This window comes from Pristiophorus japonicus, chromosome 3, assembly GCF_044704955.1.
Source record: "Pristiophorus japonicus isolate sPriJap1 chromosome 3, sPriJap1.hap1, whole genome shotgun sequence".
Lineage (NCBI taxonomy): Eukaryota > Metazoa > Chordata > Chondrichthyes > Pristiophoridae > Pristiophorus > Pristiophorus japonicus.
Genome location: NC_091979.1, coordinates 173226644 through 173298732, shown reverse-complemented (window position 1 = coordinate 173298732; position 72089 = coordinate 173226644). Strand labels below are relative to the sequence as shown.

Genomic DNA, 72089 nt, shown 5'->3' with positions numbered 1-72089 from the left:
TTACCTGGACACTGTGTGCCAGGAGGCAGTCATAGTCCTTAGATTAATTCATTCAAATTTTGTCCCTGGTCAGGGACAGGAGGGTGTGACTACAGTCGAGACAGGTATGGGGTCCCAGGAGGTAACATTGGACGAGCCTCAGCCCTTGCATTTGTCCAACAGGTACAAGATTCTTGCTCCATGTTTCGACGAGAGCAGGGACTGCAGGAAAGATGAGCAAACTGACCATAGCACCATGGTACAGGGGGCCATTGATGTGGGGGCAGTGAAAATAAATGTTATAGTGGTAGGGCACAGTATAGTTGGGGGATAGATACTGTTCTCTGTAGCCGAGACCGTGAGTCCCGAAGGCTGTGTTGACTGCCCGGTGCCAGGGTTAAGGACGTCTCTTCTGGGCTGGAGAAGAACTTGGAGTGGGAGGGGGAAGATCCAGTCATTGTGGTTCACGTTGTAGGGTGTTCGTTTTACACTCTACATTGATTCGTAGACCTCGGGAATTAAAGAACTACACGTAACGCAAAGTTTAGGCTAAACCCAACTGTTAGTTTTATTACGCAAAAAACAACTAAAAATTACAGAACAAGACTTCTGAGAGAATTAACGAAGACATACAATCACCCATCCAGTTAGTTGCTGTTATCGTCGATTGTTGGTTCGTGGTCGTTGGTTCCGTGACCGGTTGTTCCTCTCCAATGTTCCTTCTTTCTGGTCATTTGCTTCCTTCCGTTCCCTTCTTTCTCCTCCTTCTATTTCCTTCTTTTTTCTCCTTCTCTTTCCTTCCATTCCATGTTGAGCTGCTTCCAGCTGGTACATATATATCCATTTTATGAATAAATGTCCTGCTGGGCTGGGTTTTCCGTTAATACATCTGGATCCGTTTCATTGTTTGCGGCGATTTGTTTGACTGGCTACGGTGATGGGTTTGGATGTCCACAATTTGCACACAGAGTTGACAGGGCAAGAGATAACTCCTTATCTTTAGTGCCCCATTAACCAAAAATGCACGCCTTGTGGGATCCTTTGTTGTCCTGGTTTCTTGCAGACTCATAGTCTCTATAGGAAATTGTTTTTCCTCCTCCAGCCAATCAATCCAGGGGCTCCTTGGTTAGATTGTAGCAATTCACTTGTTTTGATGCATAATCAGGTCTTGCTCCTGACTGCAGAGATTGTTTTTAATCAGTCATGAGTCACCACCTGCCCCAGGCTGGCATCTTTTTCTCCCCCGCCCAGTCAGTCCCAAAAGTTTGTTCTAAACCATTTTTAGTTCATGGCCTCTTCCTGTGCTTTTTTGTGAAAGTGTGTAAACCTTACAACGTATACCAATGATATAGATAGGACTAAAAAAAGAGGTTCTGCTGAGGGAGTATGAACAGCTAGGGCCAAAATTAAAAAGCATACCCACAAAGGTAATAATCTCTGGATTACTACCTGAGCCATGAGCAAATTTGCATAGGGTAAATAAGATCGGAGAGATGACCGCAAGGTTCAAAGATTGGTGTGGGAGAAATGGGTTTCAATTCATAGGGCACTGGCACCAGTACTGGGTAAGAAGGAGTTGTTCCATTGGGAAGGGCTTCACTTGAACCAGTCTGGGGCCAGAGTCCTGGAGAATCGAATAACTAGGGCTATAGATAGGGCTTTAAACTAAATAGTGGTGGGGAGGGATCCGATGAGCGGAAATGTAAAAAGAGATAGGAGAAGGCGAAAGTGCAGGGTAGCAGTAGGGGTAATGATAATCAGAGTGTGACAGGAAGTGACAGTGTGTAGACACATAAGACAAAATGAAAGCTCTTTAACTGAATGCACGCAGCATTCCAACAAGATAGATGAGCTGACGGCACAAGTAGAAATAAAAGGGTATGATCTGATTGCCATTACAGAGACGTGGTTGCAAGGTGACCAAGGATGGGAATTGAATATTCTGGGGTATTTGCTATTTCGTAAGGATAGGCAGAAAGGAAAAGGAGGTGGGGTAGCACTGTTAATAAGAGATGAGATCAGTGCAATGTTCAGAAATGATATTTGCTCAGAAGATCAAGATGTAGAATCAGTTTGGGTGGAGATAAGAAATAATAAGGGTAGGAAGTCACTGGTGGGAGTGGTCCACAGGCACCCAAACAGCAGCCACATTTTATGACAGAATATAAATCAAGATATAATAGAGGCTTGTAAGATAGGTACGGCAATAATCATGGACGATTTTAATCTTCATATTGATTGGACAAATCAAATTGGCAAAGGTAGCCTGGAGGAAGAGATCATAGAGTGTATGCGGATGGTTTCTTGGAACAATATGTTGTAGAACCAACCAGGGAGTAGACTATTTTAGATCTGGTAATGTGTAATGAGTCTGGATTAATTAATGATCTTGTAGTGAAGGATCCTCTTGGAAAGACTGATCATAGCATGGTAGAATTTCAAATTCAGTTTGAGGGTGAGAAATCTAGGTCTCAAACTAGTGTCCTGAAAATAAATAAAGGTAATTAAAAAGCTACGAAGGCAGAGCTGGTTAAAGTGCACTGGGAAAATATATTAAAGAGTAAGACTGTAGAAAAGAGATGGAAAATATTTAAGGAGATATTTTGTAACTCTCAGCAAAGATATATTCCAGTGAGAAAGAAAGATTCGAAGGGAAGGATGAACCATCCGTGGCTAAAGGCCAGAGGATTGGGACATTTTTAGAAACCAGCAAAGGACAAATAAAAAACTGATAAAGAGAGAGCAGACAGCTTAGGAGAGTAAACTAGCAAGAAATATAGAAACAGACAGTAAGAGCTTCTACAGGTATATAAAAAGGAAGCACGTAGCTAAAGTAAACTTTGGTCACTTAGAGGATGAGACTGGGGAATTAATAATGGAAACAGAGAAATGGCGGAGACTTTGAACAAATATTTTGTATCGGTTGTCATGGTAGAAGACACTAGAAGCATCCAATACTTGATAATCAAGGGGCTACTGGGGGCGGGGAACTTAAAAAAATCACTATCACTCGAGAAAGAGTATGAGGCAAACTAATGGGACTAAAGGTGGACAAGTCCTCTGGACCTGATGGCCTGCATCCTAGCATCTTACAGAGGTGGCTGCAGGGATAGTGGATGCATTGGTTGTAATCTACCAAAATTCCCTGGACTCTGGAGAGGTCACAGCAGGCTAGAAAACCACAAATGCAATCACACAATTTAAGAAAGGAAGGAGACAGAAAGCAGGAAACTATAGACCTGTTAGCTTAACATCTGTCATTAGGAAATGCTGGAGTCCATCATTAAGGAAGTAGTAACAGGACATTAAAAAAAATCATAATGCTGTCAAGCAGAGTCACCTTGGTTTTCTGAAAGGGAAATCATGTTTGGCAAATTTGCTGGAGTTCTTTGAGGATGTAATGAGCAGGTGGATAAAGGGGAACCAGTAGATGCCGTGCATTTAGATTTCCAGAAAGCATTCGATAAGGTGCCACATAAAAGGTTACCGCAAAGGATAAGAGCTCATGGGATTGGGGGTAAAATATTAGCGTGGATAGAAGATTGGCTAACTAACAAAAAGCAGAGAGTCGAGATACATGGGTTATTTTCAGTTAGCCAAACTGTAACGAGTGGGGTGCCACAGAGATCAGTGCTGGGGCCTCAACGATTTACAATTTATATTAATAACTTGGACGAAGGGACCGAGTGCAATGTAGCCAAATTTGCTGATAATACAAAGATAGGTGGCGTTGTGTATCTGCAAAGCATGCACTCCCATGTTCCGCCAGCAGGGAGCGCATCCCCTGAAGTCCCAAGGGATCCCAGCATCCCTTGGGAGCACTGTATATAAGCTGGCCCCTAAGGCCTGTTCCTTACTCTGGAGTGTCTTAATAAAGACTGAAGTCATTGTTACTTTAACCTCCCTGTGTGCAGTCTCATCTATGTTAGGAACACAATAACTGGCGACGAGTATACGAATCCAACACAAAGATGCAGCAAACTGTGGGCATCCTGGAGAAGTTCTCGGAGGGTGAGGCCTGGGAAACCTATGTCGAACGGCTAGACCAGTACTTTGTAGCCAATGAGCTGGACAGAGAAGGAAGCGCTGCAAAAAGATGAGCAGTCCTCTTCACGGTCTGCGGGGCACCGACCTTGTTAGTGTTAGTGTTTTATCAGAAGAATCACTCAACACTCAGAGTCGGTTCCAATGCCAATGCGGCCTTTATTTACACTAGCGGGGAGGAAGCCACAGGACTGGATCCAGGCACTTCTCTCTGCCGAACAAAGAAACTCATCGATATTTATATGTTTTACAATAGTTCTTTACAGTTACTCAGCCCACTTCGGCTGGACACAATCCAATCATAACGATTATAGATTACATATAGGTTTCTTTAACCCAATAGAATTCCCCTGATACCTCAGGAACTGCATGTTCGGTTTTTGTCACCTCGGGCTGATTAATGACCTCGTTATGTGAGGCAGGTTCTCCCCTTATCTCTCTTCCTCGGGCTTCGGCTGTGTGAAATCACTGGTTCATTATAATTATCTTGTACCCAAGGCATTCCTGGTAGTGGGCCTCACAGGGTCATTGCTCGGTTATTGCTCGGTCAGCCCCAGTTCATTACTTGACTAACGGGGTTCCCATCATGCTTGGGCAGCCATTTTATATGTGGCTGCTTTAAACTTACATGAGTTTAGATATATTCAGCAGGTGCCTAATGCCTACAACAATTCCCTCCTTTCGGTAAAGGGACTAGTCCTAGTCCCCCTTTAACCGACCGCCCTACTTTTATTAGATTCTGTGCACAGCCCGGTACTCCCTGCCTCAACATGCTGGCCATTCACGCGGTTTCAGGAGTCCCGGTTGCTTAAATCAAATTGACAAAGGCCAAATCCCCCTGCCCCTTTATTAGACAGGCTTGTTTAGTATTTGGGGACCGGTCATGGGTCCCTCTTCGTTGTGCTTGGTGCCTGCATGCCTGGCAGGCCATTATGCCCCATGTTATCGCTAAGATCAATTGTATCCCGACCAGTATGTGTGAAATTATTCGAATCCAAGGATGGGTGTTCACATTTATTCCCCAGTCCCAGACCTTTCGCCACCAACTCTGACTTTGTAAGTCTACATCGATATTTTCTTCCAGTACTTTGATTTTAGTTTGCAGTTGGTGGTCGAGCTTTACGGATTGACCCACTCTGAGCCTCAACTCTCGAAATACTTCGGTTAGATGTGGGATATGGACCTGATCTGGCTCGTCATAATCCTGCAAATGATCATGGAGCTGATCGGTTACCTCAATAACTTCGGACTTCCGGCGCCTAACCTGGGTGATATGCGCTTGCCCGATCGTGACAGGTCGTAGTGGCGTAAAGCAAAAGTTTGGCTGTGGTATAGGGCACTGCAGGTCATTATACTGGTATGAACGCTCTGTGGTAGAGACGCAGTATCTTCCCTTCCCTCCGTAGCCTGCCCTCGCGAAGTGCCTGTGTGCGGGCACTATTTCTAGTACACACCCGTCGGTTCGGTTAAACCCGCACTCGTCTAGCTCACCTCGGCCTACTGAGTGAGGGCATACTGTGATCTCCCCCCTTTGCTCGTAATCTGTTAGGGAAATCCCGGTAAGTATGTGGTTTCGACATACGGCGGAGGTGGTGGTCAGATAGTAACACATGGAGACATTTTCCCGTATTCTCTAGTTGGTACAGGGGGAACGGCCCTGAGTCTGGCGTGGCTATAGGGATCATCAGGACTTTCCCTATCCCAGTATTCCTACCCATCTGGCAATCTGGAATTGCTGGGTATACTCGGGTCAGTCCCTTCAGAGTACAATTATCCAGTGTCCCCCTCTGGTTAGCCAACTGAGTCAAATGTGAACTGTCTATCCAATCGGGTACTTCCCCGCGTTGGATCTGGTCGCGATTATGGCGGATCTGTCCCACCATCCACAGACCATAAGCGTGACAGAGTTGCCCCTGTCTTTGCTTTCTTGTATCTTCTTTTTCTCTATCAATGAGGTGATTGATGGTTTTGGCGTGAGCTTCCAGGACTGAGATGCCATCCAACTGGATTTCGGTACCCTCCTTTCCTAGGTTGGCTTGGTCTTCCTGGTTTTGATCCACCCTCTCTAATAACCCCTTCATCACCCCTCTAAGCTGTTCCACCCTCTCATTTCACCCTTATATATCTATCGAGCTTACTACGGAGGTCCCTGTAATGAAAACGGTGGCAATATCATTAACTATTCCCCTCTTTATCCTGGGGGCTGACCCCTGTCCTCGGAATCTACTGGCACCCATTGCATCGGCAGCCTGCTGCATTACAACTTTACTTAATACATTGTACATTTTCCTTGACTGTTCCGTACAGTATTCCGGCATCTGGATGCCTGAAATATTGATCAGGACAGGCACAATTTCATGTTTAACATTATCATACAATAATTCCCCTTCGTTGTACATTACAATCCCATTTTCTGGTCCCTTAGTAGTTATGGGACAAGGCAGTTCCTCGGGCAATGTAATGGTTCTTATGGGGCGCGGTGTCGGAGGGGGTGAGAAGCATACATACAATGATATTGCAGCCGCCCCCACCTCCTCGTAGTACCCACACAGCCCCACTCCCTTTTTGCGGATGACTGATTGCTGGGACTGTCCCGGAGGCGCGCAAATTTGACATCCCTCCGTTTAATGCAGCTGCTCCTATACGCGTGGAGCACTGTACACATACCCGGTTCTTATTAGGATTTACTTGTAACCATGCATTAAAATCTCTTCCAGCCTGTTTATCTTAGCTTTTAACTCTTCAATTTGTTTTGTTTGAGTATCTATTTCTTTATTGTATCAGGCAAGTATTATTTCATAAGCTAGTTCTGTTTTTATTTTTGTTTCCTCTGTTAGGTGAGTCTTTTTTTCTATTAAGAAATCCAAATTAATAATGTTCAGTATAAAACGGCAGTCAATGGAAAGGGTTAACTCCTTTCCAGGTTTGTAAGAAGACCTGATGTCATTACGTGACTTCACGTAATCATCTGAAAAAAAGTCTTTGTGCCTTCAAAACTTGCTGAGAAATTAGGAATCCGTTAAACAGCATAAATCATTAGTAAAGTGGTCATTTTAGAGTAAACTCCAATGTTTTCTTAACTTCTAATTCAAGTATTTGCCAAATAATTTTTTTTTTTAATTGATTTAAAACGAGACCACACATACAATAGCAATTTTGTTCACTGAAATTCAATTTCCTGTAAGAATTTAAAAATTCAGTAAGATTCTCTAATTCCCAGTTTTTTTTTCTTTCTATGCTGAGTTCACATAGCTTAGATTTTCTCCTCGTTACCTTCAAAACCCTCCTGCTTGTTTAGACTGTTCGTGACTTTTCTTGATAAACACTGTCCATTTTGGAAATTTTTTCAAACTGTATTGAAACTTCCTCATAATTTAAAATTCGAATCCATGTAGAGTGTGTTTTACCTCTTCCAATTTTTTTTTTCTAATTAAACCAATATCTTTTTCACAGCAAACATCAACTAGTATTTAGTAAGTTATGTCTTTTTCCATCACAAACACATTTGTTAATTTAAAATCATTTGTTTACTTTCAAAGTGGCATCTTTATCTTTTTCTTTTCTCCATAACTGGAATGGAGTCCAGCTTTGAGGGTTTGAGGGCTGCTTTTCGTTATCTCAAAATGCTCCAGTTTCAAAGTCGTTAAAATGTCTCTTCTGAACTGCTAAAGCTTGCTGCTTTTAACATCTTTCAAAAGTTCCTTTTACACCTTTGCAGATAGCTCGCCGCTCGCCCAGGAGTTTGACCTGATCAGATTTAATTTAATAATTTTTTTTTTTTGAATCCACCTCAGTATTTTCTGTACCTTCTCTGAATATCTCAAAATCCCAATTCAAACTTTGTAATTTCAATCTTTATTTAAAACTTTTTTTTTTGCTAGAAGCCTTTTTTTTTAAAGCATTCTTTATCTCATTCTGAGACTAAGTTTATGTCTTTCAATCCAATGTAATCAATCATGGATTTTTTCTTTCGACAAGTGAGCGTGTCAAATTTTTTTTTCTTTTTTTAACCACCCATTGCATGTTTTCTTTTTTTATCTTTTGCTCAACAAACCTACCCTTTGCACATTTCCTAGCTCCGTAACTTTTCATCCGAATTAATTCACACCTGCGTTTCTAAATTAAATGTCTTAAAACTTCCCACATACAGGACAACACTACAAAGGGTTAAAAAAAACTTTCACTCTGTTTCTAAAATAAACAGACACTTGCATTCCTCTTCCAACCAGGCTCTCGGAAACATGAAAACATAAAAAATTCATTCCGCAGTCAAAAAATCACACAGGCATTTCTCATTTAAAACAGACGTTCACAAAAGTCTCTCTTCTTTCCTATTAATTGTTTTGGCCGGCTCTATTTTTGGATCCATGACCTTTCAGGGAATTTGTAGTTTTATCTAAATAATTCCTCACATAACTTTTGTAGTGGACTTTTGTATTGGTTTTTCCGTTCCTTCTCCCACCATTCCCATTGGGCTGCTGGCAGGTCCTGAGGATCCCACCCAGCTCTAATCATTTTCTCGATTAGTTTCTTTTGCTTTACCGCCAGATGGCGGGTAAGGGACCCTTCTGATCCCCACTCGAGTTTACTACTTTATTGGCCATTCCTGGGTAGGACTAGAACCGTTAGGAATCTACTCTCAGAGGTTTGCCTTTTACCTCGCACAACTTGTAGTAGACTGTCTCTGGGCTGCTGTCAGGTCACAAGTCTGCTGTTACACAAACTTATACAATTCTTAAAATGCGTTTAAGCAATCCCCGCAGCGCTCTACGTATCCTTAACGACTACCTACCACCGCTTTGTCTGTTGGTCCGACCCTGTTCACAGGTTTAGTTTCCGTTGGTCGCTGTGCACCGCCTGGTCTCCGGGGTATATTTCAAAGAACACTACTGGGTCCGGAAGATGTCTCTCGGTATCACGATCCCACGGTCTAAGTGTGTTCCCTACGCCTACTTGGTTCCTGGCTGTCACGTGGGACAAAAGTCCTCTTAATTCAGGCTCAGGCTAGGCGTTTGAGATATTAGACTGTCTCCTCGTGTCGATCAACCAGCTTCCACCTTCCGCACCCTTTAGAATTAAAAATCGTTTTTTATACTCACCCGGGTTTTTCCAAGGGCGTCCAGCGACTCCGGGAAATCCTGCCGACTATGCCACTGTTAGTCTTAGTGTTTTATCAGAAGAATCACTCAACACTCAGAGTCGGTTCCAACGCCAATACGGCCTTTATTTACTCTAGCGGGGAGGAAGCCACAGGACTGGATCCAGGCACTTCTCTCCGCCGAACAAAGAAACTCATCGATATTTATATGTTTTACAATAGTTCTTTACAGTTACTCAGCCCACTTCGGCTGGACACAATCCAATCATAACGATTATAGATTACATATAGGTTTCTTTAACCCAATAGAATTCCCCTGATACCTCAGGAACTGCATGTTCGTTTTTTGTCAGCTCGGGCTGATTAATGACCTCGTTATGTGAGGCAGGTTCTCCCCTTATCTCTCTTCCTCGGGCTTCGGCTGTGTGAAATCACTGGTTCATTATAATTATCTTGTATCCAAGGCATTCCTGGTAGTGGGCCTCACAGGGTCATTGCTCGGTTATTGCTCAGTCAATCCCAGTTCATTACTTGACTAACGGGGTTCCCATCATGCTTGGGCAGCCATTTTATATGTGGCCGCTTTAAACATATATGAGTTTAGATATATTCAGCAGGTGCCTAATGCCTAGTGTTTTATATATTCAGCAGATGCCTAATGCCTACAACAGATGTACAGCCTTATGAAGAATCTTCTGGCTCCGGTGAAACCCAAGATAAGTCCTATGAGGAGCTGTGTACACTAGTTTGGGAGCATCTTAACCCGAGGGAGAGCGTGCTGATGGCGAGGTAACGGTTCTGCATGTGCCAGCGATCTGAAGGTCAGGAAGTGGCGAGCTACGTCGCCGAGCTAAGGCGACTTGCAGGACAATGTGAGTTTGATGGCTGCCTGGAGCAGATGCTCACAGACTTTTTTGTACTGGGCATTGGCCACGAGACCATCCTACGAAAAATTTTGACTGCAGTAACACCGACCCTCAGTAAGGCCATTGCAATAGCACAGGCGTTTATGTCCACCAGTGATAACACCAAACAAATCTCTCAGCACACAAGTGCTAGCAATGTTCATAAATTAACTGGAACTGTGTTTGCGAGCAGAAATATACAGGGCAGAAACCACGAGTCTGCAACTGGCAGCAGGCTTCAGGTGACCCAGAAGACCCAGAGTCCGCAACAAAGGATGAATGCAAGGTAATTCACACCTTGTTGGCGTTGTGGAGGCTTCCATTCAGCCTATTCATGCCACTTCAAAGGGTATGTTTGCAAGAGCTGTGGAACAATGGGGCATCTCCAACGAGCTCTGCAAAACCTGCTAACCACCACGTGGCAGAGGAAGATCGGTCCATGGTGAATCAAAGCAATTTCGAGCCTCAGAGAGAGGAGGCAGATGCTGAAGTACATGGGGTGCACACATTTTCGATGAAATGTCCACCTATAATGCTAAATGTAAAATTGAATGGCTTACCCGTAGCCATGGAACTGGACACTGGCGCGAACCAATCCATCATGAGTAAAAAGATGTTTGAGAGACTGTGGTGCAACAATGCACTCAGACCAGCCCTGAGCCCCATCCACATGAAACTGAGAATGTACACCAAAGAGCTCATCACTGTCCTGGGCAGCGCCATGGGTCAAGGTCACCTACGAGGGCACAGTGCACGAATTTCCACTCTGGATTGTCCCAGGCGATGGTCCCATACTGCTTGGAAGGAGCTGGCTGGGCATAATCCGCTGGAACTGGGATGACATCCGAGCACTATCATATGTCGATGAGGCCTCATGTACCCAGGTTCTTAACAAATTTCCTTCCCTTTTTGAAACAAGCATTGGAAACATTTCCAGGGCGAAGGTCCCAGAGGCTCGACTCATTCACCACAAGGCGCGAGCGGTACCTCACATGATGAGGGGGAGAGTGGAATCGAGCTGGACAGGCTGCAACACGAGGGCAATTCTCCCCAGTGGAATTCAGCGAATGGGCCAGCCCAATTGTTCCAGTACTCAAAAGTGATGGCAAGATCAGGATTTGCGGCGATTATAAAGTAACTATTAATCGTTTCTCGCTACAGGACCAATACCCACAACCTAAGGCAGACGACCTATTTGCGACGCTGGCAGGGAAAGGACTTTCACCAAGCTCCACCTGACTTCGGCCTACATGACGCAGGAGCTGGAGGAGTCTTCGAAGGGCCTCACCTGCATCAGCACGCACAAGGGACTGTTCATCTACAACAGATGCCCGTTTGGAATTCGGTCGGCTGCAGTGATCTTCCAGAGAAACATGGAGAGCCGACTCAAGTCGGTACCATGCACGGTGGTTTTTCAGGACGACATATTGGTCACGGATTGGGACACCGTCGAGCACCGACAAAACCTGGAGGAGGTCCTCCAGCGACTGGATCGCGTAGGGCTGTGGCTGAAGAGGTTGAAATGCGTCTTCATGGCAACAGAAGTGGAGTTTTTGGGGAGAAATATCGCGACGGAAGGCATTCGGCCCACAGACGCCAAGACAGAGGCTATCAGGAACACGCCCAGGCCACAGAACGTCACGGAGCTGCGGTCATTCCTCGGACTCCTCAACTATTTTGGTAACTCCCTACCGGGGTTAAGCACCCTCTTAAAGCCCCTACATGTGTTATTGCGTAAAGGTGAGAACTGGGTATGGGGAAAAAACCAAGTAATTGCTTTTGAGAAAGCCAGAAACATTTTATGCTCCAACAAGCTGCTTGTATTGTATAACCCGTGTAAAAGACTTGTGCTAGCATGTGACTCGTCGTATGGACTCGGGTGTGTATTAAACAAGCAAATGTTGCGGGGAAGTTGCAACCTGTCGCCTATGCCTCCAGGAGCTTGACTCAGGCCGAGTGGGCCTCCAGCATGATTGAGAAAGCGGCATTAGTGTGTGTGTTCAGAGTAAAGAAAATGCATCAGTACCTGTTTGGCCTCAAATTTTAGCTGGAAACCGATCAAAAGCCCCTCATATCCCTGTTCGCTGAAAACAAGGGGATGAATGTTAATGCCTCAGCCCGCATACAAAGGTGGGCACTCGCGCTATCAGCGTATAACTATACCATCTGCCACAGGCCAGGCACCAAGAACTGTGCAGATGCTCTCAGTCGGCTACCATTGCCCACCACGGGGGTGGAAATGGCGCAGCCTGCAAACTTGTTGATGGTGTCACAGCCCGCAGACTTGTTGATGGTCATGGAAGCGTTTGAAAATGATAAATCACCTGTCACAGCCCGCCAAATTAGAACTTGGACCAGCCAAAATCCTCTGCTGTTCCTCGTGAAAAACTGTGTACTGCATGGGAGCTGGGCCAGCATCCCCGCTAAAATGCAAGAGCTAATCAAGCCGTTCCAGCGGCGAAAGGATGAGCTGTCCATTCAGGCAGACTGCCTGTTGTGGGGTAACCGCGTAGTGCTACCCAAAAAGGGCAGGGAGACATTCATCTCGGATCTCCACAGCACACACCCGGGTATAGTAATGATGAAAGCGATAGCCAGATCCCACGTGTGGTGGCTCGGTATCAACTCTGACTTAGAGTCCTGTGTACAGCAATGCAGCATGTGTGCTCAGTTGAGCAACGCGTCCACTAAGTTTGTGGTCCTGGACCTCCAGACCATGGTCGAGGATCCATGTTGATTATGCGGGCCCGTTTCTCGGTAAGATGTTTCGAGTGGTGGTGGATGCTTTTTCAAAATGGATTGAATGTGAAATAATGTCGGGAAGCACCGCCACCGCCACCATTGAAACCTTAAGGGCCATGTTTGCCACCCAATGGCCTGCCTGACATACTGGTTAGTGACAACGGGCCATGTTTCACCAGTGCCAAATTTAAAGAATTCATGACCCGCAATGGGATCAAACATGTCACCTCGGCCCCGTATAAACCAGCCTCCAATGGGCAGGCAGAGCGGGCAGTACAAACCATCAAACAGAGCCTTAAATGAGTCACAGAAGGCTCACTCCAAACCCGCCTGTACCGAGTATTGCTCAGCTACCACACGAGACCCCACTCGCTCACAGGGGTGCCCCCGGCTGAGCTACTCATGAAAAGGACACTGAAATCCAGACTCTCGCTGGTTCACCCCAATCTGCATGATCAGGTAGAGAGCAGGCAGCAGCAACAAAATGTAAACGATGGTCGCGCCACTGTGTCACGGGAAATTGATTTGAATGACCCTGTGTATGTGCTAAACTATGGACATGGTCCCAAGTGGTGATAGCTAAAGAAGGGAGTAGGGTTTTTGTATTCAAACTAGGCAATGGACAAACTTGCAGAAAACACCAGGACCAAACGAGGCTGCGGTTCACAGACTGCCTGAACAATTCACAGCAGACACCACCTTTTTCAAGCCCACAACACACACCCAAAGGATCAACAACACTACGCCGGACCAGGAAATCAAACCCATCACGCCCAACAGCCCAGCAAGGGCTTCTCGGCCTTTTGGCTAAGATCATGCATAACTGACCTGACAGGGGAGTAACCACCATAACCCCAAGGTGGTTCTCCCTGGATCAGGAAGGTATATGCTTGCTTTTTTGGAAATAGGAGGTGGGTGGGGTGGCTTGGCCCATCCACCTCCACGGAGGTGTGTGGGGGACCTGACCCATCCACCTCCATGGCACGAACCTGGTATTGCAGTACTTCCAGGAATGGTGCAGTGGCTCTAGGCCTTTTGGCTAAGAGCATTGGCGCAGAGTGATCCTTGACGTGTGCAAGGTGACCTCTGGCGTTTGTGATTTGACAAAGAATTGGAACGATTGGCTACGAATTTAAAAAAAAAACAACAATACGCCGGACCAGGAAATCAAACCCATCACGCCCAACAGCCCAGCAAGCCCAGGCTCACCTAGCAGCCCTGCAGGGCCAACAACAGTTCAGAAAAGGTTCACTGGGTTGATTCCTGAGATGAAGGAGTTGTCATATGAACAAAAGATTGAGAAGATTGGGCCTATACTCATTGGAGTTTAGAAGACTTAGAGATGATCTTATTGAAATGTATAAGATTCTGAGGGGGCTTGACAGGGTAGATGCAGAGAGCATGTTTCCTTTCATAGGGAAATCTAGACTGAGGGGGCATAGTTTCAGAATAAGGGGTTGCCCATTTAAAATGGAAATGAGGAGGAATTTCTTCTCTCAGAGGGTCGTTAATCTTTGGAATTCTCTACCTCAGAGAGCTGTGGAGGATGGGTCATTTAATGTATTTAAGGTGGAGGTAGACAGATTTTTGAAAGATGAGGGTGTCAAGGGTTATGGGGAGCGGGCAGGGAAGTGGAGTTGAGTCCATGTTCAGATCAGCCATGATCTTATTGAATGGCGGAGCAGGCTCGAGGGGACAAATGGCCTACTCCTGCTCCTATTTCTTATGTTCCTATGTCCTGATGGGTTTTTTTCATCTGCCATAGGCCATTAGCAGTGAGATCTTACAATCATCACTGATAAACCGTATCACACAAAGCTGCCACCATGTGGGAAAACAAGGATCAGCCTAATCTGACAAAATGCTGGGCTGCATTTAGTGACAACACACGATTTGCAATTGTATTGCCAGGAAGTAGGAGGACAATAAGCACCCAACACATTGCCTGGTGTGTGTAATTAGAATCAGTCAACATGACCAAATGGAACTGTGCAAGGGGCTTTACTCTGGGACTCTTCTGTTACAAAACTACAAGATGTTAACCGTAACCCTGGCATTTACCAACGCCTTCCGGAGAGATGGTGAGAAAATCGCTGTAATCAGAGTAAGAATCCAGTATAATTAATGGCAAAGTGTAAAGTGTAATTTGATGCAGTCAGGCTGTTGACAGACACCACTGCACTGAAATTCTGTACTGACGCTCTCGAAATGGTCAAGTGCAGAACTCAATAATGTTTAGCTTGTCAGCGCAGCACTGGGAGTGAGCGAGTGAGCTACGTCATCGGCCTGGCGGAGGTGTCAATACTCTCTCCCTTTTTGATATTAGAATCCTGTCTCTCACTAACATCTAATGACACAAAAGAAACAGTTCAGAATGTCACCCTCACAACCCTGTTACAATCACACAACTCAGATAGATAGATTTTTAACCAATAAGGGAATTAAGGGTTACGGAGAGAGGGCGGGTAAGTGGAGCTGAGTCCACGGCCAGATCAGCCATGATTTATTGAATGGCGGAGCAAGCTCGAGGGGCTAGATGGCCTACTCCTGTTCCTAATTCTTATGTTCTTATGTTCTAAATCTGCCCTCAACAACTGAAGCAGCCAATTTATACCCAAACTGTTACTCTTTAGCTGTCCACTGCATTTTAAATAGGCCATTACTTACATTCACTCTGACTTCAAAATAAAGTAGACAAACAAAGCACAGTGTAACAACTCTTTGAGAGCCACAGAACAGAGTTCGTTAATTCCTGCTTTAACTTTACATTTACAGAAAGTCAGTGTATTTTAAATAAATTCTGCGATTCTTGATCACATTGACTGAATCCTTGCAGAGACAGATACATGAAATTAGGCTCAGTACAAATAGATAATGATTCTGTTCAAAACATTCCTACAAATCAATAATTTCACTGACTGATGACTTATTAAATTAACCAGTTTCCAATCCAATAAAGTCCAACATCAACCTATAATGCAAGCAGGAAGTCAGCCTGAAAAGTGTGCAACCAATTCGATGAAGTGAGACAATTAAATTCCATACTGTTCCCTGGTTTTGTACTTGTGTGCCTGCACAACAGAATTTCACTTTTCATGGTGAGAAAATACAAGGAAAATGGCTGGGAAATACAGGGAAAACTGCCAGGAATTTTAAGGAAACCAGTCTTGAAAATGATTAAAATAATCAGTTTGGGAGTATTGTAATTGCAAAGTGCCATAATTATTTTATCCATGTATCGTTAAAAAGTACTTTTTGATCAGAATGACTGATCCGGAGGAGTTGGAAACAGATTTCAACTTATAATACTTCAGAGAGTTTAACCTCCAAATCTCCCCTCTTAGCCTTTAACAATCTCTTCTTGTTCAATGTAATGATTACTGACAGTCCCATGATGCTCTGAATTGAGGACCTGAAGTTTTTGATAGAAATATCATAAATATTTTTCTGCAGGAGTTGCTCATTGTGTATTCCCCTGAACTAATGTTTATATTCCCTTGGCTTTTCTACATTCTTCACCCTTGCCTTTCCACCTCCTCCGAAAACCTGAGACCTACACACAGCCCCCGACAACCGGGCAGGCAGGAAGTCACAACCACGGACTACTCTACAACTGTCAATACGCTCCCAGTCCAAACAAATCTCTGGATGGGGCTCCTGCACTCACAGGTGATTGGTCTCAGTTGTTAGTGATGTGTTGCAGAGAAAGCCCATGATTTGCTGCGATTTCTCACAATGGTTTCTTTTCAGACACTGCCCAGGCAGTCAGCTGACACCGAGAAGAGTGCAGACTTGAGGGGAGTGATCCCCAGAATATTAGAACCACACAAAATAATGTCCAAACTCAACTCCACTGTGGGAGTTGCAATGAAATGATTGAAAGATTTTGGACACAAACCACCAACTGTTACAGTGAATGAATATTCAACATCATAGCTTGTATATATCAGGGATTACCGCACCACTGATTACTTTGGCACCAGGTTTTCTAACACAGTTTATAGATCCAATGTGGTCTTCTCAACAACAACAACAACTTGCATTTATACAGCACATTTATTGTAGTAAAACGTCCTAAGGTGCTTCACAGGAGCGGGATCAGACTGGAAGAACAGAAGTTCCCTAAAAAGGATTGGTTTAGAGCAAGTGACAGCTAAATTGTTAAAAATGGGTTTCACAACCTGATCCCCTTCCAGCCACCAACTTCCGGTTTTAAATGAGGCGGGACAGAAGTGGATGGGGACTGGGTGATCAACCTGCTCCCAGGTGGCGGAACATCAATTTAAATGTTACAATGAGGCTGGAAGTCTCTTTCTTAACCTTAACTTTCAATTTATCTGATTATGGATGGGTTTTAAACAATTCGTGAAACCTGGCAGTTAAAGCGAGGTGGGGTCTGCATAATTCAGGATGTAAGTGGCTTTATACTCACCTCCTGCTTCGAGCGTCCCTCTCTCCCCTCCTACCAAAACCCAGCTGACCCGCTACTGCCAATCCATGGTGCTCCAGCCTACACCCCACCCCCTCAATCCCTGATCCCGGGCCTACCCCAATCCCTGACGGACTCCCCCCGCTCTCCGACTGAGACCCCCACGATTCCAAACCCCCCAATCCCCTAACGCTGGCAAAGTCCAATACCTGACCGACTCCCCCCACTTTCCAAATGAGTCCCCCGCAGGCCCCGACCGACACCCACAAATCCTTTCCCCGGACCTGCCACACACAGCCAGCCATTCAGTCTGGCTGGCTGTGGGCGGGAAACTGAGGTCTCACAGTCAAATCAGGCCCTTCTGTTAAAGTCGGCAGGGAATGCAGAAAACACGGCCTCCCGGGTTGCTTGCCCGCCTTTGAGGCCTCCCACCTCCAACATGCCTACCTCTGGAAAATTCCTGCTGAAGTGTTTTGTGACTGGAAGTGCTTTGTGTTTCCAGTAAGGTTCCACAGGGATCAGTACAAGGGGCCTTGCTTTTTGTGGTATATAGCAATGATTTAGACTTCAATGTAGGGGGCCTGATGCAGAAGTTTGCAGCTGATACAAAAGTTGGCCGTGTGGTTGATCGCGAAGAAGAAAGCTGTAGACTGCAGGAAGATATCAATGGACTGGTCAGGTGGGCAGAAAAGTGGCAAATGGAATTCAATCCAAAGAAGTGTGAGGTAATGCATTTAGGGAGGGCTTACAGGGCAATTGTATACACAATAAATGATAGGACACTGGGAAGTGTAGAGGAACAGAGGGACCTTTGCATGCAGGTCCACAGATCCCTGATGGTAGCAGGACAGGGAGATAAGGTGTTTAAGAAGGCCTGAGGAATACTTTCCTTTATTAGCGCAGGCTATAAACTATAGAACCAATGGGAACCTGTTCAACCTTCGCCGCCTCCAAGCTAGATCCAAGGTCGTCCCATCCTCCGTATTCGAACTACAGTACGCGGACAACGCTTGCGTCTGCGCACACTCACAGGCCGAACTCCAAGCCATCATCAACACCTTCACCGAGGCGTATGAAAACTTGGGCCTTACGCTAAACATCCAGAAGACATAGGTCCTCCACCAACCTGACCCCACCACACAGCACTGCCCCCCGGTCATCAAAATCCACGGTATGGCCTTGGACAACGTGGATCATTTTCCATACCTCGGGAGCTTATTATCTGTAGGCTACTGGACTGTACTGCCATCTGAGAACTCACTTTTAGAGTGGAAGCAAATCTTCCTCGACTCCGAGGGACTACCAATGATGATGATGAGCATATAAGAACAGAGAGTTTATGCTAGAACTGTATAAAACACGAGTTCGGCCAGAGCTAGAGTATAGCTTAAAGTTCTGGTCACCACATTACAGGAAAGATGTGATTGCACTGGAGAGGGTACAGAGGAGATGGACGAGGATATTGCCAGCACTGGAGAATTTTAGCTGTGAGGAAAGGTTGAATAGGCTGGGGTTGTTTCTTTTGGAACAGAGGATGCTGAGGGGTGACTTAATTGAGGTGTATAAAATCATGAGGGGCCTAGATAGAGTGAATAGGAAGGACCTATTTCCCTTTGCAGAGGGGTCAATAATCAGGGGGAATAGATTTAAAGTAGTTGGTAGAAGGATTAGAGGGGAGTTGAGGAAAAAAAATGTCAACCATGGGGTGATGGGGTCTGGAATTCAGTGCCTGAAAGGGTGGTAGTGGCAGAAACCCTCAGCATATATAAGAAGTATGTGGATGTGCACTTTAAGTGCGGCAACCTACAAAGCTATGGACCAAGAGCTGGAAAGTGGGATTCGGTTGGACAGCTCTTTTTTGCGCAGATACAATGAGTCAAAAGGCCTCCTTCTGTGCCATAAATTTCTATGATTCTACGCTGTGTTTTTACAACACTGTGTTACCCAATCGCAGCACGGATATCACTGTTCCTGAGGCTTTTATTCTTTCTGCAACTTTAATCTGTACATTGGGCATTCTAACTGTGATAAATACCAGCGAACTAGGAAACATATCTCACAAGACATGTTGGAAAACACAACAACAAAAAAAACTTCGTGCCTTTAACATAGTAAAATGTTCCAAGACGCTTCATAGGAGTGTTCTAAGAAAAAACAATTACATTTGACACCGAGCCACATAAGAAGAAATTATGACAGGTGACCAAAAGCTTGTTCAAAGAGGTAAGTTTTAAGGATTGTCTTAAAGGAGGAAAGCGAGGCGGAGAGATTTAGGGCAGGAGTTCCAGAGCTTTAGGCCCAGGCAGCTGAAGGCATGGCCAACAATGGTTCAGCAATTACAATCAAGAGGGTAGAATTTGAGGAGCACACGCATCTCGCGAGGTTGTGATGTTGAAGATTACAGAGATAGCAAGGGGCTAAGCCATTGAGGGATTTGTAAACAAGGATGAGAATTTTGAAATTCAAGCATTGCTTAACCAGGAGCCAATGTAGATCAGTGAGCACAGTGGTGATGGGTGAGCGGACTTGTGCGAGTTAGGACAGGGCCTGCCGAGTTTTGGATGACCCCAAGTTTACATAGGGTAGAATGTGGGAGGCCAGCCAGGAGTGCGTTGGAGTAGTCAAGTCTAGAGGTAAAAACTCAATGATGAGGGTTTCAGCAGCAGATGAGCTGAGGAGGGGTGGGGGAGAGAGACAGACAATGTTACGGAAGTGGAAATAGGTGGTTTTAGTTATGCCGTGGATATGTGGCTGGGAACTCATTTCAGGGTCACAAATGACATCTAGGTTGCGAACAGTCTGGGTCAGCCTTAGACAGATGCTAGGGAGAGGGATGGAGTCGGTAGCTAGGGAGCACAGTTTGTGGCGGGGACCAAAAACAATAGCTTCGGTCTTCCCGATATTTAATTGGAGAAAATTTCTGCTCATCCAATACTGGACGTCGGACAAGCAGTATGACAAATTAAACCATGGAGTGGTCGAGTGAAGTGGTGGTGAGTTAGACTTGAGTGTCATCAGCATACATGTGTAAACTGACGCCATGTTTTCGGATGATGTCGCCAAGGGGCAGCATATAGATGTGAAATAGGAGTGGGCCAAGGATAGATCCTTGGGGGACACCAGAGGTAACAATGCGAGAGTGGGAAGAGAAGCTATTGCAGGTGATTTTTTGGCTACGATTCGATCGATAATAATGGAAGGATAGTTTGTCAAAGTCACAAAGGATGTCATTTGTGATTTTGATGAGAGCCGTTTCGGTACTGTGGCAGGAGCGGAAACCAGATTGAAGAGATTGAAGCATGGAGTTCCGGGAAAGATGGGCACGGATTTGGGAGGCGACAACACATCCAAGGACTTTGGACAGGAAAGGGAGGTTGGAGATGGAGTGCTAGTTTGCAAGCACATTGGGGTCAAGGTTGTATTTTTGAGGAGTGGCGATGACGACAGATTTGAAGGAGACGGGGACAGTACCTTAGGAGAGAGAACCGTTAACAATGTCAGCTAACATGGGAGCCAGAAAAGGAAGTTGGGTGGTCAGCATTTTAGTGGGAATAGGATCAAGGGAGCAGGAAGTGGTTCTCATGGACAAGATGAGCGTGGAGAGGTCAAGAGGGGAGATCAGAGAAGAACTGGAGAGAGATGCGAGTTCAGGGCTTGGGCGGAGGGGACCTCAGATGAAGTTTGGCCCGGTGGTTCAGGGGAAGGAAGGGAACTCACAGAGGCAACTGATCGGATGGTCTCAATCTTTGAGACAAAGCAGTCCATGAGCTCCTCACACTTGTTGTCGGAGGTAACTGTGACGGAGACAGGGAAGAGGGGTTTACGAAGACGGTTAGCAGTAGAGAATAGTAGCCGGGGGTTATCTTTGCATTCCAGAATGATCCTGGAATAGTCAGCAGTTTTGCAAACAAGAGTAGGACCCGATAATGCTTTACATGGTCCAGACAGATCTGGCGGTGAATGGCTAAGCCAGTTGTTCGCCATATCCGTTCAAGCCTGTGCCCCTTGGACTTGAGGGAGCGAAGATGAGGGCTGTACAGAGGGAAGGGCCAGGGTGAGAAAGAGTAATTGTGTTAACAGGGACAGGGGCATCAAAGGTTCTGGTGAGGGTGTGGTTGAGCAGATCGGTGGCTGCAGAAATATCATGGTGAATGGAGGGCAAAAGGCTGGACAGTTTGTGTTCTTCAGTGCAGTTGTAAGAGAGGTTGGAGAGAGTTTCACCCAGGGACAGATGCAGAAGGAAGTAGGTTGGGTGAGGGAATGGGGATGTGGATGGTGAGCAATACAAGGAAATGGTCAGAGATGGCTTTATCTGCAATTGACACAGTAGGAATAGCGAGGCCACGAGAGATGGCATAATCAAGGGGGTGGCCGTGAATATGGGTTGGGCAGTTCACATGGATGGAGAGAATAAGGGAGGATAGCAGTATAGTGAACTCAGAGGAGAGAGAACAAGATGAATTGAGAGGGAGGTTGAAATCACCGTGGATTAGAAGTTGCTCGTTGCAGAGGCTGAGGGAGGAAAGCAGTGAATCGCCCACCGCAACTTTCACCACATCGCCCACACATCGCCGGACAGATTGCTCGCCGAGAAGATCACTGGAGATCGCAAGAGAAAAGCTGCTCCCACCTGGCACTCTTTACAGGACTCGGCACTACGGACGCCATTTTGAACTTCGGAGGAAGTGAGAGGTTGTTGGAAGAAGGGGCTTATCAAGATAATTGTCATTTGTGAGTTATTTAAGGGCTTTATTTACTGACTGATCTGCTCACATTTATATTGATATTTATTGAGGACAAAGGGCATTTCTAGCACTAGTAATGGGGTCTGTAACTTCTCTACCATTATTTGTAAATGCACACATGCTGGAGACTGAAGTTGGGTTCAGTGAAGGGCCCAATCAAAGAGGTGGCAGACTAATGCGGAGGAGGAGACCGTACACACGTCGAACTTACAGGGAAAAGCAATCTTTCAGGAACTTGTCCGATAACACGTGCCTTAGGAGGCTGCGCTTCCGAAAGGTGGCCATTTCTGAGCTATACCAGCTCATCAACGGAGATCTGCAGCCTACCAGCACCATCAGGACCGCACTTCCCATTTGAGGTAAAGGTTACTGCGGCACTATCCTTCTACGCATCGGGCTCTTTTCAGGCTTCAGCTGGTGACATCTGTGGTATCTCTCAGCATGCCACATATTGCTCCATTTGACAGGTGACTCAAACCCTTTCCGCTCGCAGGATGGACTTAATGAGCTTCCCTATGACCGGGGAGGCACAGAGCAGGAGGGCTTTGGTTTCCTTATGAATATCAAACTTCCCCAAGGTGCAGGGAGCAATAGACTGTATGCACATCACCCCGAGAGCACCTTTACAAGATGCAAAGGTGTTTCGTAACCGAAATGGATTTTAATCCCTGAATGTGCAGCTCGTTGTCGACCACAACCAAATAATCATGGCAGTAAATGTTAATTTTCCAAGCATCATTCATGATGCGCACATCCTGCGAGAGAGCACTCTCTGACCTGTTTCACAGTCAGCCACAGGGTCATGGTTGGACACTGGGGGATAAAGGATATGGCCTTGCCAGCTGGCTCATGTCCCACCTGCGTATTCCCCAGACGGAAGCCGAGAAGCGCTACAACAAAAGCCATGTAGCTACACGCAATATCGTCGAAAAGACAATTGGAGTGCTGAAGCAGCGCTTCAGATGCCTGGACCACTCTGGAGGTAGCCTACAATACCACCCTGACCAGGTCGCTGAGTTTATTGTAGTGTGCTGCATGTTGCGGAACCTAGCTATAAGGAGAGGACAACAATTGCCAGATGGGGTTGCCGGTCCACCTCAGGAAAGAGGGGAGGCAGAAGAGGCAAACGAGGAGGAAGAAGAGGAGGAGGATGATGAGGATTTCGGGGAGGACAATTAGCCTGGTGATGAACCCATGACCCTGTAAGGTTACTAATCTTCAGAAAAGCACAGAAGGAGACCATGAACTAAAAATTGATTAATCCAAGCTCTTGGAATTAAGCTGAACAATTAAGGACATTTTGTGTTCAGGAACCAAAACTGACTTCATGCATAAAACAATGGAATTGTTACGTGAGGCCCCGAACTTGATTGACCAGGGTGGGAAAAAATAAGTCCACTGGAGATACCAAGTCTGCAAGAAGCAAGAGTACAAAGAACCCCACGGAATGCAAATTTTTAGACAACAGAGCATTTAACATAAGGAGTTATCTTTTGCACTGTCGACTCCGTGCGCAAATTAGTAGCCATTCAAACTCATCACCACAGCCAGTTAAATAAATCAGCACATCGATAATCGGATCTTGGATGCAGGAAACTTATTCATACCTGGATATAAATAAGCGAGCTAGAAGCAGCTCAGCAGAAGAAGGACAGGCAACACAGGAAGAAACAGCAAACAGGCACAGAAGGAAAGGAACAGAAGCTGCAGAGAACGGCCAGAAGACGAACCAACAGCTCACGGAATCTCTGGTGATTGTATGTCTAAACTCAAATTTCTCTCAGAAGTCTCGTCCTGTAGTTTTAGTCAGTTTTTGTTGTGTAATAAAACTGACACTGGGTTAAGCCTAAATTTTGTGCCACGTGTTGTCCTTTTCCCACAATAAGTTCCGAGGTCTAAGAATCAGAGCAGAGTGAAAAACAACATCCTACACCTCCACAACCCCGTGCAAGACTGGAAAAACCCCGTGGGAGTTACGCAACTGCAAAACTCTTGCGTCAGCAGCTCATAAATGAACGCTTTGCATGAACTTACATTGCTGACAGTTACAGTTACACTGATGGAAAGACAACACTTGCAATTGCATAACGTTTCATCCTTGCCTGGCCTGGCCATTGTTTTCCAACAAATGTATTCATGTTTTACCTTACCTTATGTTATTAGAAGACATTGCACAACAATTGTAAAATTCAATAAAAAATGTTATTAATTGAACAATATAACCATTTTTTTGGAACTGTAACACCACACCGCAGCCCCCCCACACCGCCCCCCGGCAACAATCACCCAACAATACATTTTTAAAACACCAACAACAACAACAATACTAAGAACAATAAAATACCCCCTTCCCTACCTGCAGCCACGTTTCTCTCCAGGTCCTCTATCCCACCGTGTCTTAGCCCCCCATTTGGGTCCCCGGGTAGCGGGACGAGGCGGAAGTGCATTGGGCGATGTCAAGACTTCCTGCTATGGGGAGGGTGACAGTGGCATCATCGGCTCAGCAGGGGGTGGAGGGGAAGACGTTCCTGCGGAAACGACTTCTGAGCCAGAAGGAAGTTCTTCCTCCTGACTCACATCTCTGCTGGTGGTTGGTGCGACAGCACTTTGGAGTGCAATGCCGTCTCCCCACACTATCACATGCCACAAGGCATGGACGGCGGTGATCTGCTCATGCATCTCCCGGATCATCTGCTGCATATACTCTGAGATGCAAGTGGACATCTGGGACGTGTTCCACGTGTAAACACCAAATGCCTGGAGAAGGTTGTGACTTATCACGACACTCTCCATGCACAATCTGGTCAAGCCCTCAATGTGATCTGCCAGTGGAGGAGTGTGCTGACCTCGCTGACTCGACCTCCGTGGGGTCGGCGTGGGCACTATTATATGCCTTGGTGTCGCCGGCTGCAAGCCACTTGGTCCCGCTATTTCTTTTGTCGAAGATGACGATGCATAAGTGACTGCAGGTACAAGATTGGAGGGGGCATGCTCCTCCTCTGGTGATGTGGTGCCCTCCTCCTCCTCCCCACCCATGGTGATGACAAGTTGCGAGGTGCAAGTAAAGATGCAGGGGCAGGTGCAGGTGCAGGTGTGGCCTCTCTTTGCACCATAGGCATTGTGGGACCTGCAAAACACAATTGAGCTTATTAGAAAAGAAGGGTACGCATGATTCTTGCACTGCGCTGGTATACATAGGAGGAGCAGCGCCACTACAATAGATGTGACCAAGAGACATTACATATTATTGCATCATACGGTAGTACATATGGTAGTACATCTATGTGGAATCATTGCCCCAGATAGCTGTGGAGGCTGGATCAGTTGGAGATAGACAGAATGATCAGGGAGTGAAGATTCATGGGGAGCAGACAGGGAAGTGGAGCTGAGCCCTCCATCAGATCAGCAATGATCTTATCAAATGGTGGAGCAGGCTCGAGGGGCCAGATGGCCTGCTCCTGCTTCTATTTCTTATGTTGTTATGTTGTTAACCTGAGAGTAGCACAGAAGCTGCATGCTTAAGACATCATTCGAATATTATAATTAAATGAGATTACATTACTTTATTACTGCTTTACACATTACTCACGTGACGCATGGGAGGGTTCTGCATCACCACGGGTGGTGGCCGAGCGATTGTGGGTTGCCACTAGTGCCGTCGCATTTTCCTCAAGGTCCGTGAGCTGCTGCAGCTGAGTAGGGCCTCCTCCGGTGCGCCTCTGCTCACTTCGGTTGTTAGATATCTTCCTCTGCAAACGTGACAAGAGCATGGCATGAGCTAAGGTACTATCATGGAAAGACAACAGGTTCCAACGTTACATGCTCATACAGTTTGAATCCACAATTGATGCATAGTTATAACATCTACGATCGGATAAAATATTTCATAAGATCGTGTTTAGGATCTAATGCTGGACACAAAACATCTCAACTACAATCTCCATGAGGGCCCCGGGGGGGCGTGGGGAGTTATTCAGGACCACTCGGGAATGACAGGAGCTATTGTCCGAAAGTGTCCCAGTCCAGGCTGGCTCACTGTGTAAGTGACAGCAGCCGGAGAGACTGACACAGTCTGAGTAAAGCTCACCACCAATATAATCCAAAAGGAGACGGTGCCAAATTTAGAATTAAAAGATTAAAAAGGGCTCATGTTCCGAACCCTGCCCAGATCTTAGCAGGGATAATATGCAAGAATAACCAGTTTAATTTCAATCAGGGAGATTTACATATTATATGGATCATTACAATGTAAAATATATTTAATACTTACTCTTGCCGAAGCAACCAGGCTGTTCCAGCGCTTTTGGCACTGGTCCGCACCCCTCGCCTCATGGGACGCCGACGAGACCAGATCAGTAATCTCCCCCCAAATCTTCCGGTATGCGCGGTGTGGAGGTTTCCTCGCCCACCTCGGGTTAGTTGGCCCCACCGGCTATGGACCACACTGACGAGGGCCTCATTGGCCTCTTCCAAAAATGGCTTTGCCCTCCTCCTTCCCTCCACCTCCTGCCCACTCTCAGTGGACTCGTGGTCGGACATATTTTAATATTTCAATGATACTTCGGCTCAGTTTTCTCCATCACTCTCTCTCTCACTCTCTCTAACTCCTCCCAACTGCCTTTCACTCTGTCTCTTTCTCTCTCTCTCTCTCCCCTTACCTTCTGCACATGCGTGGATGACCCCTGACCTCGCGAATCATGGGAAAACTTGTTTGCAAAACCCACATGCGCAGAAAGCCATTGCTAGGGAAGCCTTGCCTTCCACATCGCTGAGGCCCATTTCACATTTCTAGGCTATCACCCCCCAAAAAAGCCGAAAGTAGCGATCCGAAAAATGGGCGATCTTCCAGCGATCCTGAAGGCTGAAACATCTCAAAGGCTGGAACATTGCCCATTTTTGGGGCCCTAGCAACTAAGTGGAAAGTCTAGCCCTCAAGGTGTCATCAGCCCTCAGCCTCGTATCCATCAGGGTCATGATGCTGATGCAATTGTCCACGATAAGCTCATGGATGGCAAGTGTGGGACAAACATCCGGGTCTTCGAGCATCCCAAAGAAAGGTGGTATCCACACAAGACACAGTGGATCAGACCCGCAGTGAACACAATGGTATGAAATCCTCAGTGGGTGTATCTACAATTGCTGCGTAATCATCATCATCATCATCATAGGCAGTCCTTTGGAATCGAGGAAGACTTGCTTGCACTCCCAAAGTGAGTTCTTTGGTGGCTGAACAGTCCAATACAAGAGCCACCGACCCTGTTACAGGTGGGACAGACATTCATCGAGGGAAGGGGTGGGTGGGGCTGGTTTGCTGAGACTCGAAGAGCTCAACGCCCTCCCGGATGCACTTTCTCCACCTCGGGCGGTCTTCGGCCAGGGTCACCCAGGTGTCAGTAGTGATGTCGCATTTCACCAGGGAGGCTTTGAGGGTATCCTTGTAACGTTTCAGCTGTCCACCTTTGGCTCGTTTGCAATGAAGGAGCTCTGCACAAAGCATTTGCTTAGGGAGTCTCGTATCTGGCATGCGAACTATGTGGCCTGTCCAGCGAAACTGATCGAGTGTGGTCAGTGCTTCAATACTGGGGATGTTAGCCTGGACAAGGACACTGATATTGGTACGTCTGTCCTCCCAGAGGATTTGCAGGATCTTGCAGAGACATCGTTGGTGCTCGATGTCCAGTGACTTGAGGTGCCTTCTATACATCATCCATGCCTCTGATCCATACAGGAAGGCGGGTATTACTGCAGCCCTGTAGACCATGAGCTTGGTGGTAGATTTGAGGGCCTGGTCTTCAAACACTCTTTTCCTCAGATGGCCAAAGGCTGCACTGGCGCACTAGAGGCGATGTTGTGTCTCCGCATCAATGTCTGCCTTTGTTGATAAGAAGCTTCCCAGATATGGGAAATGGTCCACATTGATGAGGGCCGCGTCATAATCTTAATGATTGGAGGACAGTGCTATGCGATGGGGACAGGCTGGTGGAGGACCTTTGTCTTACAGATGTTAAGCGTAAGGCCCATGCTTTCGTAAGCCTCAGTGAATACATTGACTATATCCTGGAGTTCAGCCGCAGAATGTGCGCAGACGCAGGCGTCGTCCGCATACTGCAACTCAGCGACAGAGGTTTGGGTGATCTTGGACCTGGCCTGGAGGCGGTGTAGGTTAAACAGCTTCCCATTGGTTCTGCAGTTTAGTTCCACTCCAGTGAGGAGCTTGTTGGCTGTGAGGTGGAGCATGGCAGCGAGGAAGATTGAGAAGAGGGTTGGAGTGATGATGCAGCCCTGTTTGACCGCGGTCCGGATATGAATTGGGTCTGAAATGGATCTGTTGGTAAGGATCACGGCCTACATGTCATCATGAAGCAGGCAAAGAATGTTGACAAACTTTTGGGGGCATTCGAAATGGAGGAGGATGCTCCACCGACCCTCACGGTTGACAGTGTCAAAGGCCTTTGTAAGATCGAAAAAGGCCGTGTATAAGGGCTGGCGCTGCTCCCTGCATTTTTCCTGCAGCTGTCACGCTGCAAAGATCATGAATCTCGGGGCACAACGGACATGATCTTTGCTGCGTAATATCAAATGGACAACAACCCATATAAGTGTGCAAACATCGCTGAGGATTTAATTTAAGCTCCATCGATGGCCTAGTGGGAAAAGACACTGCCTGATGAGGTACTGAGCCATACAGACCAGAAGTGGTCGCGTTCAATTTTCGTTCTGTACTCAGTTAGCTGATCTCAGCGACAAAAAACATTCGAAGAGTGATAGTTGGTGACTTCATTTCTGGGCTGTGGTGGCAGTGGAAGCAGCCAGGGCTCCAGGTCTGGATTGTGATCTGCTGACCCCAACCTGGGTGTGTGTTTTACATGAATGTGGGTTTGTTCATCAGTGCTGCCTCCACAGTGGAATGGCTGATCATCAGTTGCTGTTTCCACTCAGACATGAAGGAAGGCCACGGCAGTGTCTCAGGTCAGCTATTGCAAATCATGGAGCCAAATCATGAGGGGTTTGGACAGAGTAGATAGAGAGAAACTGTTCCCATTGGCAGAAGGGTCTAGAACCAGAGGACACAGAGTTAAGGTGATTGGCTAAAAAACCAAAGGCAATGCAAGAAAAAACTTTTTTACGCAGCGAGAGGTTGGGTTCTGGAATGCACTGCCTGAAAGGGTGGTGGAGGCAGACTCAATCTTATCTTTCAAATGGGAGTTGGATAAGTATCTAAAGGGAAAAAAATTGCAGAGCTCTGGGGAAAGGGTCCTGGAGTAGGATTACCTGTGAGTTGCCACAGGCCCGATGGGCTGAATGGCCTTTTTCTGACTGTAACCATTCGATGATTCTATAAGGCCAACAGGAGTTAACTCCAGAGGGCTGAGGGTGACTTTGTACAAATTACAGATGATCATTTCCTCTCCTCTGTCAGTTTATTATTTCATGTTCTGAGGAATAATATCAGATCACACTTTCACCACCAAATCTAAACAAGATGATACTATTTGGAGGAAGCTCTGCCCATATTCGAGCCCACTTGTCAGCAGATTTCCGTGCCCAGGATCACCACACTGAGCAAATATGAGTCAGTGTTTGAATGTGGTGGAGGTGCTGTATATAAAGACTGAACGTTGCAAGAGAAAGGCAGAGCAAGAGAGAGAAGCAGCTCCTTTACTCTTAGAAACCAGCCAGCTGATCACACAAGAGGCAGAATGAACTCCTTTCTCCTCACCATTGCTGCAGTGCAGATCCTCCACTGCTCAGGTACGTACTGGAGAGAGCGGCTCCTCATAAAGCAACGACTTATTGGCAATGAGCTTCAGTCAGCGATAGTTTACCAATGTTCCAAAAGAATTCACTGAAGGATGCTGGAGTGTTTTGTACAACTTTCCTTTTCTCTCTGCAGGAGTACCAAGCCCTAAGGATGCTCTGAGAGAGTCAGTTAGAAAGCTGAACGAAATCACCGAGACCACCAATCTCTGTGGTATAACCAGGAGAAGAGTGAAGGATGTAAGTGTGTCCTGGTCTAAGTGTGTTTCACTGTCTAAAGTCCCTGTTGGTGATGATTCTGACTTTCCCAGTGGAGGCAACTTGTCGGGTGTTTGTTTTTAGACTCTACCTTGATTCGTTTGACCTGGGGAATTATAGGAAAAAGGACGTGGCACAAAATTTAGGCTGAACCCAGTGTCAGTTTTATTAAGCAAAAACTAACTAAAACTATAGAACTAGATTCCTGAGAGAATTGACAGAAGACATACAATCATCTGTCCAGTTTATCGCTGTAATCGTGGATCGTAGGGTCTTGATCCTTGGTTCATTGACCGGATGTTTCCTCTCCTAGCCGTTCTTCTCAGTTCTGTCCCTTCTGTGTCCGTTCCGTAACTCGTTTTGGTACGGTACCACTCTTCGCTTCTCTTCTTCGCTTCTGAGTGGCTTCTAGCTCGCATATTTATATCCATGTTATGAATAATCTCCCGCTGCTGTGGTCTTCGATAATGTGTTTGAATCAATACGCTGTTTGCGGTGATCTTGTTTGATTGACTGCAATGATGGACCCGAATGTTCCCAGTTTGCACACGGAGCCTACCTGGCAAAAGATGACTCCTCATCCTTCATACTTCATTCCCAAAAATGTACACCTGGTGGGATCCCATTGTTACTCTGGTCTTCTTGCAAACTTGGTGTCTCCAGCAAGATTTGTTTTTTCTCCCCTCGAGCAAATCAGTTCAGGGCTTCTTCAGTTAGTTTATGAAAATGTAACAACCCCATTGTTGTTGTGCATCAAATCAGTCTGGTCCTTGACCACAAAGATTGTCCTTAATTGGTGGAGAGTCACCACCTGCCCCCAGGCTGGCGCCCTGTTGCTCACTTTGTCCAGTTAATTACAAAAACTTGTATCAAATCAATTCAATCAACTTTTTAGTTTGTGGCCTCGTTCTGTGCTTTCTGGAAAAATTGTAACCTTACAATCTGTAGAAAATAAAGAGCTGTGTTGTTCTGAGCGTTATCTGACCAGAGTAGAACACTGGATACGGTAACACACTAATCACCTGTTTCCTTTCATTAGATTTATCGCACAGGCAAATTGTCGTTCAACGTGGATTTAACATTCTCGGTGAAAGAAACCATCTGCTCCAAGAATTCTGGACTGGAATTTGATGATCCCAGCTGTCACTTCCACCCCAGAAAAACCTCTGTGAGTCCTGAATTATATTGTCGCACTGAAACTCCCATGTGTGCTGAGTTATATCACAGAAAGGGCCATGTGTGCAGAGTTACATCATAGAAAGGGCCGTGTATACTGAGTTATATCATAGAAAGGGCCGTGTGTACTGAGTTATATCATAGAAAGGGCCATGTGTACTGAGTTATATCATAGAAAGGGCCGTGTGTACTGAGGTATATCATAGAAAGGGCTGTGTGTACTGAGTTATATCATAGAAAGGGCCGTGTGTACTGAGTTATATCATAGAAAGGGCCGTGTGTACTGAGTTATATCATAGAAAGGGCCGTGTGTACTGAGTTATATCATAGAAAGGGCCGTGTGTACTGAGTTATATCATAGAAAGGGCCGTGTGTACTGAGTTATATCATAGAAAGGGCCGTGTGTACTGAGTTATATCATAGAAAGGGCCATGTGTACTGAGTTATATCATACAAAGGGCCGTGTGTACTGAGGTATATCATAGAAAGGGCCGTGTGTACTGAGTTATATCATAGAAAGGACCATGTGTACTGAGTTATATCAAAGAAAGGGCCGTGTGTACTGAGGTATATCATAGAAGCTACCTATGCCTGTGCTGAGCACGATGTCATTTAATAATTAAGAAGATTTACATTTTATTTTGACAGGAAAAAGGATTTTGCAAAAGCCGTGTTGAATATTTTGCTGATAAGGTTGTTGACATCGATGTGGAGTGTCGAGGTTTGAAGACAGTTGACAGCAGCAGTGATTCATCAGAGTCAAGTGAAGACAGTATTGAGGTAATCTCACAATTATACAATTCAGGGCAATGGGCTTTCTAACATTTGAGGGTATTTGCAAAATGTCTCATTGGTCTGCTGTGCTAAACATATAAATATTAAAATGTTATGACTGGTCAAAACCAATTCAAAAGCCACATCACTCGAGGAGTCGTCAAATGTGAGTATAAACTGAGTATTTGTCAGACGATTTTCTTGTCGATCTCAATTATCAATAATAAAGTGTAAAATCCTGGATTGAACTGAAAAGAATGGAGTGTAAGATAGCAATTTATTTTAGTTTGAAGCACTGGGAGTGAGGATTCTGGTGCTCAATTCCTGTGGGGTTTTTCCCCCAAATACACAGGGTGAGTTTGTTCGCCACTGAAGATAAAGTGAGCTGAATATCTGGGAGACAGGACAGTAACAAGTGGTGGCATCCTGAGAGCAGGGCCTCTTAAATTCTCACCAATAATAGAGATGAATTACTGGACCTTCCAGGAGGGGAACTGCAGGTTCAATACTATAAATGCCAATTGGTGGCGTGTGTCACCTATCATTGGTTTAACCATTGACCCCACAGCCCCACTGTACCAGGATGTATTGATTATTGCTAACTGCAAAACATGAGATGTTTGGTGAGGATTTCTCCAACTCAAACACTCAGTGACACTGAATCACAACACTGAAATATCCAAAGCTGACAATTCCTCATTTATAATGTAATTCTTAAACCTTTTGTTTTGAAGTGTGTCATTGATCCCCTGTGCTAAACATACAAATATTAATATTTTAATTCAGGTGAAAAGCAAGTCTCAAGAAATGTCACTCGAGGTGTCTTCAAATGTAAGTATAAACTGGGACTTTTACTCAGATGATTATCAACTACAATACATAAGAACATAAGAATTAGGAACAGGAGTAGGCCATCTAGCCCCTCGAGCCTGCTCCGCCATTCAACAAGATCATGGCTGATCTGGCCGTGGACTCAGCTCCACTTACCCACCCGCTCCCCGTAACCCTCAACTCCCCTATTGGTTAAAAATCTAAACAGGGCCTCGAAAGCGTTACAATAAACTGTTGAAACCTGGATTCAGCTGTGTCAGATAGAGTCTGAGGATTGTATTTAATTAATTGTCCACCCAGAGAGAGTGGGGGAGGGGATTCTGATGCTCAATTGCTATAGGGTGTTCTCCAACCAGTGCCAGAGGATTGTTGAATTGACCCCAAGAAGATGAGTTTGTTTTTCACTGAATTTAAGGATGTTCTAGAATCAGATAGAAAGTTCTCCCCTGACAACAAACATGGTATCAGGACAGACATAACTGATGGCTCCATGAACGCAGCATCATTTATATTTCTTCTTCTCTGTCACATCTGCTCTTCCATCTTCCATACTAGTTCTTCCTGTTTCCATAACCGAAGATTCCCCTCTACCGTGGTTGACATGGCCCTCGACTGTGTACATTCTATTTCCCACACTTCTGCTCTCATCGCTTTCCCTCCCTCCCAGAACCACGATAGGGTTACCCTTGTCCTCACCTTTCACCCCACTAGCCTCCATATTCAACATATCATTCTCCATCATTTCCTCCACGTCTAACGTTATCCCTTCACCAAACAATTCTCTCATCCCCTCACCTTTTAGCATTCCAAAGGAAACAGATCCTTCCGCGATACCGTGGTCCAATCCTCGATCACTCCCAACACCGTCTCTCCTTCCCACGGCACCTTCCCATGCAAGAGCAGGAGATGCAAAACCTGCTCTCTTACCTCCTCCTTTCCCATTGTCCAGGATTCCAAACACTCCTTCCAGGTGAAACAGCAATTTACTTGTACTTCTTGCAATTTGATATATGTATTCACTGCTCACAATGCAGTCCCCTCTACATTCTGGAGACCAAACGCAGATCAGGTGACCACGTTGCGGAACACCTCCATTCAGTCCGTAAGTCTGACTCAAAACTCCTGGTCACCTGTCACTTTAATTCTCCACTCCACTCCCACTTTGACCTCTCCATCTTCGACCTCTTACAATGTTCCAACGCAGCTCAATGTAACCTCAAGGAACAGCACCTCATCTTTTGATTCGGCACTTTACAGCCTTCTGGACTCAACATCGAGTTCAACAATTTCAGACCATAACATCTGCCCATATTTTTCACATGGCAGCTATTGATGATTCTGCCATTCCTTTTACATCTCATCTCGACTTATCTTTTGTTTCTCAACTTGTCCCATTACCATCTCCTTTTGCCTTGCACCATCATCTCTTTTGTCTTTTAATCTCACCTGCCTTCCACCCTGTCACTGACCTTCCCTTTTGTTCTTTCCTCCGCTCTTCCTTTTCACTGCCTCTGGCACTTGCTTAAAATCTGTTACGTCTCTAACTTTTTCCAATTCTGACGAAAGGTCATCAACCTGAAAACGTTAACTCTGTTTCTCTCTCCAAACATGCTGTCTGACTGCTGAGTATTTTCAGCAATTTCTGTTTTTGCACCATTTTTATTCTGGCCATCTAATAGACAATAGTTACTGGTTTATGTGGCAGAGAGAACATGCTAGAGAGCAATTCTTGGATGATCTCATCATTCATTAGTTTAACCATTGTCCCCACAGCCCCACAGTACCAGGGCTGTATTGATTATTGCTGCATTGCAGAACATGAGATTTTGGTGAGGATTTCTCCACTCCCACACTGAGCCATTGAAGCTCAACTCTGAAATTTAAAGAGTTGCCACCTCCTCATTTATAATCGAATATCATTTAAACTTTAATTTGTTGATGATTCTAAAAGTTGTGATTATTTTCAACGTGTTTCATTCTCTCGCTTTGCTAAAGATGTAAACATTAATATTTTGATGCAGGTGAAAAGCAAGTCAAATGAATTGTCGCTCGAGAGCGAGGCTAAAGAATTATCGCTCGAGAGCGAGGCGAAAGAATTATCGCTTGAGAGCAAGTCTGAAGAATTATCGCTCGACAGTAAGTCTAATGAATTATCGCTCGAGAGCAAGTCTGAAGAATTATCATTCAAGAAGTCTTCAAATGTGAGTATAAACTGGGACTTTGTGTCAGAGAATTGCCTTCTTCATCATGATTATCAACATCATAAAACATTGAACTCAGATTGAACTCAGTCCATCTGAAAATGACAATTCTGTTGATTCCGTTCACTCCAGGAACACAATGATGATCCAAGAGACCGACACTAACCATGAATGAAACTTCTGAAAGGCTGAGCTTGGTGTGAACACAAGAAGACCTCATTCAGATTAGAAGATGTGATCAATTGTACTTTACTTGTCCATATATAAGGGGGACCTGGCGTTCCTGAGTGTACATTTTACTGTAACTGGGAGATTCTAGAGTTTGTAAATGTTCTGTGCTTTGGTGTGTATTGTTGTTTTGTATTCTGTGGATCAAATTAAAAATATAAAGAGAATATTTCCTGATGTCCTTCAAATATTGTTTCTCACTTCACTGATCAGATGGGAGTTCAGACAGACATAGCGCTCAAACCAGCCTGTCAGATACTTTAGACAAGTTTCCTCATTCTACTGGTAGCTGCTGGTGCACTGGGGCTTTGCTGCTTGAAATCTGGGGTGTGAAGCTGGGCAAGTGGGAATGCATCAAGATTCTGTACTTCACCAGGTGCAGGTTGGAGTCTTTGGGTTGCCTGATATTCAAATCCACCATCAACTTGCTGAAGTGTTTTGTGAGAATGGAATCCGTCTTGGGTGGAAGTGAATAATTAATATTCTTGAGTCTTATCTTATTGGAAGCAAGGTCCCTTGAAGTGGAACATAAGACCATAAGGAGTAGGAGCAGGAATTGGCCATTTGGCCCTTCGAGCCTGCTCGACCATTCAATAAGATAATGGCTCACCTTCTACTTCATCCCTATCTGCATATCTTTTGATTCCTTTAATATCCAAAAATCCACGATGTCAGCCTTGAATATACTCAATGACTGAGCCTGCACAGCCCTCTGCAGTGGAGAATTCCAAAGAATCACCACCCTCTGAGTGAAGAAATGTCTCCTCATCTCAGTCCTAAATGGCTGACCCCTTATTCTGAGATTAGTTTAATAACCTCTTGTGTGGCACCTTATCAAATGCCTACTGAAAATCCAAATACACCACATCCACTGGTTCCCTTTTATTTATTCTGCTAGTTGAAACTTCAAAAAACTCGAACAAATTTTGCAAACACGATTTTCCTTTTATATATATGTGTTGACTCTGTCCAATCCTATTATTATTTTCTAAGTGCCCTGTTCCCACGTCCTTAATAATAGATACTTGCATTTTCCCTGCTACTGAAGTTAGGCTAACTGGTCTATATTTCCCCGTTTTCTCTCTCCCTCCTTTCTTAAATAGTGGGGTTACATTTTCTACCTTCCAATCTGCAGGAACCGTTATAGAATCTATGAAATTTTGGAAGATGACAACCAATGCATCCAGTATCTCTATAGCCACCTCTTTCAAAACCCGAGGATGTAGGCCATCAGGTCCAGGGGGTCGATTGGCTTTCAGTCCCATTAATTTCTCCAGTATTTTTTTAATAATAATTATTTATTTCAGTTCTTCATTCTTGCAAGATCCTTGGTTCTCCACTATATCCAGGAGGTTTTTGTGTCTTCTTGTGACGACAGACAAAAAGTATTTGTTTAATTTCTCTGCCATTTCCTTATTCAGCATTATCATTTCTCCTGTCTCAGCATAAAAGGGACCCTTTTTTACTTTTGCCAACATTTCCTTTTGACATACCTGTAGAAGTTTTTACAGTCTGCTTTTATGTCTCTCACTAGTTTACTCTCATATTCTGTTTTCCCTTTCTTTATCAATTTCTTGTTCCTCCTTTGCTGAATTCTAAAATCCGCCCAATTTCATCCTTACTACTCTTTTTGGATACATGCTAAGTTTCTTCCTTTAATCTAATACTATCTTTAATTTCTTTTGTTAGCAAATTCTGAATGATTTATTTCAATGTTTGGCATTGCTTTTCTACTGAGAAACCTTTTCATCTCATTTCCTAACCTCACTTGGCCAACTCGTCTCTTGTACCTATGTAGTTTGCTTTGTTCAGGTTTAGAACCCTAGTTTCATACAGAACTGAACCACTCTCAAACTACATGTAAAATTCAATCATATTATGATCACTGCAAGGTTATTAATTAACCTTGTCTCATTGCACGTGCTCACTCTAAAATAACCAATTCCCTCATGGGTTCCTTAACGTACTGATCTAAAAAAACTGTCTTGAATGCATTCCATTAATCTTCCTCTACACTATTTCTGTAAATTTGGATTGCCCAGTCTTTTTGAGAGTTAAAGTCCACCATTATTACGGTATTACCCTTGTTACATGCATCTCTAATTTCCCGATTTATACTCTGCCTGACACTACAACCACTGTTAGGAGGCCTATAAACAACTCCCACTTGTGATTTCTGCCCCCTATTGTTTCTTAGCTCCACCCAAAGTGATTCTACATTTTGTTTTTCCAAGCCAAGATCCTTTCTCACTACTGTCTTTATTCCCTCCTTTATTATCAGGGCTACCCATCCTCCTTTTCCATTCTGCCTTTCTCTTCTAAAAGTCAAATATCCTGGAAAATTTTGTTCCCAACCTTGGTCACTATGCAACCACGTCTCTGTAATGGCTATTAAATCAAACCCATTTATTGCTCTCTGCCCTATTAATGAATCTATTTTGTTGCGAATGCTTCATGCATTCAGTTATAGTACCTTTAACTTTTTTCTATATTTCCCTGATGTAACTTTAGTCATGAATGCCCTTTTACCTTTATTAATCTTTCTGTTCCTTTCTGACCCACTCTCCCAATCTTTACACAGATCACTACTCTGGTCTACAGTCTTGACATTTCTCTTATTCCTTTTGAATTTACACTTTCCTGAAGCCAACTGCATAAATGACCTGTGGCCTGATCTGATGGAAGCCACTGAAGGGCTAATGGAGAAAGAATAGGAAACAACTATAAAAATACAACATTGAAAATCTGATTGTGTGTTTACATTGTGCAATGTGACCATTCTTTGAAAGCTCTGTGGAACAGTACAAATCTGGGACTAGAAATTGCGTGGCACAGCATTTGGGGCAATAACTTTTGAGGAAACGCAAAAGTATCGCCAGGCGCTACACAAGTGATTCCAAAGGGAACTTCCGGTTTCGCGCTCCAAGAGGGAAGTGAAGCATTAAATCAAGCGCTACCACTTCCCTTAGAGCGCTAAAGGGAGTGAGTGGGGCGGTAGCGGCAGACCAATGCACAATGTTCCGTGCATCATTGTTAGTTTTACAGGCTCATTCCTTCTCTTAAAGGGAAGGGCCAATGCTGCGGTCTTTGAAGCCTAAGGCTGTGTCATCGGCATTTGCGATACGCGCATAGTAGTCCCAAGCACTCGAAGAGAGTGAAGTATTGGTCAATCGCATGCTGGAAAAAAATCAAAAAACAATACACCGGGGACATTATTCAATTTTGGCCGACCTGACTACCATTGCCTCTTATTTGCGCTCTCAGCAGTTGCTGTTGTTGATGCCCAGCGATGCTGCAGGGAGCGGAAATGAATTTTACATCCGGGATGATAACAGAGCCCTACACACGTGATGATGTCATGATCTCCGGGGATCAAGAGATCGAGGCGGTAAGTTTTAGTGCCAGCACTCACCCACCATGCAAGTTCGTGCGTATCGGTGATATTACCACGCCCGATCGTAAGCGCTTAGAGCCCCGTTATCGCCCCACGGAGTGTTAACAGGAGGCGCTAATGGGAGGCACAAAGGAGGCCAATTTCTCCCGCCTGGAGATGCCTTTTTCTCCTTCATGGTGCACAGAAGGAATATAAAAGGGAATAAACTGCCAAGTTTTTCGTCTCCTTATTTTACCTTTTTAGAGTCATTGCTCTGCCTCCTGCCACCATTATTATTTCAATGAGAAGGAGGAAGGGTGCTGTTGGAGCCACAGGCATCTCCACATCTGATATCCACTTTGATTTGTATTCATTATCTAAAGTTCCTTGCTCGAGACTATTTTGCCCATTCTTACTGCCCTCAGTAATAGCTTGTGCGTTGCTTGGTAACAAACTACCAAATTCACTCTCTGAGGGCAATGGTGTCCATGATAATTGTTCATCCTGTTTTGCATCTGCTGTAATCCACTTCCAACACGTACATTGTGCCGAAAATTGCGGTCTCGCCAGGTCCGTACCAAGTGCACACGGACCCGGCGAGGCCTCGCAAAAGCCGGTTTTCGGGGCTCGATATGCATGCGCCGAAAAACTGCTTTTCCGATCTGTCAAGATTTCTCTAGCCAGATCCTACGCATCCTCAGGAGAAGGACATTCGCGCGGCAGAGATTGGACTATTTTCCCAACTCATGCCCAGCTAATGTCCTTCAAACTTTTACGCCTGGTAAAAGCAGGCGCATAGCTTACTTTTACCAGCGTAAGAGTTTTAAAACATATAAAAATGTAATTTAAGTACTCATTTTTACATTAAAAACCCTGTCCATTAAGGTAAATTTATTCTTAACACGATTAAAACACATTAAAAAAAATTCCCCAAAATATTTATTTTTTCTAAAACATTTAATTACATTTAATTTCAATTAATTTTAAATACGTGAGGTGTTTTATTTATTTATTATACTGTGTTTCAGTGATTAAGGGTTTCATCTCATTGATAGTAATGGGAACTCGTACAAACGGAGTTCCCATTATCATCAATGAGAATACTGCATAGTGATTGGTGGTCCACGCCCACGTGACTCCAAATTGTACGTACGTACGTCAAAGTCATCTCCGCATGCGCTGCGCAGTGAATCCAGGCCTCCAACTGGGATCTTACATTCCTCCGGGACCAGCAGATACTTTTGTAGATTATTTTCAGGTCGGAGGCGTTCGTCCGAAGGAAGCCTCCGACCGCAATTTTACCCCAATATGTTTTGTGTTAATTCTGTTCCGTTTTCACTGATCTGTTCAATAAAATGATTTTTTTCCTGAAAACAAATCTCGGTTGATAGTTCATTCTCTGTTGAGTACATCTTCCGAAAACAGAATTAAGTATTATATTGCGGGATTCTTTTAACAACAGAAATCACAAACAGGTGAATGAATTGGCCATTTTTTTGAAAGGGTATTGTGAAATTAAGGTCAAGGATGATTGAAACTGTGAGTTACTGTCATGGCCAATTACAGGTAGCTTTATGCTGTTTGGTCTGTGCCCAATTGGTACTGAGTAGCCACAGTTCTAACTCACTTCACTTTGAACATATACTGATGACAACATCGGGCACTTTCATCCCATCCCATCTATGGAGTCAAACCATTGATGATATAAAGAGAGTAAGTTTTAAAATTCTTGAGGATCAATCATCATTGTCGCAACTGATTCATCAGAAAGTGTTGTTGAAATGTGAAGATGAGCTGAGTAATTTACCATTGACTGTGAAGGCTGACCTCTGGCACAAGCCCATTAACATCCACTGGCAGCAACATCTTACCCAGTGTCAACATCACAGTCCCTGGCAGTTTGTTTGTTGACTTTAAATCTCATGAATGTTTCTCATAAACTTGTGATCGCGTTGACATTACACTCATAAGTTTTGAGCTTCAGGGATCAGTAATATTGTTCTGGCACCATTTGATGTTCCCACTGTTGTGTATGGAGAAAGAATCACACTGAACACTGTGAGCTCAAAGTAAAGTGAGACCGTAGTCTTTTATTGCAGGTCTCCAGAGTGCCTCTCCAACTTGTGAGGCCTCCTTAAATACCTGTGCTCCCAAGGGATTATGGGATCACTTGGGACTCCAGGGATGAGCTCTCTGATGGCTATACAGAGTAAATACAAGTCCACATATATAACAACGCTCCCCCCAGCAAAGTCAAGTGTGTAACTATTTACAATGTGAGTCGATCTGGGGCCCTTCTTGCCCTGGTTGATCATCACGGTGTGAAAGCTGGTGTTGTTGAATCATTTGTTGGGCCCTCGCTGAGCTGTTGTGCAGCTGGCCTTGCTGGGCTGCCTGGTGTGTTGGGCCCTGCAGGGCTGCTGTGGATGATGGGTTCTGCTTTGTGGTCAACCGTGGTGCCGGATGCCACTGGTGTGTATGTTGTGGGATCAAAAAAGGTAAGGTCCAAGGTGGGTTGCTCAGGATAGTCCGTGAATCTGAGTTTGATTTGGTCCCAGTGTTTCGGTGAATGAGTCCATTTGAAAGTTTGACCCAAAACACCCTGGTCCCCTCTTTGGCCATGAAAGTGTCGGGAATCCACTTGGGACCTTGTCCATAATTTAAAACAAATACAGGATCATTGATTTCAATCTCGCGTGACACATTTACGCTATCATGGTATGCACTTTGTTGAAGCCGCCTGCTCTCTACCTGTTCATGTTGACCAGGGTGAACTAACGAGAGCCTTGTCTTAAGTGCTCTTTTCATGAGCAGTTCGGCAGGTGGGATCGCAGTGAGTGAGTGGGGTCTCGTGCGGTAGTTAAGCAGGACTCGGGATAGGTGAGTCTGCAGTGAGGCTTCAGTTACCCTCTTCAAGCCTTGCTTGATGGTTTGCACTGCTCTCTCTGCCTGACCATTGGACGCTGGTTTAAATGGGGCAGATGTGACATGTTTGATCCCGTTACGGGTCATGAATTCTTTGAACTCAGCACTGGTAAAACATGAACCGTTGTCGCTCACCAGGACATTGGGTAAGCTGTGATTGGCAAACATGGCCCGCAGGCTTTCAGTAGTGGCAGCGGACGTGCTGGCTGACATTATCTCACATTCAATCCACTTGGAGTATGCGTCTACAACCATTTTACCCAAGAACGGGCCTGCATAGTCGACGTGTACCCGAGACCACGGTTTGGAGGGTCAAGACCATAAACTTAGCGGCGCATCCCTGGGTACATTGCTTAACTGCGAGCATGAATTACATCTGTGAACGCAGGACTCGAAGTCCGCATCGATACCGGGCCACCACACGTGGGATCTGGCTATCGCTTTCATCATTACGATGCCTGGGTGGGTACTGTTGAGGTCATTGATGAAGGTATCTCTGCCCTTCTTGAGGACCACTATTCAATTGCCCCACAGAAGGCAGTCTGCCTGTATCGACATTTCATCTTTGCCCCGCTGGAATGGCTTTATCTCTTCCTGCGTTTCCACTGGGACACTGGACCAGCTCCCATGAAGCACACAGCTTTTGACTAGAGAGAATAAGGGATCCTGGCTTGTCCAGGTTTTGATCTGCCGGGCAGTGACGGGTGATTGCTCACTTTCAAATGTTTCCATAACCATGGCTGGATCTGCAGGCTGCGCCATTTCCACCCCCATGGTGGGCAATGGCAGCCTACTGAGAGCATCGGCGTAGTTTTCTGTGCCTGGCCTGTGGCGGATGACGTAGTTGTATGTGGACAACATGAGCGGCCATCTCTGGATGCGGGCCGATGAGTTGGGGTTGATCCCTTTGCTCTCGGAAAACAAGGATTTAATTGGCTTATGGCCAGTTTCCAATTCGAATTTTAGCCCAAACAGGTATTGATGCATTTTCTTTATCCCATAGACACACGCGAACGCTTCTTTCTCAATCATGCGGTAGGCTCTCTCGGCCTTGGACAGACTCCTGGATGCATAAGCAACCGGTTGCAGTTTCCCGAAATCGTTGGCTGGTTGCAATATACACCTGACGCCATATGACGACGCATCACATGCTAGTACCAAACGCTTACATGGATCATACAACACAAGCAATTTGGTTGAGCAAAACAATTTTCTTGCTTTTGCAAAGGCATTTTCTTGGCTTTTGCCCCAAACCCATTCACACCCTTTTCATAGTAAGACATGTAGTGGTTCTAGCAGTGTGCTGAGACACGGTAAGAAGTTACCAAAGTAGTTCAAGAGTACCAGAAACGACCGCAGCTCCGTCACGTTCTGTGGCCTCGGTGCATAGAAACATAGAAAATAGGTGCAGGAGTAGGCCATTCGGCCATGAGTTCATGGCTGAACATGTAACTTCAGTCCCCCATTCCTGCTTTCTCACCATACCCCTTGATTCCCCTAATGGTAAGGACTACATCTAACTCCTTTTTGAATATATTGAGTGAATTGGCCTCAACAACTTTCTGTGGTAGAGAATTCCACAGGTTCACCACTCTGTGTGAAGAAGTTTCTCCTCATCTCGGTCCTAAATGGCTTACCCCTTTCCTTAGACTGTGACCCCTGGTTCTGGACTTCCTCAACATTGGGAACATTCTTCCTGCATCTAACCTGTCTAAACCCGTCAGAATTTTAAATGTTTCTATGAGATCCCCTCTCATTCTTCTGAACTCCAGTGAATACAAGCCCAGTTGATCCAGTCTTTCTTGATATGTCAGTCCTGCCATCCCGGGAATCAGTCTGGTGAACCTTCGCTGCACTCCCTCAATAGCAAGAATGTCCTTCCTCAAGTTAGGAGACCAAAACTGTACACAATACTCTAGGTGTGGCCTCACCAAGGCCCTGTACAACTGTAGTAACACCTCCCTGCCCCTGTACTCAAATCCCCTTGCTATGAAGGCCAACATGCCATTTGCTTTCTTAACTGCCTGCTGTACATGCATGTCAACCTTCAATGACTGATGTACCATGACACCCAGGTCTCATTGCACCTCCCCTTTTCCTAATCTGTCACCATTCAGATAATAGTCTGTCTTTCTGTTTTTACCACCAAAGTGGATAACCTCACATTTATCCACATTATACTTCATCTGCCATGCATTTGCCCACTCACCTAACCTATCCAAGTCACTCTGCAGCCTCAAAGCATCTTCCTCGCAGCTCACACTGCCACCCAACTTAGTGTCATCCACAAATTTGGAGATCCTACATTTAATCCCCTCGTCTAAATCATTAATGTACAATCTAAACAGCTGAGGCCCCAGCACAGAACCTTGCGGTACCCCACTAGTCACTGCCTGCCATTGTGAAAAGTACCCATTTACTCCTACTCTTTGCTTCCTGTCTGCCAACCAATTCTCAATCCACGTCGGCACACTACCCCCAATCCCATGTACTTCAACTTTGCACATTAATGTCTTGTGTGGGACCTTGTCGAAAGCCTTCTGAAAGTCCAAATACACCACATCAACTGGTTCTCCCTTGTCCACTCTACTGGAAACATCCTCAAAAAATTCCAGAAGATTTGTCAAGCATGATTTCCCTTTCACAAATCCATGCTGACTTGGACCTATCATGTCACCTCTTTCCAAATGCGCTGCTATGACGTCCTTAATATTTGATTCCATTGACATCCTTGATAATTGGTTCTCGATTGCCTCTGTCTTCGCATTGGTAGACGTGATGCCATCCACCGCAATGCTCCTTCCCAAGAGCTCCAGTTCAGGCGCCAGGAAAATGCATTTCGAGCGTTTTAACCTGAGACCCATGGGGTTGAGTCGACTAAGAACCTCCTCCAGGTTCTGCAGATGCTCGACTGTGTTCCGACCTGTGACCAAGGTGTCGTCCTGGAAGACCACGGTGTGTGGGACCGACTTCAGTAAGCTTTCCATGTTTCTCTGGAATATCGACGCCGCTGATCGGATTCCAAACGGGCATCTGTTATACACAAAAAGGCATTTTTGTGTGTTGATGCAAGTGAGGGCCTTCAATGATTCCTCCAGTTCCTGCGTCATGTAGGCTAGGCTGAAGTCAGATCCAGCTTCGTGAACGTCTTTCCCCCCGCCAGCATTGCAAAGAGGTCGTCAGCCTTTGGTAGTGGGTATTGGTCCTGCAGGGAGAAACGATTGATAGTTACTTTGTAATCACCATAGATTCTGCTAGTGCCGTCTCTCTTGAGGACTTGTACAATAGGACTGGCCCGCTCGCTGAACTCGATCGGTGAAATGATGCCCTCTCGTTGCAGCCGGTCACGCTGGATCTCTACCCTTTCTCTCATCATGTACAATACTGCTCTCATCTTGATGGATGGGTCGCACCCCCGGAATTAGGTGGATCTGCACTTTTGCTCCTTGGAATTTCCCGATGCCTGGTTTGAACAGCGAAGGAAATTTGTTTAAGACCTGGGCACACGAAGTGTTGTTAGCGGGCGATAGCACTCAGACGTCGTCCCAGTTCCAGCCTATCTTTCGCAGCCAGCTCCTGCGAAGCAGCGTGTGACCATCGCCCGGTAACACCCAGAGTGGTAGCTTATGCACCGCTCCATCGTAGGAGACCTTTATGGTAGCACTGCCGATTACAGGAATCAGTTCTTTTGTATAAATTCTTAGTTTTGTGCAAACTGGAGTAAAGACTGGCCTTGAAGCCGTGTTGCACCACAACCTTTCGAAAGTCATTTTGCCCATGATGGACTGGCTCGCGCCCGTGTCCAGCTCCATTGACACCGAGAGTCCATTTAGTTCAACCTTCAGCATTATCGGGGGACAATTCGTGGTGAATGTGTACACCCCATGTACCTTTGCCTCCTCCATCTGAGGCTCTGGTTCATCGTGATCCTCCGTGGATCTGTCCTCCTCTGCAACATGGTGGTTTACAGGTTTAACAGGCTTTGCAGCATGTTGGAGATGTCCCATTGCTCCACAGCCCTTGCAAATGTACTCTCTGAATCAGTATGAATGGAAACGATGATCATCCCCGCAGCGCCAACAAGGTGTTAATGGCCTTGCATTCATCACCCTTGATGGTGGACTCTGAGACATCTGCGGACATGCAGCTGCAGGTGTGTGTGAGCTGCTCTGTACGTTACAATTCAAAAACAACATCACTTTTTTCACAGTACTTGTTGCAGCACTTGTGTGCTGAGAGATTTGCTTAGTATTGTCATTCGTGGCAATGAACGCCTGGGCTAACGCAATGACCTTACTCAAGGTTGGGGTCTGTACAGTCAAAAGTTCGTGAAGTATGATTTCGTGCCCAATGCCAAGTACACAAAAGTCTTTGAGCATGTGCTCCAAATGTCCTTCAAATTCGCAATGTCCTGCAAGGCGTCTTAGCTCGGCGAAATAAATCACCACTTCCTGGCCTTGAGACCTTTTGTCGGTGTAGAACCGGTACCTCGCCATCAGAACGCTTTCCTTCGGGTTCAAATGCTCTCGGACCAGTGTGTATAGATCGTCGTATGATTTCTCCGTGGGTTTCGATGGAGTGAGCAGATTCTTCATGAGGCCATACTTTGGTGCCCCACAGACGGTGAGGAGGATCGCCCTTCGTTTGGCAGCACTCTCTTCCTCATCTAGCTCGTTGGTCACGAAGTATTGGTCGCGGCGTTCCACAAACGTTTCCCAATCATCTCCCTCCAAAAATTTCTCCAGGATGCCCACTGTTCTCCGCATCTTTGGGTTCGCTATCTGTATCTCATCGCCAGTTGTTGTGTGTGGAGAAAGAGTCAGACTGAACACTGTGAGCTCAAAGTAAAGTGTGACCGTAGTCTTTTATTGCATGCCTCCAGAATGTCTCTCCAACCTGTGAAGCCTCCTTAAATACCTGAGCTTCCAAGGGATTATGGGATCCTTTGTGACTCCAGGGGATGAGCCCTCTGGTGGCTGTACAGAGTAAATACAAGTCCACATATATAGCACCCACCATGTGACATTCATACAGAAATACAGGTAAGTGTGAGGTGGTACATTTTGGTACGAAGCATAAGGAGGCCACAGCTCCTTGGAAAATAATGCCGGAATTTTAATTTGGAGGCAGGTTTCGAGTGGGGGAGAGGAGGGTTGTCCTGGAAAGCGGTCATGAAACCCAGGAGAAAGGCTTTCCCACAGGCCCTACTGAATTTACTGGCAGGGCCTGATTTGCATTTTCAATCTCTGTATCGCGCCCACAGCCAACCAGATGGAGAGGCAGGCTGGCAGTCGGGTCGGTAGGCCTATGGCACAGGAGAGAAGGAAGGGACGGATCATGGGGGTGGGCCAGAGGCTGGAGGAGGTGTTGGACAAAAGGGGGAGGTCACAGGGTAATCGGGGCCGGGGAGGGGGAGCTCGGAATTCTGGAGGGGAGAATCGTAGATGGAAGGGGGGAATCAGGTGCCGGGGGTCGAGGATCGAAGGCCAGAGGGATGATCAGAGATTGGAGACCTCGTGGAGGGTGGGTCATATGCCTCATATTGGTCGGTCGGCAGTCTCGGCCCGGGTGTTGTGTTGGCCTCAGAGGGGATGGGATGTCGGAGGCCACGGGGGATAGATTAGAGTCCTTGAGAGGAGATTGGAAGGGTTGGGAGGGGTGTACGATCATGGGGTTTATCAATGCAGGGACGCTAGATGCAGCAGGTAAGTGAAAAGGCAAATACTTTCTCGATCCAGCAGTCTTTGCCTCCCCTTAGCTGGTGGGTTCCTTGAGGCCTGGGAAATCTGGCCAGCCAAGTTAAATTTGAAATGATGCATCACCATACGGCACAGTGCCTCGTTCTAATATTTAAATCGGCAACCAGCCTCCTAGGAGTGGTTTGGCTGCCTGCCACCCACACAAACCGTCCCCAGCTCCCCGCCTGTCCCATCTCCGTTAAAACAGGACATGAGCGGTTCAGAAGCGGATTGTGTCGGGATTCCGTTTTTTAACTCTTTAATCTCCCACCCAACCCCAACTCACCCATTCTTTGGAGTTAAAATTTCACCCAAGTGTCTACATGGAGCAGAGGGATCTGGGGCTACAGATACACAGATCACTAAAAGTAGCGACAGGTTAATAAGGTCATAAAAACAGCCAACAAAGTTCTGAGGAATAGAATCAAAAAGCAGAGAAGTGATGTTAAACTTCTATAAAACCTTGGTTAGACCACACGGAGTACTGTGGAGAGTTCTGGTCTACATTTTATAAAAAGGACATAGAGGCACTAGAGAAGGTGTAAAAAATATTTACTCGAATGATACATGAACTGAGAGGTTAAACCTATCAGGAAAGATTGAACACGCTCTTTCCCCAAGAAAAGAGAGGACTGAGGGTGACCTGATAGAGGTCTTCGAGATTATGAAAGGGTCTGATAGGGTGACACAGAGAAGATGTTTCCACTTGCAGGCAAGACCAGAACTAGGGGCCTTAAATTTCAGATAGTCACTAAGAAATCCAATAGGGAATTCAGGGGGAAATTTCTTTACCCAGAGAGTGGTGAGAATGTAGAGTAGTTGAGGCAACTGAAGAGATAGATTTAAGGAGAAGCTGGATAAACATGAGGGAGTAAGGAATAGAAGGATATGTTGATGAGGTGAGATGAAGAAGGGTGTGAGGATTCTCATGTGGAACATAAACACTGGCATGGACCTGTTGAGTCGAATGGCCTGCTTCTGTTCTGTAAATACTATGGAATACAATGTTGCAATTCTAAGGGCGAGAAATTCGAGAGCGCCCCGTTTGGGGTGTTAAATTTTAAAAGGTGAAAAAATTAGCGCTAATTTTTGTTAACTTTTAAAAAATTCAGTGTTTGCACTCCGGGAAAAAGTGGAGCGCCAAATCAAGTGCTCGACTTCCTTCCTGGAGCACAAGCAGCAGCAGGCGGGGCAGTAGGTGTGCAGTGCTGTACAATGGGCCGTGCAGCAATGCCGCATTGGAAGGTTCCTTCCCTCCCTTAAAGGAAAGGGCCATCGTTGCAGTCTCTGCAAAAGAAAAACTTACCTGCTCCCCGGTGGCAGTGGCCGTCCAGCCGATCAGCCTGATGTCCAGCAGCAAAGTGCCGGGCTGATTGCTCGCAGACAAAAAACATCGGAAAAATTCAATGAGAGGATTTGAAATTTTCTTTTACTTGCATCGGCCACCTCACCTTTAAGCATCGCCCCCGAAGCACCCGGCCTCCTGATGAACGCCTTCTGCAGCTACCGGTATTTTCGCCCAGAGATGCTGCAGAGATCATGGCGGAACCGGAGTTCGCGTCCGGGACGCTACCAGGGCAATGCGCACAGCGATAACGCCATGATCATAGAATCATAGTGTTGTGTATCTGTAAAGCATGCACTCCCATGTTCCGCCTCCAGGGAGCTCATCCCCTGAAGTCCCAAGGGATCCCAGCATCTCGTGGGAGCACTGTATATAAGCCTGCCCCAAATGCCTGTTCCATACTCTGGAGTGACTTATTAAAGACTGAAATCACTGTTACTTTCACCTCCCTGTGTGCAGCCTCATCTGTGTTTGGAACACAATAACTGGCAACAAGAATACGAATCCAACGCAAAGATGCAGCAAACTGTGGGCATCCTGAAGAAGTTCTCGGAGGGTGAGGACTAGGATGCCTATATCGAACGGCTAGTGTACACTGATTCGGGAGCATCTTAACCCGAGGGAGAGCGTGCTGATGGCGAGGTATCGGTTCTACACGTGCCAACGATCTGAAGGTCAGGAAGTAGCGCGCTATGTCGCTGAGCTCAGGCGACTTGCAGGACAATGTGAGTTTGATGGCTACCTGGAGCAAATGCTCAGAGACTTTTTTGTTCTGGGCATTGGTCACGACACCATCCTATGAAAACTTTTGACTGTACAGATACCGACCCTCAGAAAGGCCATTGCGATAGCACAGGTGTTTATGTCCACCAGTGATAACACCAAACAAATCTCTCAGCACACAAGTGCTCGCAATGTTCATAAATTAACTGGAACTGTGTTTGCGAGCAGAAATGTACAGGGCAGAAACCACGAGTCTGCAACTGCCAGCAGGACTCAGGTGACCCAGATGACTCAGAATCCCCAACAAAGGATAAATGCAAGGCAATTCACACCTTGTTGGTGTTGCGGAGGCTTCCATTGAGCCTATTCATGCTGCTTCAAAGGGTACGCTTGCAAGAGCTGTGGAACAATGGGGCGTCGACAACGAGCTTGCAAACGAGCTGCAAGCTCTGCAAAACCTGCTAACCACCACGTGGCAGAGGAAGATCGGTCCATGGTGGATCAAAGCACTTTTGAGTTTCAGAGAGAGGAGGCAGATGCTGAAGTACACATTTTTGACGAAATGTCCACCTATAATGCTAAACGTAAAATTGAATGGCTTACCCGTAGCCATGGAACTGGACACTGGCGCTCGCCAATCCATCATGAGTAAAAAGATGTTTGCGAGACTGTGGTGCAACAAGGCATTCAGACCAGCCCTGAGCCCCATCCACACAAAACTGAGAACGTACACCAAAGAGCTTATCACTGTCCTGGGCAGCGCCATGGTCAAGGTCACCTACAAGGGCACGGTGCACGAACTGCAACTCTGGATTGTCCTGGGCGATGGCCCCATACTGCTTGGAAGGAGCTGGCTGGGCAAAATCCTCTGGAACTGGGATGACATCCGAGCGCTATCACATGTCGATGAGGCCTCATGTACCCGGCTTTTAACAAATTTCCTTCCCTTTTTGAGCCTGGCATTGGAAACTTTTCCGGGACGAAGGTGCGGATCCACTTGGTCCCAGAGGCACGACCCATTCACCACAAGGCGCAAGCGGTACCTCACATGATGAGTGAGACAGTGGAAATCGAGCTGGACAGGCTGCAACACGACGGCATCATCTCCCCAGTGGAATTCAGCAAATGGGCCAGCCCGATTGTTCCAGTACTCAAAAGTGATGGCACGGTCAGGATTTGCGGCGATTATAAAGTAACTATTAATCGTTTCTCGCTGCAGGACCAATACCCACAACCTAAGGCAGACGACCTATTTGCGACGCTGGCAGGAGGCAAGACATTCACCAAGCTCGACCTGACTTCGGCTTACATGACGCAGGAGCTGGAGGAGTCTTCGAAGGGCCTCACCTGCATCAACACGCACAAGGGACTGTTCATCTACAACAGATGCCCGTTTGGAATTCGGTCAGCCGCAGCAATCTTCCAGAGAAACATGGAGAGCCTCCTAAAGTCTGTACCACGCACAGTGGTTTTACAGGGCGATATATTGGTCACGGGTCGGGACACCGGCGAGCACCGACAAAACCTGGAGGAGGTCCTCCAGCAACTGGATCGCGTAGGGCTGCGGCTGATGAGGTCGAAAAGGTTCTCCACGGCAACAGAAGTGGAGTTTTTGGGGAGAAAGATCGCAGCGGACAGCATTCGGCCCACAGACGCCAAGGCAGATGCTATCAGGAACGCGCCCAGGCCACAGAACATCACGGAGCTGCGTTTATTTCTGGGACTCCTCAACTATTTTGGCAACTTCCTACCGCGGTTAAGCACCCTTTTAGAGTCCCCACATGTGTTATTGCGCAAAGGTTAGAACTGGGTATGGGGAAAAAAAGCAAGTAATTGCTTTTGAGAAAGCCAGGAACATTTTATGCTCCAACAAGCTGCTTGTATTGTATAACCCGTGTAAAAGACTTGTGCTAGCGTATGGAGTCGGATGTGTATTACAACAAGCTAACGTTGTGGGGAAGTTGCAACCTGTCGCCTATGCTTCCAGGAGCTTGTCTAAGGCTGAGAGGGCCTACAGGATGATTGAGAAAGAGGCATTAGCGTATGTGTTTGGGGTAAAGAAAAATGCATCAGTACCTGTTGGTCTCAAATTTGAGCGGGAAATCGATCACAAGCCCCTCACACCCTGTTCGCTGAAAACAAGGAGATAAATACTAATGCCTCAGCCCGCATACAAAGGTGGGCACTCGCGCTATCAGCATATAACTATACCATCCGCCACAGGACAGGCACCGAGAACTGTGCGGATGCTCTCAGTCGGCTATCATTGCCCACCACGGGGGTGGAAATGACGCAGGCTGCAAACCTGTTGATGGTGGTACAGCCCGCAGACTTGTTGATGGTCATGGAAGCATTTGAAAATGATAAATCACCTGTCATGGCCCGCCAGATTGGGACTTTGACCAGCCAAGATCCTCTGCTGTCCCGAGTAAAAAGCTACATGGGAGCTGAGCCAGCATCCCTGTTGAAATGCAAGAGCCAATCAAGCCGATCCAGCGGCGAAAGGGCGAGCTGTCCATTCAGGCAGACTGCCTGTTGTGGGGTAACCACGTAGTGCTACCCAAAAAGGGCAGGCAGACGTTCATCTCGGATTTCCACAGCACTCACCCGGGTATAGTGATGATGAAAGCAATAGCCAGATCCCACGTGTGGTGGCCTGGTATCGACTCTGATTTATAGTCTTGTGTACGGCAATGCAGCGTATGTGCTCAGTTGAGCAACGCGCCCAGAGAGGCACTACTAACTTTGTGGTCTTGGCCCTCCAGACCATGGTCGAGGATCCATGTCGACTATGCGGGCCCGTTTCTCGGTAGAATGTTCCTGGTGGTGGTGGATGCTTTTTCAAAATGGATTGAATGTGACATAATGTCAGGAAGCACCACCACCGCCACCATTGACATCCTGAGGGCCATTTTTGCCACATACTGGTCAGTGACAACAGGCCATGTTTCACCAGTGCCAAATTTAAAGAATTCATGACCCGCAATGGGATCAAACATGTCACCTCGGCCCCATTTAAACCAGCCTCCAATGGGCAGGTAGAGCGGGCAGTACAAACCATCAAACAGAGCCTTAAACGAGTCACAGAAGGCTCACTCCAAACCCGCCTGTCCCGAGTACTATTCAGCTACCGCACGAGACCCCACTCACTCACAGGGGTGCCCCCGGCTGAGCTACTCATGAAAAGGACACTTAAAACCAGACTCTCACTGGTTCACCCGAACCTGCATGATCAGGTCGAGAGCAGGGAGCAGCAACAAAATGTAAACGATCGTCGCGCCACTATGTCATGGGAAATTGATCTGAATGAACCTGTGTATGTGCTCAACTATGCACATGGTCCCAAGTGGATCGCGGGCACGGTGATAGCTAAAGAAGGGAGTAGGGTGTTTGTAGTCAAACTAGACAATGGACAAATTTGCAGAAAGCACCTGGACCAAACTAGGCTGCGGTTCACAGACTGCCCTGAACAACCCACAGCAGACACCACCTTTTTCAAGCCCACAACACACACCCAAAGGATCAACGACACCATCCCGGACCAGGAAATCGAACCCATCACGCCCAACAGCCCAGCAAGGCCGGGCTCACCTAGCAGCCCTGCAGGGCCAACAACACGCCAGCTCAGCGAGGGCACGGCCAACACACCAGAACAGACATTTGTACCGAGGCGGTCCACCAGGGAAAGAAAGGCTCCCGACTGCCTCACCTTGTAAATAGTTTTCACTTTGACTTTGGGGGTGAGTGATGTTGTGTATCTCTGAAGCATGCACTCCCATGTTCCGCCACCAGGGAGCGCATCCCCTGAAGTCCCAAGGGATCCCAGCATCTTTTGGGAGCACTGTATATAAGCCAGTCCCTAAGGCCTGTTCCTCACTCTGGAGTGTCTTAATAAAGACTGAGGTCACTGTTACTTTAACCTCCCTGTGTGTGTCTCATCTGTGTCAGGAACACAATTGGTGGGAAAGCAAGTTGTCAGGAGGATGCAAATAAGTTACAAAGGGATATAGATGGGCTAAGTGATTGGGCAAAAATTTGGCAGATGGAGTACAATGTGGGAAGATATGAGTTTATCCACTTAGGTAGGAAAAATGAAAAAGCAAATTATTATTTATATGGGGAGAGATTATAAAATGCACTGGTAAAGAGGGACCTGGGACTCCTTGTACATGAAACACAAAACGTTAGCATGCAGATACAGCAAGTAATTAGGAAGGCAAATGAAATGTTGGCCTTTATTGCAAGGGGGAAGGAGCATAAAAGTAGGGAAGTCCTGTTACAACTACACAGAGTGTTGGTAAGAGTTTTGGTCTCGTTATTTAAGGAAGGATATTATTGCACGGGAGACAGTTCAGAAAAGGTTCACTGGGTTTATTCCTGAGATGAAGGAATTGTCATATGAACAAAAGGTTGAGAAGGTTGTGCCTATACTCATTGGAGTTTAGAAGACTTAGAGATGATCTTATTGAAATGTATAAGATTCTGAGGGGGCTTGACAGGGTAGATGCAGAGAGCATGTTTCCTCTCGTAGGGAAATCTAGACTGAGGGGGCATAGTTTCAGAATAAGGGGTCGCCCATTTAAAATGGAAATGAGGAGGAATTTCTTCTCTCAGAGGGTCGTTAATCTTTGGAATTCTCTACCTCAGAGAGCTGTGGAGGATGGGTCATTTAATGTATTTAAGGTGGAGGTAGACAGATTTTTGAAAGATAAGGGAGTCAAGGGTTATGGGGAGCGGGCAGGGAAGTGGAGTTGAGTCCATGATCATATCAGCCATGATCTTATTGAATGGCGGAGCAGGCTCGAGGGGACAAATGACCTACTCCTGCTCCTATTTCTCATGTTCTTATGTCCTTATGGGTTTTTTTCATCTGCCATCGGCCATTAGCAGTGAGTTCTTACAATCATCACTGATAAACCATATCACACAAAGCTGCCACCATGTGGGAAAACAAGGATCAGCCTAATCTGACAAAATGCTGGGCTGCATTTAGTGACACCACACAATTTGCAATTGTATTGCCAGAAAGTAGGGGGACAATAAGCACCCAACACATTGCCTGGTGTGTGTAATTAGAATCAGTCAACATGACCAAATGGGACTGTGCAAGGGGCTTTACTCTGGGACTCTTCTGTTACAAAACTACAAGATGTTAACCGTAACTCTGGCATTTACCAACGCCTTCCGGAGAGATGGTGAGAAAATCGCTGTAATCAGAGTAAGAATCCAGTATAATTAGTGGCAAAGTGCAAAGTGTAATTTGATGCAGTCAGGCTGCAGACAGACACCACTGCACTGAAATTCTGTACTGACGCTCTCGAAATGGTCAAGTGCAGAACTCAAAAATGTTTAGCTTGTCAGCGCAGCACTGGGAGTGAGCGAGTGAGCTACGTCATCGGCCTGGCGGAGGTGTCAGAATCCTGTCTCTCACAACATCTAATGACACAGAAGAAACAGCTCAGAATGTCACACTCACAACCCTGTTACAATCACACAACTCAAATCTGCCCTCACCAACTGAAGCAGCCAATTTATACCCAAACTGTTACTCTTTAGCTGTCCACTGCAATTTAAATAGGCCATTACTTACATTCACTCTGACTTCAAAATAAAGTAGACAAACAAAGCACAGTGTAACAACTCTTTGAGAGCCACAGAACAGAGTTCGTTAATTCCTGCTTTAACTTTACATTTACAGAAAGTCAGTGTATTTTAAATAAATTCTGCGATTCTTGATCACATTGACTGAATCCTTGCAGAGACAGATACATGAAATTCGGCTCAGTACAAATAGATGATGATTCTATTCAAAACATTCCTACAAATCAATAATTTCACTAACTGATGACTTATTAAAGTAACCAGTTTCCAATCCAATAAAGTTCAACACCAACCTATGATGCAAGCAGGAAGACAGCCTGAAAAGTGTGCAACCAATTCGATGAAGTGAGACAATTAAATTCCATACTGTTCCCTGGTTTTGTACTTGTGTGCCTGCACAACAGAATTTCACTGTTCATGGTGAGAAAATACAAGGAAAACAGCTGGGAAATACGGGGAAAACTGCCAGGAATTTTAAGGAAACCAGTCTTGAAGATGATGAAAATAATCAGTTTGGGAGTATTGTAATTGCAAAGTGCCATATTTATTTTATCCATGTATCGTTAAAAAGTACTTTTTGATCAGAATGACTGATCCGGAGGAGTTGGAAACAGATTTCAACTTATAATACTTCAGAGAGTTTAACCTCCAAATCTCCCCTCTTAGCCTTTAACAATCTCTTCTTGTTCAATGTAATGATTACTTACAGTCCCATGATGCTCTGAATTGAGGACCTGAATTTTTTATGGAAATATCATAAATATTTTTCTGCAGGAGTTGCTCACTGTGTATTCCCCTGAACTAATGTTTATATTCCCTTGGCTTTTCTACATTCTTCACCCTTGCCTTTCCCCCTCGCCCGAAAACCTGAGGCCTACACACAGCCCCCGACAACCGGGCAGGCAGGAAGTCACAACCACGGACTGCTCTACAACTGTCAATACGCCCCCAGTCCAAACAAATCTCTGAATGGGGCTCCTGCACTCACAGGTGACTGGTCTCTGTTGTCAGTGATGTGTTGCAGAGAAAGCTGCGATTTCTCACAATGGTTTCTTTTCAGACTCTGCCCAACTGTTACAGTGAATTAATGTTCAACGTCATAGCTTGTGTCTATCAGGGATTACCGCACCACTGATTACTTTAGCACCAGGGTTTCTAACACAGTTTATAGATCCAATGTGGTCTTCTCAACAACAACAACAACTTGCATTTATACAGCACATTTATTGTAGTAAAACGTCCTAAGGTGCTTCACAGGAGCGGGATCAGACTGGAAGAACAGAAGTTCCCTTAAAAAGGATTGGTTTAGAGCAAGTGACAGCTAAATTGTTAAAAATGGGTTTCCCAACCTGATCCCCTTCCAGCCACCAACTTCCGGTTTTAAATGAGGCGGGACAGAAGTGGATGGGGTCTGGGTGATCAACCTGTTCCGGCGGAACATCAATTTAAATGTTACAATGAGGCTGGAAGTCTCTTTCTTAACCTTAACTTTCAATTTATCTGATTATGGATGGGTTTTAAACAATTTGTGAAACCTGGCAGTTAAAGCGAGGTGGGGTCTGCATAATTCAGGATGTAAGTGGCTTTATACTGAACTTCTGGTTCGAGCGTCCCTCTCTCCCCTCCTACCAAAACCCAGCTGACCCGCTACTGCCAATCCATGGTGCTCCAGCCTACACCCCACCCCCTCAATCCCTGATTCCGGGCCGACCCCAATCCCTGATGGACTCCCCCCGCTCTCCGACTGAGACCCCCACGATTCCCAACCCCCCAATCCCCTATCGCTGGCCAAGTCCAATACCTGACCGACTCCCCCCACTTTCCAAATGAGACCCCCGCAGTCCCCGACCGACACCCTCAAATCCTTTCCCCGGACCTGCCACACACAGCCAGCCATTCAGTCTGGCTGACTGTGGGCGGGAAACTGAGGTCTCACAGTGAAATCAGGTCCTGCTGTTAAAGTCGACAGGGAATGCAGAAAACACGGCCTCCCGGTATACAGCAATGATTTAGACTTCAATGTAGGGGGCCTGATACAGAAGTTTGCAGATGATACAAAAGTTGACCATGTGGTTGATCGCGAAGAAGAAAGCTGTAGACTGCAGGAAAATATCAATGGGCTGGGCAGGTGGGCAGAAAAGTGGCAAATGGAATTCAATCCAAAGAAGTGTGAGGTAATGCATTTAGGGAGGGCTTACAGGGCAATTGTATACACAATAAATGATAGGACACTGGCAAGGCCTGAGGAATACTTTGCTTTATTAGCGTAGGCTATAAACTATAGAACCAATGGGAACCTGTTCAACCTTCGCCACCTCCAAGCTAGATCCAAGGTCGTCCCATCCTCCATATTCGAACTACAGTACGCGGACAATGCTTGCGTCTGCGCACACTCACAGGCCGAACTCCAAGCCATCATCAACACCTTCACCGAGGCGTATGAAAACTTGGGCCTTACGCTAAACATCCAGAAGACAAAGGTCCTCCACCAACCTGACCCCGCCTCACAGCACTGCCCGCCGGTCATCAAAATCCACGGCATGGCCTTGGACAACGTGGATCATTTTCCATACCTCGGGAGCTTATTATCTGTAGGCTACTGGACTGTACAGCCATCTGAGAACTCACTTTTAGAGTGGAAGCAAATCTTCCTCGACTCCGAGGGACTGCCAATGATGATGATGAGCATATAAGAACAGAGAGTTTATGCTAGAACTGTATAAAACACGAGTTCGGCCAGAGCTAGAGTATAGCTTAAAGTTCTGGTCACCACATTACAGGAAAGATGTGATTGCACTGGAGAGGGTACAGAGGAGATGTAGGAGGATATTGCCAGCACTGGAGAATTTTAGCTATGAGGAAAGGGTGAATAGGCTGGGGTTCTTTCTTTTGGAACAGAGGATGCTAGGGGAGACTTAATTGAGGTGTATAAAATCATGAGGGGCCTAGATAGAGTGAATAGGAAGGACCTATTTCCCTTAGCAGAGGGGTCAATAACCAGGGGGCATAGATTTAAAGTAGTTGGTAGAAGGATTAGAGGGGAGTTGAGGAAAAAAAATGTCAACCATGGGGTGATGGGGTCTGGAATTCAGTGCCTGAAAGGGTGGTAGTGGCAGAAACCCTCAGCATATATAAGAAGTACTTTGATGTGCACTTTAAGTGCGGCAACCTACAAAGCTATGGACCAAGAGCTGGAAAGTGGGATTCGGTTGGACAGCTCTTTTTTGCGCAGATACAATGGGTCAAAAGGCCTCCTTCTGTGCCATAAATTTCTATGATTACCCAATCGCAGCATGGATATCACTGTTCCTGAGGCTTTTATTCTTTCTGCAACTTTAATCTGTACATTGGGCATTATGATTGTGATAAATACCAGGGAACTAGGAAACATATCTCACAAGACATGTTGGAACACACAACAACAAAAAAACTTCGTGCCTTTAACATAGTAAAACGTTCCAAGACACTTCATAGGAGTGTTCGAAGAAAAAGCAAATACATTTGACACCGAGCCACATAAGAAGAAATTATGGCAGATGACCAAAAGCTTGGTCAAAGAGGTAAGTTTTAAGGATTGTCTTAAAGGAGGAAAGCGAGGCGGAGAGATTTAGGGCAGGAGTTCCAGAGCTTTAGGCCCAGGCAGCTGAAGGCATGGCCAACAATGGTTCAGCAATTACAATCAAGAGGGTAGAATTTTAGGAGCACACACATCTCGCGAGCTTGTGATGTTGAAGATTACAGAGATAGCAAGGGGCTGGGCCATTGAAGGATTTGTAAACAAGGATGAGAATTTTGAAATTCAAGCATTGCTTAACCAGAAGCCAATGTAGATCAGTGAGCACAGTGGTGATGGGTGAGCGGACTTGTGCGAGTTAGGACACGGCCTGCCGAGTTTTGGATGACCCCAAGTTTACATAGGGTAGAATGTGGGAGGCCAGCCAGGAGTGCGTTGGAGTAGTCAAGTCTAGAGGTAAAAACTCAATGATGAGGATTTCAGCAGCAGATGAGCTGAGGAGGGGTGGGGGAGGGAGACAGGCAATGTTACGGAGGTGGAAATAGGTGGTTTTAGTTATGCCGTGGATATGTGGCTGGGAACTCATTTCAGGGTCACAAATGACATCTAGGTTGCGAACAGTCTGGGTCAGCCTTAGACAGATGCTAGGGAGAGGGATGGAGTCGGTAGCTAGGGAGCACAGTTTGCGGCGGGGACCAAAGACAATAGCTTCGGTCTTCCCGATATTTAATTGGAGAAAATTTCTGCTCATCCAGGACTGGACGTTGGACAAGCAGTATGACAAATTAAGACCATGGAGTGGTCGAGAGAAGTGGTGGTGAGTTGGACTTGGGTGTCATCAGCATACATGTGTAAACTGACGCCATGTTTTCGGATGATGTCGCCAAGGGGCAGCATGATGTGAAATAGCGGGGGGCCAAGGATAGATCCTTGGGGGTCACCAGAGGTAACAATGCGAGAGTGGGAAGAGAAGCCATTGCAGGTGATTTTTTTGGCTACGATTCGATCGATAATAATGGAAGGATAGTTTGTCACAGTCACAAAGGATGTCATTTGTGACTTTGATGAGAGCCGTTTCGGTACTGTGGCAGGAGCGGAAACCAGATTGAAGAGATTCAAGCATGGAGTTCCGGGAAAGATGGGCACGGATTTGGGAGGCGACAACACATCCAAGGACTTTGGTCAGGAAAGGGAGGTTGGAGATGGAGTGCTAGTTTGCAAGCACATTGGGGTCAAGGTTGTATTTTTGAGGAGAGGGGTGATGACGGCAGATTTGAAGGATACGGGGACAGTACCTGAGGAGAGAGAACCGTTAACAATGTCAGCTAACATGGGAGCCAGAAAAGGAAGTTGGGTGGTCAGCAGTTTAGTGGGAATAGGATCAAGGGAGCAGGAAGTGGTTCTCATGGACAAGATGAGCGTGGAGAGGTCAAGAGGGGAGATCAGAGAAGAACTGGAGAGAGATGCGAGTTCAGGGCTTGGGCGGAGGGGACCTCAGATGAAGTTTGGCCCGGTGGTTCAGGGGAAGGAAGGGAACTCACAGAGGCAACTGATCGGATAGTCTCAATCTTTGAGACAAAGCAGTCCATGAGCTCCTCACACTTGTTGTCGGAGGTAACTGTGACGGAGACAGGGAAGAGGGGTTTACGAAGACGGTTAGCAGTAGAGAATAGTAGCCGGGGGATATCTTTGCATTCCAGAATTATCCTGGAATAATCAGCAGTTTTGGCAAACAAGAGTAGGACCCGATAATGCTTTATATGGTCCAGACAGATCTGGTGGTGAATAGCTAAGCCAATTGTTCGCCATATCCGTTCAAGCCTGTGCCCCTTGGACTTGAGGGAGCGAAGATGAGGGCTGTACAGAGGGAAGGGCCAGGGTGAGAAAGAGTAATTGTGTTAACAGGGACGGGGGAATCAAAGGTGGTGGTGAGGGTGTGGTTGAGCAGATCGGTGGCTACAGAAATATCATGGTGAATGGAGGGCAAAAGGCTGGACAGTTTGGGTTCATAAGTGCAGTTGTAAGAGAGGTTGTAGAGAGTTTCACCCAGGGACAGATGCAGAAGGAAGTAGGTTGGGTGAGGGAATGGGGATGTGGATGGTGAGCAATGCAAGGAAATGGTCAGAGATGGCTTTATTTGCAATTGACACAGTAGGAATAGCGAGGCCACGAGAGATGGCATAATCAAGGGGGTGGCCGTGAATATGGGTTGGGCAGTTCTCATGGATGGAGAGAATAAGGGAGGAAAGCAGTGTAGTGAACTCAGAGGAGAGAGAGCAAGATAAATTGAGATGGAGGTTGAAATCACCGTGGATTAGAAGCCGCTCGTTGCAGAGGCTGAGGGAGGAAAGCAGTGAATCGCCCACCGCAACTTTCACCACATCGCCCACACATCGCCGGGCTGATCGCTCGCCGAGAAGATCGCTGGAGAAAAGCTGCTCCGACCTGGCACTCTTCAAAGGACTCGGCACTACGGACACCATTTTGAACATCGGAGGAACTGAGAGGCTGCTTGAAGAAGGGGCTTATCAAGATAATTGTAATTTGTGAGTTATTTAAGGGCCTAATTTACTGACTGATCTGCTCACATTTATATTTATATTTATTGAGGACAAAGGGCATTTCTAGCACTAGTAATGGGGTCTGTAACTTCTCTACCATTATTTGTAAATGCACACATGCTGCAGACTGAAGTTGGGTTTAGTGAAGGACCCAAACAAAGAGGTGGCAGACTAATGCAGAGGAGGTGACCGTACACGCGTCAGCTATGCCAGCTCATCAACCGAGATCTGCAGCCAACCAGCACCATCAGGACCGCACTTCCCATTTGAAGTAAAGGTTACTGCGGCACTATCCTTCTGCGCATCGGGCTCCTTTCAGGCCTCAGCTGGTGACATCTGTGGTCTCTCTCAGCATGCCACATATTGCTCCATTCGACAGGTGACTCAAACCCTTTAAGCTCACCAGGATGGACTTGATAAGCTTCCCTATGACCAAGGAGGCACAGATCGGGAGGGCTTTGGGTTTCTCGTGAATATCAAACTTCCCCAAGGTGCAGGGAGCAATAGACTGTATGCACATCACCCCAAGAGCACCTTGACAAGACGCAAAGGTGTTTCGGAACCAAAATGGATTTCACTCCCTGAATGTGCAGCTCGTTATCGACCACAACCAAATAATCATGGCAGTAAATGTTAATTTTCCAAGCAGAATTCATGATACGCACATCCTGCGAGAGAGCACACTCTGACCTGTCAGCCACAGGGTCATGGTTGGCTGCTGGGGGATAAAGGATATGGCCTTGCCAGCTGGCTCATGTCCCACCTGCGTATTCCCCAGATGGAAGCCGAGAAGCGCGACAATGAAAGCCATGTAGCTACACGCAATATCGTCGAAAAGACAATTGGAGTGCTGAAGTAGCACTTCAGATGCCTGGAGCACTCTGGAGGTAGCCTACAATACCACCCTGACCAGGTCACTGAGTTTATTGTAGTGTGCTGCATGTTGCATAACCTAGCTATAAGGAGAGGACAACAATTGCCAGATGGGGTTGCCGGTCCACCTCAGGAAAGAGTGGAGGCAGAAGTGGCAAACGAGGAGAAAGAAGAGGAGGAGGATGATGAGGACTTCAGGGAAGCCTGGCGATGGACCCATGACCCTGTAAGGTTAATAATCTTCAGAAAAGCACAGAAGGAGACCATGAACTAAAAATTGATGAATCCAAGCTTTTGGAATTAAGCTGAACAATTAAGGACATTTTGTGGTCAGGAATCAAAATTGACTTCATGCATAAAACAATGGAATTGTTACGTGAGGCCCCGAACTTGATTGACCAGGGTGGGAAAAACTATGTCCACTGGAGATACCAAGTCTGCAAGAAGCAAGAGTACAAAGAACCTTACGGAATGCAAATTTTTAGATAACAGAGCATTTAACATAAGGAGTTATCTTTTGCACTGTCGACTCCGTGTGCAAATTAGTAGCCATTCAAACTCATCACCACAGCCAGTTAAACAAATCAGCACATCGATAATCGGATCTCGGATGCAGGAAACGTATTCATACCTGGATATAAATATGCGAGCTAGAAGCAGCTCAGCAGAAGAAGGACAGGCAACACAGGAAGAAACAGCAAACAGGCACAGAAGGAAAGGAACAGAAGCTGCAGAGAACGGCCAGAAGAAGAACCAACAGCTCACGGAATCTCTGGTGATTATATGTCTAAAGTCAAATTTCTCTCAGAAGTCTAGTCCTGTAGTTTTGATCGTTTTTTGTTGTGTAATAAAACTGACACTGGGTTAAGTCTAAATTTTGTGCCGCTATAAGTTCCGAGGTCTAAGAATCAGAGTAAAGTGAAAAACAACATCCTACACCCCCACGACCCCGCGCAAGACTGGAAAAACCCTGTGGGTGTTACACAGCTGCAAAACTCTTGCGTCAGCAGCTCATAAATGAACGCTTTGCATGAACTTACATTGCTGACAGTTACAGTTACACTGATGGAAAGGCAACACTTGCAATTGCATAACGTTTCATCCTTGTCTGACCTGGCCATTGTTTTCCAACAATTGTATTCATGTTTTACCTTACCTTATGTTATTAGAAGACAATGCACAACAATTGTAAAATTCAATAAAAAATTTTATTAATTTAACAATGTAACTATTTTTTTGGAACTGTAACACCACCCCGCAGCCTCCCCACCGCCCCACCCCCCCCCCCCCCCCCACCCCCGGCAACAATCACCCAACAATACATTTTTAAAACACCAACAACAACAACAATACTAAGAACAATAAAATACCCCCTTCCCTACCTGCAGCCACGTTTCTCTCCAGGTCCTCTATCCCACCGTGTCTTAGCCCCCCGTTTGGGTCCCCAGGTAGCGGAAGTGCATTGGCCGATGTCAAGACTTCCTGCTATGGGGAGGGTGACAGTGGCATCATCGGCTCAGCAGGGGGTGGAGGGGAATAGGTTCCTGCGGAAACGACTTCCGAGCCAGAAGGACATTCTTCCTCCTGACTCACATCTCTGCTGGTGGTTGGTGCGACAGCACTTTGGAGTGCAATGCCGTCTCCCGACACTATCACATGCCGCAAGGCATGGACGGCGGTGGTCTGCTCATGCATCTTCCGGATCATCTGCTGCATATACTCTGAGATGCGAACGGACATCTGGGACATGTTCCACGTGTAAACACCAAATGCCTGGAGAAGGTCGTGACTTATCGCTACACTCTCCATGCACAATCTGGTCAAGCCCTCAATGTGATCTGCCAGTGGAGGCGTGTGCTGACCTCGCTGACTCAACCTCCGTGGGGTCGGCGTGGGCACTATTATATGCCTTGGTGTCGCCGGCTGCAAGCCACTTGGTCCCGCTATTTCTTTTGTCGAAGATGACGATGCATAAGTGACTGCAGGTACAAGATTGGAGGGGGCATGCTCCTCCTCTGGTGATGTGGTGCCCTCCTCCTCCTCCCCACCCATGGTGATGACGACCTGCAAGTTGCGAGGTGCAGGTAAAGATGCAGGGGCAGGTGCAGGTGCAGGTGTGGCCTCTCTTTGCGCCATAGGCATTGTGGGACCTGCCAAAACACAATTGAGCTCATTAGAAAAGAAGGGTACGCATGATTCTTGCACTGCGCTGGTATACATAGGAGGAGCAGCGCCACTACAATAGATGTGACCAAGAGACATTACATATTATTGCATCATACGGTAGTACATATGGTAGTACATCTATGTGGAATCATTGCCCCAGGTAGCTGTGGAGGCTGGATCAGTTGGAGATAGACAGAATGATCAGGGAGTGAAGATTCATGGGGAGCAGACAGGGAAGTGGAGCTGAGCCCAACATCTGATCAGCAATGATCTTATCAAATGGTGGAGCAGGCTCGAGGGGCCAGATGGCCTGCTCCTGCTCCTATTTCTTATGTTGTTATGTTGTTAACCTGAGAGTAGCACAGAAGCTGCATGCTTAACATGACATCATTCGTATATTATAATTAAATGACATTACATTACTCGAATACTGCTTTGCACATTACTCACGTGACGCATGGGAGGGTTCTGCATCACCACGGGTGGTGGCCGAGCGATTGTGGTTTGTCACTAGTGCCGTCGCATGTTCCTCAAGGTCCGTGAGCTGCTGCAGCTGAGTAAGGCCTCCTCTGCTGTGCCTCTGCTCACTTCGATTGTTAGATATCTTCCTCTGCAAACGTGACAAGAGCATGGCATGAGCTAAGGTACTATCATGGAAAGACAACAGGTTCCAACGTTACATGCTCATACAGTTTGAATCCACAATTGATGCATAGTTATAACATCTACGATCGGATAAAATATTTCGTAAGATCGTGTTTAGGATCTAATGCTGGACACAAAACATCTCAACTACAATCTCCATGAGGGCCCCGGGGGGGCGTGGGGAGTTATTCAGGACCACTCGGGAATGACAGGAGCTATTGTCCGAAAGTGTCCCAGTCCAGGCTGGCTCACTGTGTAAGTGACAGCAGCCGGAGAGACTGACACAGTCTGAGTAAAGCTCACCACCAATATAATCCAAAAGGAGACGGTGCCAAATTTAGACTTAAAAGATTAAAAAGGGCTCATGTTCCGAACCCTGCCCAGATCTTAGCAGGGATTATATGCAAGAATAACCAGTTTAATTTCAATCAGGGAGATTTACATATTATATGGATCATTACAATGTAAAATATATTTAATACTTACTCTTGCCGAAGCAACCAAGCTGTTCCAGCGCTTTTGGCACTGGTCCGATCCCCTCGCCTCATGGGACGCCGACGAGACCAGATCAGTAATCTCCCCCCAAATCTTCCGGTATGCGCGGTGTGGAGGTTTCCTCGCCCATCTCGGGTTAGTTGGCCCCACCGGCTATGGACCACACTGACGAGGGCCTCATTGGCCTCTTCCAAAAATGGCTTTGCCCTCCTCCTCCCCTCCACCTCCTGCCCACTCTCAGTGGATTCGTGGTCAGACATATTTTAATATTTTAATACTTCTGCTCAGTTTTCTCTCTCACTCTCTCTCTCTCATTGAAGGTTGGCATGCAGGTACAGCAGGCGGTTGAGAAAGCAAATGGCATGTTGGCCTTCATAGTCAGTGGATTTGAGTACAGGGGCAGGGAGGTGTTACTACAGTTGTACAGGGCCTTGATGAGGCCACACCTGGAGTATTGTGTACAGTTTTGGTCTCCTAACTTGAGGAAGGACATTCTAGCTATTGAGGGAGTGCAGCGAAGGTTCACCAGACTGATTCCCGGGATGGCGGGACTGACATATCAAGAAAGACTGGATCAACTGGGCTTGTATTCACTGGAGTTCAGAAGAAAGAGAGGGGATCTCATCGAAACGTTTAAAATTCTGACAGGTTTAAACAAGTTAGATGCAGAAAGAATGTTCCCAATGTTGGGGAAGTCCAGAACCAGGGGTCACAGTCTAAGGATAAGGGGTAAGCCATTTAGGACCGAGATGAGGAGAAACTTCTTCACCCAGAGAGTGGTGAACCTGTTGAATTCTCTACCACAGAAATTTTTTGAGGCCAATTCACTGAATATATTCAAAAAGGTGTTAGATGTAGTCCTTACTACTACGGGGATCAAGGGGTATGGCGAGAAAGCAGGAATGGGGTACTAAAGTTGCATGTTCAGCCATGAACTCATTGAATGGCGGTGCAGGCTCGAAGGGCCGAATGGCCTAATCCTGCACCTATTTTCTATGTTTCTCTGTTTCACTCTCTCTAACTCCTCCCAACTGCCTTTCACTCTGTCTCTTTCACTCTCTTTCTCTCCCCTTACCTCCTGCACATACGTGGATAACCCCTGACCTTGCGAATCATGGGAAAACTTCTTTGCAAAACCCACATGCGCAGAAAGCCATTGCTAGGGAAGCCTTGCCTTCCACATCGCTGAGGCCCATTTCACATTTCTGGGCTATCGCCACCCAAAAAAGCCGAAAGTAGCGATCCGACAAATGGGCAATCTTCCAGCGATCCTGAAAGCTGAAACATCTCAAAGGCTGGAACATTGCCCATTTTTGGGCCCCTAGCAATGTAAGTGAAAAGTCTAGCCCCCAAGGTGTCATCAGCCCTCAGCCTCGTATCCGTCAGGGCCATGATGCTGATGTAATTGTCCACGATAAGCTCATGGATGGCAAGTGTGGGACAAACATCCGGGTCTTCGAGCATCCCAAAGAAAGGTGGTATCCTCACAAGACGCAGTGGATCAGACCCGCAGTGAACACAATGGTATGAACTCCTCAGTGGGTGTATCTACAATTGCTGCGTAATCATCATCATCATCATCATAGGCAGTCCTTTGGAATCGAGAAAGATTTGCAACCACTCCCAAAGTGAGTTCTTTGGTGGCTGAACAGTCCAATACAAGAGCCACAGACTTTGTTACAGGTGGGACAGACATTCGTCGAGGGAAGGGGTGGGTGGGGCTGGTTTGCTGAGACTCGAAGAGCTCAACGCCCTCCCAGATGCACTTTCTCCACCTCGGGCGGTCTGCGGCCAGGGTCTCCCAGGTGTCAGTGGTGATGTCGCATTTCACCAGGGAGGCTTTGAGCATGTCCTTGTAACATTTCCGCTGCCCACCTTTGGCTCGTTTGCCATGAAGGAGCTCTGCACAAAGCATTTGCTTCGGGAGTCTCGTATCTGGCATGCGAACTATGTGGCCTGTCCAGCGAAGCTGATTGAGTGTGGTCAATGCTTCAATACTGGGGATGTTAGCCTGGACAAGGACACTGATATTGGTACGTCTGTCCTCCCAGGGGATTTGCAGGATCTTGCAGAGACATCGTTGGTGCTCGATGTTCAGTGACTTGAGGTGCCTTCTATACATCGTCCATGCCTCTGATCCATAGAGGAAGGCGGGTATTACTACAGCCCTGTAGACCATGGGCTTGGTGGTAGATTTGAGGGCCTGGTCTTCAAACACTCTTTTCCTCAGATGGCCGAAGGCTGCACTGGCGCACTGGATGCGATGTTGTGTCTCCGCATCAATGTCTGCCTTTGTTGATAAGAAGCTTCCGAGATATGGGAAATGGTCCACGTTGACGAGGGCCGCGTCATGAATCTTGATGATTGGAGGACAGTGCTATGCGATGGGGACAGGCTGGTGGAGGACATTTGTCTTACAGATGTTAAGCGTAAGGCCCATGCTTTCGTATGCCTCAGTGAATACATTGACTATATCCTGGAGTTCAGCCGCAGAATGTGCGCAGACGCAGGTGTCGTCCGCATACTGCAACTCAGCGACAGAGGTTGGGGTAATCTTGGACCTGGCCTGGAGGCGGTGTAGGTTAAACAGCTTCCCACTGGTTCTGCAGTTTAGTTCCACTCCAGTGAGGAGCTTGTTGACTGTGAGGTGGAGCATGGCAGCGAGGAAGTTTGAGAAGAGGGTTGGAGTGATGATGCAGCCCTGTTTGACCGCGGTCCGGATATGAATTGGGTCTGTAATGGATCCGTTGGTAAGGATCACGGCCTGCATGTCATCATGAAGCAGGCAAAGAATGTTGACAAACTTTTGGGGGCATTCAAAATGGAGGAGGATGCTCCATCGACCCTCAAGGTTGACAGTGTCAAAGGCCTTTGTAAGATCGAAAAAGGCCGTGTATGAGGGCTGGCGCTGCTCCCTGCATTTTTCCTGCAGCTGTCGCGCTGCAAAGATCATGAATCTCGGGGCACAACGGACATGATCTTTGCTGCGTAATATCAAATCGATGGCCTAGTGGGAAAAGACACTGCCTGATGAGGTACTGAGCCATACAGACCAGAAGTGGTCGTGTTCAATTTTCGTTCTGCACTCAGTTAGCTGATCTCAGCGACAAAAAACATTCGAAGAGTGATAGTTGGTGACTTCATTTCTGGGCTGTGGTGGCAGTGGAAGCAGCCAGGGCTCCAGGTCTGGATTGTGATCTGCTGACCCTGGGTGTGTGTTTTACATGAATGTGGGTTTGTTCATCAGTGCTGCCTCCACAGTGGAATGGCTGATCATCAGTTGCTGTTTCCACTCAGACATGAAGGAAGGCCACGGCAGTGTCTCAGGTCAGCTATTGCAAATCATGGAGCCAAATCATGAGGGGTTTGGACAGAGTAGATAGAGAGAAACTGTTCCCATTGGCAGAAGGGTCGAGAACCAGAGGACACAGAGTTAAGGTGATTGGCTAAAAAACCAAAGGCAATGCAAGAAAAAACTTTTTTACGCAGCGAGAGGTTGGGTTCTGGAATGCACTGCCTGATAGGGTGGTGGAGGCAGACTCAATCTTATCTTTCAAATGGGAGTTGGATAAGTATCTAAAGGGAAAAAAATTGCAGAGCTCTGGGGAAAGGGTCCTGGAGTAGGATTACCTGTGAGTTGCCACAGGCCCGATGGGCTGAATGGCCTTTTTCTGACTGTAACCATTCTATGATTCTATAAGGCCAACAGGAGTTAACTCCAGTGGGCTGAGGGTGACTTTGTACAAATTACAGATGATCATTTCCTCTCCTCTGTCAGTTTATTATTTCATGTTCTGAGGAATAATATCAGATCACACTTTCACCATCAAATCGAAACAAGATGATACTATTTGGAGGAAGCTCTGCCCATATTCGAGCCGACTTGTCAGCAGATTTCCGTGCCCAGGATCACCACACTGAGCAAATATGAGTCAGTGTTTGAATGTGGTGGAGGTGCTGTATATAAAGACTGAACGCTGCAAGAGAAAGACAGAGCAAGAGAGAGAAGCAGCTCCTTTACTCTTAGAAACCAGCCAGCTGATCACACAAGAGGCAGAATGAACTCCTTTCTCCTCACCATTGCTGCAGTGCAGATCCTCCACTGCTCAGGTACGTACTGGAGAGAGCGGCTCCTCATAAAGCAACGACTTATTGGCAATGAGCTTCAGTCAGCGATAGTTTACCAATGTTCCAAAAGAATTCACTGAAGAATGCTGGAGTGTTTTGTACAACTTTCCTTTTCTCTCTGCAGGAGTACCAAGCCCTAAGGATGCTCTGAGAGAGTCAGTTATAAAGCTGAACGAAATCACCGAGACCACCAATCTCTGTGGTATAACCAGGAGAAGAGTGAAGGATGTAAGTGTGCCCTGGTCTAAGTGTGTTTCACTGTCTAAAGTCCCTGATGATGATTCTGACTTTCCCAGTGGAGGCATCTTGCAGTGTCTTTGTTTTTACACTCTACCTTGATTTGTTTGACCTCGGGAATTATAGGAAAAAGGACAATACATGGCACAAAATTTAGGCTTAACCCAGTGTCAGTTTTATTTCGCAAAAACTAACTAAAACTACAGAACTAGATTCCTGAGAGAATTGACTGAAGACATAGAATCATCCGTCCAGTTTATCGCTGTAATCGTGGATCGTAGGGTCTTGATCCTTGGTTCATTGACCGGATGTTTCCTCTCCAAGCCGTTCTTCTCAGTTCTGTCCCTTCTGTGTCCGTTCCGTAACTCGTTTTGGTACGGTACCACTCTTCGCTTCTCTTCTTCGCTTCTGAGTGGCTTCTAGCTCGCATATTTATATCCATGTTATGAATAATCTCCCGCTGCTGTGGTCTTCGATAATGTGTTTGAATCAATACGCTGTTTGCGGTGATCTTGTTTGATTGACTGCAATGATGGACCCGAATGTTCCCAGTTTGCACACGGAGCCTACCTGGCAAAAGATGACTCCTCATCCTTCATACTTCATTCCCAAAAATGTACACCTGTGGGATCCCATTGTTACTCTGGTCTTCTTGCAAACTTGGTGTCTCCAGCGAGATTTGTTTTTTCTCCCCTCGAGCAAATCAGTTCAGGGCCTCTTCAGTTAGTATATGAAAATGTAACAACCCCATTGTTGTTATGCATCAAATCAGTCTGGTCCTTGACCACAAAGATTGTCCTTAATTGGTGGAGAGTCACCACCTGCCCCCAGGCTGGCGCCCTATTGCTCACTTTGTCCAGTTAATTACAAAAACTTGTATCAAATCAATTCAATCAACTTTTTAGTTTGTGGCCTTGTTCTGTGCTTTCTGGAAAAATTGTAACCTTACAATCTGTAGAAAATAAAGAGCTGTGTTATTTTGAGCATTATCTGACCAGAGTAGAACACTGGATATGGTAACACACTAATCACCTGTTTCCTTTCATTAGATTTATCGCACAGGCAAATTATCATACAACGTGGATTTAACATTCTCAGTGAAAGAAACCGTCTGCTCCAAGAATTCTGGACTGGAATTTGATGATCCCAGCTGTCACTTCCACCCCAGAAAGAGCGCTGTGAGTCCTGAGTTATATTGTCGCATTGAAACCCCCGTGTGTACTGAGTTATATCATAGAAAGGGCCGTGTGTACTGAGTTACATCATAGAAAGGGCCGTGTATACTGAGTTATATCATAGAAAGGGCCGTGTATACTGAGTTATATAATAGAAAGGGCCATGTGTACTGAGTTATATCATAGAAAGGGCCATGTGTACTGAGTTATATCATAGAAAGGGCCATGTATACTGAGTTATATCATAGAAAAGGCCATGTGTGCTGAGTTATATCATACAAAGGGCCGTGTGCACTGAGGTATATCATAGAAAGGGCCGTGTGTAGTGAGTTATATCATAGAAAGGGCCATGTGTACTGAGTTATATCATACAAAGGGCCGTGTGCACTGAGGTATATCATAGAAAGGGCCGTGTGTACTGAGTTATATCATAGAAAGGGCCATGTGTACTGAGTTATATCATAGAAAGGGCCATGTGTACTGAGTTATATCATACAAAGGGCCGTGTGCACTGAGGTATATCATAGAAAGGGCCGTGTGTAGTGAGTTATATCATAGAAAGGGCCATGTGTACTGAGTTATATCATACAAAGGGCCGTGTGCACTGAGGTATATCATAGAAAGGGCCGTGTGTACTGAGTTATATCATACAAAGGGCCGTGTGCACTGAGGGATATCATAGAAAGGGCCGTGTGTACTGAGTTATATCATAGAAAAGGCTGTGTGCACTGAGTTATATCATAGAAAGGGCCGTGTGTACTGAGTTACATCATAGAAAGGGCCGTGTATACTGAGTTATATCATAGAAAGGGCCGTGTATACTGAGTTATATCATAGAAAGGGCCATGTGTACTGAGTTATATCATAGAAAGGGCCATGTGTACTGAGTTATATCATAGAAAGGGCCGTGTGCACTGATTATATCATAGAAAGGGCCGTGTATACTGAGTTATATCATAGAAAGGGCCGTGTATACTGAGTTATATCATAGAAAGGGCCATGTGTACTGAGTTATATCATAGAAAGGGCCATGTGTACTGAGTTATATCATAGAAAGGGCCATGTGTACTGAGTTATATCATGCAAAGGGCCGTGTGCATTGAGGTATATCATAGAAAGGGCCGTGTGTATTAAGTTATATCATAGAAAGGGCCGTGTGTACTGAGGTATATCATAGAAGCTACCTATGTCTGTGCTGAGCACGATGTCATTTAATAATTAAGAAGATTTGCGTTTTATTTTGACAGGAAAAAGGGTTTTGCAAAAGTCGTGTTGAATATTTTGCTGATAAGGTTGTTGACATCGATGTGGAGTGTCGAGGTTTGAAGACAGTTGACAGCAACAGTGATTCATCAGAGTCAAATGAAGACAGTATTGAGGTAACCTCACAATTATACAATTCAGGGCAATGGGCTTTCTAAC

The 72089-nt window shown here is 46.1% G+C and overlaps 2 protein-coding genes and 1 pseudogene across 2 annotated transcripts in view; all 3 read left to right on the top strand.

The window, feature by feature from the left end:
• Nucleotides 1–13555: 13555 nt before the first annotated feature.
• Nucleotides 13556–13794, top strand: LOC139260580 (U2 spliceosomal RNA; annotated as a pseudogene).
• Nucleotides 13795–29579: 15785 nt separating this feature from the next.
• On the top strand, nucleotides 29580–62095 carry LOC139254799 (uncharacterized). Its single transcript, XM_070873827.1, has 8 exons — nucleotides 29580–29694; nucleotides 29837–29940; nucleotides 30998–31126; nucleotides 31783–31914; nucleotides 32695–32739; nucleotides 34761–34940; nucleotides 55278–55392; nucleotides 61905–62095. The coding sequence occupies exons 1-8, from the start codon at nucleotides 29643–29645 to the stop codon at nucleotides 62093–62095; spliced, it is 948 nt and encodes a 315-aa protein (XP_070729928.1). The 5' UTR covers nucleotides 29580–29642.
• Nucleotides 62096–69166: 7071 nt separating this feature from the next.
• LOC139254790 (secreted phosphoprotein 24-like) overlaps nucleotides 69167–72089 on the top strand; it is a 5964-nt gene continuing 3041 nt past the window's right edge. The window contains exons 1-4 of the mRNA XM_070873816.1: nucleotides 69167–69237; nucleotides 69380–69483; nucleotides 70542–70670; nucleotides 71915–72072. Coding sequence (XP_070729917.1) covers nucleotides 69186–69237; nucleotides 69380–69483; nucleotides 70542–70670; nucleotides 71915–72072 — 443 coding nt within the window. The 5' untranslated portion in view covers nucleotides 69167–69185. The remainder of the gene's footprint in view (nucleotides 69238–69379; nucleotides 69484–70541; nucleotides 70671–71914; nucleotides 72073–72089) is intronic.

Excerpts from the sequence above, each read along its gene's own strand:
- LOC139254799 (XM_070873827.1), top strand. The coding sequence starts at position 29,643 with ATGAACTCCTTTCTCCTCACCATTGCTGCAGTGCAGATCCTCCACTGC. Across the intron at positions 29,941-30,997 it reads CCAGGAGAAGAGTGAAGGAT|ATTTATCGCACAGGCAAATT; the intron begins GTAAGTGTGTCC and ends TCCTTTCATTAG. Across the intron at positions 55,393-61,904 it reads TGAAAATAATCAGTTTGGGA|CTATAAGGAGAGGACAACAA; the intron begins GTATTGTAATTG and ends TGCATAACCTAG.